We start from the raw sequence: 72,089 nt of genomic DNA, 5'->3' as shown, positions 1-72,089 counted from the left end.
GGGGTGTATTTTCAGTGCTTGTAGCTTTGTTAGCTTCTAAACCAACAGATTGTACTTGTTGCTGATTGTGTTTTCCATCAGTTCAGCACTGTAATAATAGAATTTCTATATTCCAAGGCTTGAATTTGTGATATTTGGCTTAATCTAAGATAATGTAGCCCAAATCTTGGCACCAGCCATGGAGAATTGGTCATACTATCTTGCTTAAGATTAGGACACTAATTTTGGTGAGATTATTTCAGTCTTACTTTGTGACTTCCTCTACAAGCTATAATACATGTATGGATTAATTAATTAATCTATGTAATTTGGGCAAGTATTTTCAAGCAAATATAGTATAGCCATAGGGAATAATTAGGTTATTTGAAGGGTTGCTATGTTCTAAAAAGAATGTGCAAGGCTTGCAAATGTCTTTCAGTTTTCTGCCATTTGACTCTGACAATGTAAATCTTCTGTTGTTGGCAGCAAATTGTGTCTGGAGCTTTCCTCAATGCTCTCCATATTCCTTGAGTTCATAGTAAAAACATACAGTAAAACATCAGTATATTCCTTCTGTGTCTTCTATATGGCAAACCAGTACAAAATCGGAGAATGAAGTCTCATGAATTGATATGATCATTTTGGCTCACTCTATAGTGTTACCTTTTTGTTATTGTTGTAGATTATCAGTGAAGCATCTTGTGATGGGTATGGTATGTTATTACATACTTGGTAAAACACATGATTTTTACTCCTTTCAGTTGCTTTTCTATTGAAAGTGATTCCTCCTTCTGAGATGGCTTTTGCATGGTTTGTGTCACTGTGGGCTGAGCCTTAGTGTGCTATAGCTGAGCTCTGCTCTTTGCTGTGGATGCAGCTGTATCCATTTTGCAGAATGGTCTCAGTAACTATTTTTAAAGGAAAGCAACAACAGTGCCTGGAAGGGTAGAGTGGTGTCTTGCTGTGACTCTGTCTGAGGTAGCACTCAAAGGCTTCTCTTCTTTGTTCTCACAAGGTGAGCCACTTGAATTCTGCAGCAGTTTGCTTCAAAAGCAGTGCTAAGGATAATCTGCCATAGCACTCCCTTGCATGCTTGTCACGGGAAAGACGGGAACCGACACTCCTAAAGATCACTTGAACAAATCTTCTCTTCCTTTCTACCCTCATAAGCAATGAGAAGAATGGGTTTCCACTGCATAATTTAACTTAAAATCAATTTGCATGTATCAAAGTGGAAGACTGACACAGAATTCCATTGAAATAATTCATCATGCTACAAGCAAGTAACAGCTAAGGAAATCATTAATATTTTAATATTTCCATCAGAAACAAGGAAAATAAATTTAAAGTTGATAATAGTTGATATGCTGGAGCTGAGCCTGAGGACAAGAATACTCTTTCTACACACCTGAGCTAATTCTTGTATTTTCAATCTATCCTTTATCTTAAAATACTGATTTTTAGAAATTTCAGTATGAGATAAATGTGATGCACTAATAACTAAGACTGTTACAACTCTCTTTGAAAGAATTTGATACCAGTACTAAAGCTGGTGCTTTTGTGCTGGACACATGCATGGCTTTTTGTGCCTGTGGAGTGCAAAGTGAAGGACTTGGACATGCAAATTTCAGACTCCTTTGAGAACTGCTTGTACAGCTTGCAGCACTGAGGTCAACTCCAGTGTAGAACTAGCCAAGGCAATGATTCTCTGTCTTTTGGGATCTGACCAATATGCATTTAATCATCTGAATGGGAAAATGTCTCAAATAGACAGTAAATGATCTTCAGACTAAAAACTTAAAGCAAAGCTTTATTTATCACACTTGCTATAAAACCATTTCTGCTCCCCCAAACAGCACTTTGTGTGGCTCTGGTCTGTGTCAGTGTCACAGCTGCACTCAGCAGCACTATAAACCATACAGTGTAAATCAAATTACACTTCAAATCTGGAAGTTCAGAAAAGTTCAAATGATTTTTAATGAAGAGATTTGCACCACTGATTTGAGTTCATGAACTTTTGTCTGTTACTTGCTCATTTCTTTTTTTGAAGGAAAATCTGATTAAGAGCAAACTGTAAATGCTTTGCAGCTAAAAGGAAATGTGTGTAATAGCTACAACTGTGTGCCTGATACAGAAAAAAAAGCTGGTTGGTGTGTGTGTGCTAGTAATCCCTCAGTGTGACATTGCTTCATAGAAGCAAAAGAGCATGTTAGACTGATCATTTTTCTTGATACCACTTTGGCTGAATAAATTAAGTTCCTATAGAAGAAACACTTTTACCATGATAGCTGCATCTTCATGTGTGCCTTTGCTGATCATGAAAATCACCTTTCTACAGGACTGTTCCTGTCTCAGTAAGGATAATCAGAATAGAAATATGTATTTGATTTTGCCAAGTATTCCCCCAAGCTAGGATTTCTAATTTGACTTTCCTGCTTTAAAAAAAAAAAAAAGCCTTCCTTTTGTCTTTGTGTGTGTTTGCCCAGTAGGCTGATGTGTGCTTTTATTTGTGTTAAGTACACAAGTAGCGCCTATGTACATGTCATATACATATTTGCTACCTTCCTGTGAAGAGTCACAGCTCTTGATGGCAGGGATGAAGGTCTCTGACTGCAGGTCCCTTCATGTTTTCTATAAGTTCAGAGCATTGCCTCAGTGCTGCTGCTTGCTGAGATTCTGCATCAACCTTACCTGTCTCCCACCCTGACAAAATGAGAAATCCATGGAAATGGAGCTCCCAATTTCAGCACCACTTTGCATCAAGCTAGGAGGTGCCCTGCCCAGGAGAGAAGAAAATACCTACAAAATACTGAAAAGTCTCTGGTTTTTTATCATTCCCCTTTCCAAGTGTTATCTTCTCCCTGCTCCCTTACCCAGTTTTACTGATCCATGCTCCCACACTTTGGGTTTCCATCCAAGCAGAATACTTTTCCCTAGGGTTGTTGGAACAAAATAAAGATTTAGTCGCATCTTAATTTTATTTTATTTCAGATAGGGCTGGTCATAAGGGCAGATTTGATATTCTGCAATTGAAAATTTCTAACTCCTCTGTCATGGTGCTGAAAAACGGAGATGGTTCTTGGCCAACTCCTGCACACACCTGAGTTTTTCAAAATACTTTGATATCCTCCCATGCAAGCTGCTCTGCACCTGTGAGGAAGGGATGGAGCTGGTGTATCTCATAAGCACTGGGGAGCAGCCAGAGCAGGGGTGCACACAGGAGCAGGAAAAGTCATGTGCAGCTTCAAATCAAAAGTCAATCTAGGCCTTTATTCTGTCCACAGCACTGGCTGATGGTCTGAACTTACAGAATAAAATAAGAACAGCCAATGTGTGGAAAATTCTTCTGAACTGAAGCAGTTTTAGGATTTTTTAAACTGATCTCTCTATCTCTATAACCTTACTAAATACCTCTAAACAAATCTGTGCCCATGAATGCATCTGCTATAGGCACTATAGCAGATACATAGGAAAACAACTATAACAAAGTCATGTAATTTTTTTACTTCAATCTATTTCTAAGAATATTGTTGGGGTTGTTTTTTCTTTTTATTTATAATTCCAGCAATCAATATTTAGACCAGACACTTAAAAAAATTACTATATGTTTTATTGTCTTTGTGGACAAATCTAAAAAAAATCCATCAAGACTTTATTTCTTATTTTCACACAATATGGGCATTTTTTGCTGAGCATTTTCACACTGAGAGATGTGTGCCTGGGCTGGAAAGCACCCTGCAGTAATGGTTCTCAAGGTCTGAGATCCCTGCTCAGATCAGTTGTCCTGTACTACATTTGTCCTGTGCATTTTAGAAAGCAAAAGACCATTTCTGCAGTGTGCATATTCAGACTGGGAAGAAAAGCGTGTAGCAGAGGAGGAGAACAGGAGGGATACGAACCACAGCCCACACAGGGTTACTGAGGACATTCAGAGGGACAGAGCTTCAGGACAGCTGTAATGGAAAGCATTCCTGAGTAATTAGAAGCCTCAAATTTGTTTTAAATTATAAAAGGCTTATGTGAAAGTGAGCAGCAAGCAAGAAGCTGCTAGAGGAGTGTCTATCTAAACATCTGTGTTTAAACTTCCATTTCAAATGAGAACAAGAAGCTGTGTCTGTGTTTGTCTGGATCTAAGGCAGTGGTTTTGCTCCCCTGTTGTTTGCAGAAGAGTTACACATCATTGGCTTTAAAGAAGGGACTTTTCATGAAGCCCCATGTTGCTGACCCCAGCACAGACTCCTAACTAGATTGTGTCCAAATGGGCCACCAAATCCCCATCTGAGGCTTCTCCTTTTGCCTTAATTGCTATGGAAGCAGGGGTGTAAAGCTGTGTGAGCAGAGGTGACTCTGACACCACCAGGCAGGTGTGCTCCCACTGGGTGTTGGTGCTCCAGATTAGCCCAGGAAGGGGAGCAGCTTCCATCCCATCTCTTCAGGACGCAACGTGGCTTCCATCTGGTCCTCTCCAATGGACTGTGGCTGGGAAAGCACATAACCCTACCAGGATCTTTCAGGTTTCTTTGACAATAATAATCAGATTTAATACATGTTGTGCTGCTATACTAGACTGAGGGATATTATAGATTAGTTTCCAAAGGGTGCTTCTGGAATTGTGTGGCTTGTGCCTGACATCACCTCTGCAATGTGCAGCACAGATGTGACTGCAGGGTCTGGATGTATCATGGCAGCCTCTTTTAGAGAGACTGTTGGGATGAATTAGCTTGTGGTACTGTTTAACAGTCCTTTAGTATGTATAAACTGTGCTAGGATTAGTTTCTGACATACAAAAATACCCAGTAGTCTGGCCAATCTCACTAAAACTAGACAAAGAGCTCTGCCTAGGAATTTCCCCCAGGAAAGTAGAGTAACCAGCCCGCTCTCCTGCCTCCTCTTGCTTAGAGAACTAAATTTAATTTTTCATAGACTCTAGCCAAGAAAAATACTTCTCAGGGCAGCTTCTCTATACAAGTAAGTGGAGATAGGTGTGCCTCACAAAAACCACGCTCATGTGGGACAGGTTTTTAGCCTAATAACAGTGATTCATGCTCTGATTTCTGCTTCTATTTACAAAGTCCTAAATAAAACTCAGAAGTATCATAATTTTTGTCTTTGCAGCAATTGCTGGCACATGCATTTATATGTACACAGGTATTCATACAGACTTATTAGAAAAGGCCCTTGCATGCTTTCACCAAGTGCTCCAAGACAAGTGCCCAGGTTTTTACAACTCCTTAGCTCACTAGATGCAGAGACCTTTCAAATATTTAGATGAAAATACTTGTATTGATTTGCTGAGAGCTTTGAGCACATGGTTGGAGAGGCCCAGATGTCATCCAAGCTCTCTTCAGTATCATACATACTATGAAATGCCATAGGTGCATCTTTCTGCTATATTGGCCTCACTGAATTAAGGGAGACAGGGTCCTGACTCCTCTTGAGAGCCACTGGCACCTCATGCCTCTTTAGAAAGTTCTGGCAATGCAGGTACATTTTTATCAGCCTCACTGAATTCAAAACAACTACTGTGAATCACCACAGCTCCCTGTTCCTGGGGGTTCATACTGGGATCAGTAAACAGGATAGAGTTTATTAATTGTCCTGGAAAAGCAGCAGGGGAAGAAATCCAGATGGACTAGCCAGCCTTCACTGCATCCAAGTGAGTATAAACAACATTCAGAGATGAGAGAGACAAATGCAATGCTGTTGTTTATGGCCAGATTAAAAGCATGGGATAAATTCCAAGCAGTGCTGAAAACACCCTTTGGCAGGAAGGGTGTTTCACTGCATGGTGAACCAGGGGATGTGCATTTGTGAGAAAGGTATGTGCTTCCCCTTGCCTTGCCCAGGACCTGGGCAGCCTTGGGGTGTTTATAGCAACTACAAGCAAGTATACAGAACTTGTTTCCCCCAAAGTGGCTTGGGATTTAAATGAGTTCTAATATGTCACCAGCTCATATTTTGAAGTATTATTTCAGCAGCTTATATTTTTAAGTATTCTAAGTGTTATTTATCACTAAATTGAAGAGTCAAGTTTTTTTAATCATAATGCAGTCCAGACCTCTCTGTGCTGCCAGGAAACAGGGGTACTTGGTTAGGCTGCAGCACACAGGGAGCAGAGGAAACAAGTGACCCCACCTCTGCTTTCCCCAGGCTCTGGCACGGCCCCAGGGCTCTTCCTCTGGGGAAGGAGATATTGTACCAGGAGAGGGGTGTTTGTCACTCTCTCTGGCAGCACAGGGCTGTGACCTAAGGCAGGTGAGGTGATTTGTGTGAGTGTGACAGGGCAGACACAGGGTGTGACCATCTGCCAGTGATAATGTGCAGCAGCAGGTTGGACACAGAAGCCAAGCACCAGGGAGGTGATGGCCTCCTCCTCACCCCCACAGGGAGGTGAGCTCAAGGTCATCCTTTACATGTGGAATAAAAGCACTGCAAACACAACTTCCTGTCCACAGCACTTGAAGTAAGTGAATAGCACTGCAAGTGACATTCCTTTTCATAAATTTGTCTAAGTATAATTTGTAAAGGAAGAACCAAACAGCTGGTAATTTATTTTTCATTTTCATGATGTACTTATGAGGGTCAGTGGTGTCTGAAACTTGCACAAAGCAGGCAGAAATGTGCACTGTTGGTGACCATCCTCATGATGCTCACTGATTATTTCAGCTCACACGCCAGCAGGGCTGACCATCCCTTTTCTCAGTGTAGTCCAGCACATCTGCTCCTGGTTGTGAGGTATGGTGGTGGCTCTGTGGGCAGTCCTGTCCCACTTACCCTGCCCTGAGCTCCAGCTCAGTGAAGAATTTCCCTGCTAGAGGACACCTTTTGGATGATATGCAGTTGTGGTATTCAGCTCCTTTGCTTCTTCCTCATCCAGGTTTAGCCTGGAGGATTAGACCAGGCTATGCTGCTGTGTGTGGCTTGTTGTGAGCAATTTAATCTGCAGATTTTGTCCCCAGCTGTAATGTATGTTTGGTACTCTGGCCAAATCTCTTCTTTTGACAAGCAGTTTATTAAGGAGCTCAATAATTGCTCAACAAAGCTAAATAGCTTTTATTAGCATCAGAATTTGTATTGGTAACCATGAAGAAGCCTCAGTATGCATTAGAATTTTGTAGCCAGATTTTTTTCTCTGGGCTCAGAGTTTTAGGGACCCATATATGTCTAAACTCTATTTCTAAGAAAATATTTTCATCTCAACTTTCACAGATGAACTTGTTCCTGCATGGAAGGGCCTAGAAACTTCTCCCAAATATGTGGAGACCTAAGTAGTCTTTTGGGCAGTTCCATCCATATAATTAGGCACACTCAAAATTCCTTGGGCTGAAGATTTACCCAGAGCAGCCATTTCATCTGTGCTAACAAAATGTTCTTTTCATTTGGAGGGACCCTAATTCAACATGGCCAAAGTTTCACTGCATAAGCATGGGGAAATTAAGCAGAGACTTTCTGGGAAATTTGGTGACAAAACAAATCAAAGCCTTTTAACAAAATTATAGAATTCTTTAAAAATAAGCTAAAATGTTTATTGAATATATTAATATATTTATTTAATATATTAATATTTTTATATATTTACTAATATATTGATATATTTATTTAATATATTAATAGATTTAATTCCCTGTTCTTTGATAGCTGTGACCTCCACCATCACCACAGAGCGTTCTCTTGGAGCTTTTCATTACATCACCATGCTGGCTTTGAAAAACTGTTTGCCAACTCTCTTCTTGTTTAAAATATGATGAAAACCTTGATCACTTTTTCCTCCCAGGCAGAGGCATGGCTTGGGAAGCAATGTATAAACAGGGGGATTCAATGTCTGCTTCAGCCACGAGGAGTAAACAGGAGCCAGCAAGGCCAAGGGCTCCCAGCACCCAGACTGTCTCTCTGGCAGACCAAACTTCCTCTCAGTCTGCTTTCAGCACAGACCTGAAGAACAATTGTCACTATTGCTCCCCTCCCTCATATTGCTACCCTTTTAAATACTGCATTGCTATTGTGTGATTCTCCAGTTTCCTCCATGCTATTGAATTCTATTTTCTGTTACAAAACAGAGTGTTTATTTTCAGAAATCCAGCCCCAGAGGAAACAATTCTGATTTTCCTCTTTTTGGCCATCTGTCTTGCTGATCATTTGTTGTGCTGCAGACAAAACTTATTTTTAACTAATTCTGAGCTGCAGCATTTGGCTTTGTTGCCCAGCACTGTTTTGCCTGTTTCATGATAATTTACCAAGATGTTTCTGCATACTCAGGTTCCTACAGTAAATATGTCTCTGAAGAAGCTTGTTTCCCATTTCACTTAAGTTACACTTGACAATAAGCAAAAAGTCTCAGATTTCTCATTGAGGGTGGTAATGGCAGTCTTGCTGATGCTGAAAATACAATTATTTATTTTAATGTTTTATGCCAAACATATTTAATCACAGAATAATAGAATTATTTGGGTTTGAAAGGGACATTAACAAATATTTATTTCCAGCCTTCCTGCCATAGGCAGGGGCACCTTCGCTAGATCAGGTTGCTCAAAGCTCCATTCAGCTTGGCCCTGAACTTCCAGAGACTTGGCATCCAAAATTTTGAGCAACCTCTGCCAGTGCCTCACCATCCTCACAGGGAAGAATTTTTTTCCTAGTATCTAATCTAATCTAACCCTACACTCTTTCAGTTTAGAGCCATTACCTCTCATCCCCTATCTGCCCTTGTGAAAAGTCCCTTTCCTGCTTTCTTGTAGGTCCCTCTTCAAGGAGTGGAAAGTGCTGTAAGGTCTCTCTGGAGCCTTCTCCAGGGTGAACAACCCCAATTCTCTCAATCTGTCTTCATTCAAGAGGTGATGAAAATGAAAAGAATGAAGATGAAAACAAAAACCAACCCTGAACCAATAAACACGAGATCCCAAAGCATACAGTCTTCTTATTCTTTTAGAGATATTAGAGTAGAGTATTTCGTTTGGAAGGGACCTACAACTTGAAGGTTTGTTGTGGATGCTGTAGATTTAAGGAAAAGTAAATTAAAAAAAAACCCAAATGCCTCAAAGTGACTCCCAACATCTACAATGATCACTATAGATTTAAGATAAGAGCTCCGACTCACTGAGTTAAGATTCTGAGGCTTCCTGAATGGTCACTACCAAACTGTAGAATGAAACCTCACAGATAGAAAGGGACCAAAATTAAAAGCAAACATCATGTAAGAAGGTGAAAAAAACTCCCTTGCAAACAGCAACCCCCCACCCCCCAAAAAAAACCCCAAAACAAAGCGACCCAAAACAAATGTAAGATTTGTTAACAAACAAAAATCAGACAATGCACTGAATATATTTCTAAAAGAAAATTTAAAAAGTAAGGAAAAATTTTGATCAGAGATATAATGTCCACTAAGGTGCTATTTCTTTTTATGGGAAACACCAGAAAGAGGAAACCTTTTATTTTTATTTCTTGCCCTAGTGAGACAGGATATCACTCATGGAAAAGTGGGAAAGCAGTGTCAAATACTGGCGACAGGAAACATAACATCAGCAAATTTCTTTCAAGGCCCACTGGTCTTGGGGTGGGTTGTTTCAAAAATATGAAGTGACTGAAGGACAATGGGCACCTATTTGTGAGCCAGCAGAAGTTCTCATATCCTTATGCAGACAATTTTCCTCTCATTGCCTTCAGGGATGCAGGTTTCCATACCAAAGGAGGAAAAGTACTAGCAGGATGTGAGAAACAGATTCACTCTTTTAATATGTTGATTCAAAGCTGAGTCACTATTCTGTGAATAGAAACATTGACAGGTATCATGGCAATGCAAAAAAGGAGAATTTTCAAATTCCCCTGGGTTTTGAGCTTGCTAAAGAATGATAACTTGGGAGAATCCTTTTCCTCTCAGTCATGCACTTAGAAATTTTCTGGGTGGTATGTGAAATAAAGGGTCTGACTTGAGCTTCCTATTAGTGGCCCTAATCAAGAAGGACGCTGCTGAAGCAAGCATTGCACTGGGTACAATAATTTGAAATGTGTGTGGAGAAGGTGAGTAAGATTATCTTTTTCAGCAGATATTATCTGCTGAAAATATTCCTCAATTTGCTCCAATCAGTAGGTTATGATGCTGTTTTGAATAATGGAAACCAAATTCTCATGTCCTTCCTTTCAATGATTCTCAGCAAACTACAAAAGAAGCCACTGAAAAAAACTTTTCTGTGTTTCTGAACTGCACAAGAGAGGAAAGCTTCAAGGCTGTGTTATAGACATTTAATAATATTTCAGAGGAATCCTTAAAAGGATTCCAAAGCCAGAGGACACTGTGATTATTTTACTGGATCTTGTATATAAATAGACCACGAATTTCCAAACAGCGCCAAATCTTTTCCGTAAGTGAGTGACATTTGTTGAGCAGGAATAGTTTTTCAAAGCAACACTTTGTTGAAAAATGAATCTAGGAGAGGAAAAGCAGTATATTTTTGTTTCAATATCTATTTCAAGTTTGTGATTCATCTCTACATAACTAACATGACTGTATCCTAGGTGACTTAGGATAAAGCAAGCAGTGATGGGGGTGGCGAGTGCCTTCTGTGAATTCCTCGTGTAGTGGTGAACAGATGGGATATAAATCATGTTTTCATAGCCCATAAAGAAAAAGACTCATCAGTCACTGCAACTGTGATGTGATACAAGGATTAGTTCATGGTAGATAATGTAGCATTCCAGCAGAGTGTTCTAATGCTGTCTCAAGGCTAAAATATTACGTTACACACTATTTGTTACAGATGCAACAGAAGGGAAATACTTTGGTTATGATTATCTCAAGGCTACTGGTCTCTCAAACAAGATAGGAAAAATATCACTTTAGATTGTGCAGTCTTAGATGGTTTTCATTAGGAATAATACTTCAATCTCATGTCTCAGCTTTGCAGCCGTCTAGGGAAACCCATGTACTTTCCAGGGTCAAATTATCTTTGAAGAATGGAAGGCATTTGTGCTGTGTGCAGTAATATAACTTAAAGAAGAGAGGAGAGAAAACAGGTAAGTAAATACCACTACAGAATAAAAATAATTTTTATAAATTGCAATGTGTTGAGGTAATATTGTAGGTCAAGGGAAAAAAGAACATGGATAGCCTTGCATGTGGAAAATTAAGCAATAGAGGCTTAGAGGCTGCTCTTTCTTGGAAGCAGTTAAGGATTTTGCCTCTGATTTCACAGCAAAGAAGAAATATCATTTCTAACTTATATCAGTACCTCATAGCCAAGCTAACTTGTTTCTAAGACTAAGGAACTGGAGATACAGACACTGCAAAGTTTACATGGAATGGATTTTTGCAAATGAAAATCCAGCAATCAGAAGAATTCCTTCGAGTCTCATTAGAACAAGACATTTTTTTACAGTTTCCTTTCAGAAATCTCCTTTAGTTTCTTTAAATTCTACTTTCAGAAACCATGATGCCATCCTCTGACAGCCTGACAGATTGCACTAAGCCAATTAAATTAAACAAAACCTTTGCACAGACACTAAAATCTGCTACTCCAAAAACATATTGTCTTGAATCTTATTATTAGAAAGATTTCCATCCTGAAGAGTTAACATGGTTATAAATTATATAGTTTACTGGAAAAAAACCCATACAGCTGAATAGCCTAACAGTGACAGAAATCAAACCAGTTGTGAAGATGTACTGATTTTTAATGAATTTCAAGTATGAATCTATCAAGAGATAAGACTTAGGCATTGAAGTGGCTTAAAAAGAGTTCCATAATAAAGCTAAGTTTCTGAATTCTGTCATTAGTGTTTCCATCTTAAAAAATCACAATCAACCAACCAAAAAGAACCCCAAAGCTCCAAATTCCCCAAAACTTCAAAACTTAAAACCTTTAAATCTCTCCTGGAAGCTGTCTAACCTGGGAACTCTCCAAGTATCTGTGGGTTTTTAAAGCTTGCCTTGGGATACCACCCAAGAGAAAGTTCTGATGATCCCAAGTGCACAGCTTGAGTTCCATGAAGGACAGATTTCATCTGTGAGATTCAGTGCACCATAGAACTAATTAACTAAGAAAGACTAAGATATTATATTCTTTCTCCTTCTTTCTCCCCCCCCAGCAATGTCCAGCAGTCATTGTCAGGGTGAGCACTTACCTGAGTGTGGAGGAGAGAAAGCTCAGATTCACGTTCTGCACATGGGGAGGCAAACTCGTGTTTCTGAGGCCAAGGCTCACTCACTGAGCTGTAGAATACTGTTTGCCATACTCCCATTTTAATGCTTAGGCCCTAAAGAGAGATTAATTGGAGAAAAGAGCAAATCCAAGTGTTTTAGTGGTTAGGAAACGCAGCTGGGAGTGGACAAGTCAAACTATCTTAAGAAGGGTAAGAGAAAAAGCACAAATATGCAGTTTTGCAGATGGAGTTTATTAATGCAGCCGCTGTGATCATTTCAAATTTCCTAGAAAATGCTGTGCAGATTTCCAGCTGATGAATAGATAACTGAAGTTATTTAAAGGTTTTCATGTCTTCTCCTAGCCAGTTTTTTCCTATAATGGTAAGTGGGATGGATGCTAACTCTCCAGTACCTTCCCTGAGATGAAGTAAAGATTGAAATCAGAAGCAGGCAGGGAAGGTGAGACCTATTTTGCATTAAAAAAACGTATTGCCTTCAAATATCCCCAGCCAAGTGATTACACTTTTCAAGTTGATCAGGAGAGGAGAAATCTCAAAATGACACTGTGGTAACCAGTAAGACCAGCTAAGAACTTTTCAGCTGACTTGGCCTCAAGTTTCAAGAACTGCTTCAGAAATTATTACATTTTTCATTTAACCTGAGCTGTTAACCATATGTGTCCTATCATTAGCTGAATTTATGCTACCAAAAATTTCAGCTGCAAAAACTTCAAGGTGAACAAGTAATAATCAGTCTTTAGGCTGCATTAGTTTTATAGTGGAGACTTGAGATATTAATTCTGGCAGTTCTTCAGTAAAATCTTAACACTGATGTGAGGCAAACACATCAGGATAAATTAACATGGTTGTAGGTATGCTAAATGAAGTGGGAGAAATGTGTGCAATGACATGATCCTTAACTGGTTATGAAAATACAATCTTATTTTACAATCTTTGTTATGAAAAACTTGCAACCTTAAGTGGGATATGCATGAGGAATGGGCAGCGAAGTCCCTTGGAAGGTGAAGTCCATCAATGGTGTCCAGAGGGTAAGTCAAAGTCATGGCCAAGTCGCTCTTGCCATTGAAGCGTCAGTCACAGGATTGCCCCTGGACTTGTCAGAGTTGCCCTTCCAGCAGGCTACAAAAAGTACAGTCAATCCTTCAAGGGGACAGTCAGAATAAAGCCTGCAGGCAAAATTTGCCTTTCTGTGCTCAGAAACTGTCTAGGTTTTTAGTGGTTTTTTTCCTTGTTTGTATTTCTTTTGTTTTGTGTTTTGAGTTGGCTTGCTTGTTTGTTTGTTTTTTCCTTATTAAATCTTGCTATTGTGCTTTTAATTTGTAACTGGGATGTGCATGGAATAGGCAATTGACAGCTGCAATACAGGAAAAAAATCTCCTGATGTTTGGATTTTTAATTTCCAGTTGTGGAATGGCCCTGCATTCTAGTTCTGATTATCTGATGTGATAGCATTTTCCGTGGCTTGTATTATAGCATGGAGGAAATAGTCAAGTGGCTGGAGAGACATTATCCTCATTTCTATGCCAAATTTGCTTTGTTGTTTTTGTTTTGATGGGGATTTTTGGTGCTGCTTTATTTTAACATAAAACATTGTTTCACCACTTGATTTAACAGATATTCTTTTCCCGTGGTCCTTTCCTGTTAAAATGGATGTGCTACAATGGAAGTCTCTTACCATGCAGGTCTGAAGGAGGCACTTCCTATTTCCCTGGAGTGAGTCATGGGGTTTATCTGAGCAGGGAAGATGGGGTAACCTCCAGGCAAGGTCCCAGGTCAGCTGTGTGAGGCTGCCCAGTGTCTGCCCTTGCACAGCCCCAGCTAGGAGCCAGCACAGAGCCCTCACTCCCAGCCCCAGGCTGCACACAAACCCACAGCAGCTCCTCATCAGAGCAGCCCTGCTGGGGTTTTTGTGAGCATCTGTGACAATTTCCTGTGCTGATCAGATAATCAGTCAGTTTAGAAGCAGAACTTTGTAGATCCCTAAGTAATTTGTTCATGGTGCATCAGGTTTCTGAGACAGCTCTTCCCCACTTAGCAAGAATTAAAGCAGAGGAAGTGTAGAAGCTCTGAGGACTGCTGTCAAGCTATAAAGTGTGGATGGTTCTCATCTAACTTAAATCAGCCTCACTGCAGAAAACATACTTAACTGGGCACTTGAACACACATTAAAACACATCCCAGGAGCTGTTTTTATCGCAGAACAGATAATAGATTATAAAAAAATACAGCATAATTTGACACAGTGTGCTGTTCACATACTGATATATGTAAAAATTTGCTTCAGTGGCAAGATTATATTGAAAATTTTAGCATGTGAACATGCTAACTGTATGCAGTTATGATGTCCCATTGTACCGCACTAAAAACGCTCTGATTCTTGTCATATCAGAGGTCTCAACATCTTATAGATAAAATCAAAGCTAAACAAAACTATTCTGAAATAAGACCAACAATTAAGTTTTGTGTTTGTTTATTTTGTTTTTTTCACATTTAGAATGTATTTTTTCACAAAATTGCCTGAAGAACAAGAAGAAATTCTAGATTGTGATTGGAAGATGGAAAAATTAAGGTTTCATCTAGAGTATCCTACAATCAGAAGTGAGGCAAGGGGCACAACAACTTTAAGAATTGAGTCCTACATATCCTTGAACTATAAAAGAAATAGGAAGATAAGGAAAATTCTTACAAGGTCAAAGGTTGAGTTTGATTTTAGGAAAGTCCAGTCAAGATGTACATCAAAAGATAGGAACTACCTGAAACAAAATCAAGTAAATAGTAAGCAGAAATTATTAGGGAAGGTTGCCAAGAGGATAGAAATTGGCTAAAGAAGATAGAGTTTGGCCAAGAGCAGCTGGTGTGGTCACAAAAATTATTTAAAAAACACAGAAGCACGAGACTTTCAAAGGAATGAATGGGTGCTTAGATTTACCGAAAGGTGAAAGAAATAAGTACTTTGTAAGTATTTTGTTTCCATCAGCTGTTATTGCAGAGGACTTGGAGGCATATTTACTCAAAGTCTTTTCAAGTAATAAATATTGATAAAGATCAAAAGAGTTTGAGTATTCACACAAGATAAGAAATTAAAGAGTAGAGAGATAAAAAAAAAATAAAAGCACCAGGTGCTTGGAAGAAGAGCTGAGCTGCTAAGAAAATAGAATTCTATTTAAAATTGTTTGCTGCACTCAAGGCCCTGGGAATCATAAATCACTTTACCTATCCTTTAAGGAGTCACTAGGGAAATTCAGAGAGCAGTAAACCTTTTTTTCTATACCCAACTAACATCTGTAGGCATAAAATCTTTGTAATTCCAAAGAGAAATCACAACAAAGGAGTGTCTTTCTTGCCTCTAATGGGCAAGGATTGTCTGAATATGTAAGGGAAATGCAGGAGTTAGTTGATCTCATAGATTCAGAATCATAAGGTCTGTCTTTACAAAATATAATGCAAATTTTGTGGGTGATTTGCTTAGCTCAGAACAATGCCTTTGCAAGCAACAGCAAAAGGCAAGCTCCTGTTTGAGTCCAATGTTTGTGTTAAGACAGGAGGCAGTGGAATAGATAGCAGGTTGTTTATAGAAGAACTTCACCTATACCCAGGTAAGATGCCTGCTGCAGTTAAAGCCATTTGGTCAGATTTGAATTAATTATTTTTATCCTAAAGAAAACTGTAATGTAGCATTAGACACAGCAAAATATGTCAGCTGAGATGCCACAGTGGACAGGCTCTCTTGGGCTAAAAGAATAATGTTCTTTGTTAGTCTCACTACAGAGCAATTTACATTAGCAGACAGCTTGTTTATATTGATAATGCTGTGCAAAAAACAGTGCTGACAATTTCAATTGGTTTTATCAGTCTGAACACACATAGCTGAATTTTTAAATGACTGTTGAACAGAACATTCTCTTCCCTTTCTAGATTATACTCATTTCTTAATATTTTGCAGAATTCAGAAATGAACAGAAATGTGACTTGCATGATTCCAAAGTTGCAATGGAAAAATGAATTATAATTAGATATTGCTGTAGTGTAGCAATTACACTGCCTTACATTCTGATGGGTAAATTCTGGAATATGTAATGCTGCTAGATTGATAAAGACTGGGGCTGGATAAAACATGCCTTTTTTTTTTTTTAATTGAATTTTTGTCAGACTTGCTATCAGGATTGGTTCATGCATCTTCATGAACTGAATTTGCTACATTCAAAGGTAAATAATTTTTGTTATTTTAAATAGTGCTTAAGAGGTGCCTTAGCATGTCCTTTTGCCATTCTTTCGGCAGATCTAAACTCAACTTGCCTCATTGAATCCCTTTAGGAGAATCATAAGGAAAGGCCCATAATAATCTGTATGCTGCATTGCATTAGCAAAGCTAAATGTTTTACTTTCTTCCTATTGCCACTATCTGCCTTGGTGAGGCTTGCTGGACATCCTGCAGCAAGGTCTGGTGCCCCCTTTAGTTCCCCAGCAGCCTTTGGTGAGGATTTTGGGGCCACAGCCACAAAGGCCCCTGCACAGCTCTGGGGGTCAGGACGGCCAAGCTCAGCCGGGGAGAGAACGGGCAGAGAGCAGCGACACGAGGGCTCTGGGGTAAGGAATTCTGAGCTAATGTTTGAAGAAAACAAGACCTTTTTTGGGCTCCCAGATGTGCTGAGGCACTTCTTGGACTTTGAGAGCCAGTAAATGCATTTCTGTAGAAATAGCCACAGTACTATTCCATGCCACACATTCAATAGAGATCATTTCCCAAGGGTACTGAATCATGCAGATTTGTCAATTGCAAGAAATAACTAGTGTCAGAGTACCACTGGAGGCAATAATTAAATAACTGCAATTCCAGACTTCTAACTACTCTCAAGTGAACTGAGAACAAAATGAAAAATCGCACACCATTATCAATTTGAAGAACTTTATCCAAAACCACAATTTCCATCTGATATTAACAAAACTTGTCATTTTCACCATAGTAAAGGAATGAACCAGTACTAGTACACATATAGTGAAAGCAGTCAATAACTGGAAAAGAACATAACAGGAGCTTAAAAGAATACATTTCTCTTAACTAAACTTGCTAATTACAGTAAACTTGGAGAAAGTAGAGGGCATTTTTAAAGTTGTTTTTGTCTGTACAGATAGAGCTCCACGATCCAAGAACAATGATTACAACAGTAAAGGTTTTTCTAGAAACCAACCCATGTACTACAAAAACAATACAGAGAATCCCTGCAAACCTGATAGTGTACAAAACAGGGTAGCAGAGAGAAAGCACAGGAGAATTAAATTGTTCAGGATTATTAAGAAAAAGTAACAGTGTATACTAAAGGGCTCCTGTAAAGCTTCTTTACATTAACTGAAGAATATAATTTCCATATGACTGTGATTTTGTGTGAAGCACAGATGCTTTCAGAAGTGTCACTATTTAGCTTTTTTTTGGGAGAAAAAAGCCCCAAATAATTAGGCAGTATTTGAGATAACTGAAAAACAAACGTAATAGGCTACCTCACAAAGCTAACTACCAGATTTATTTACATAAGCTTCACATTTCACTGAGACTTTGTACTCCACTCTCAAACTTCAGAACTGGAAGAGGACTTACTTAGAGAAAGAACAGATATTTCTCAGGTCGGGTACTCATAATAGGAAAAAATAGTGCAACTGTTTACTACATTATATACCCTTCCAGCATATCTATCAAAATATTCAGACTTGGTTTTATTACCTTCTCATTTAAAAAATACAGCATTCTGCTTTCTTTCTTGCTTTTGATTAGGAAATTACAGACATATTTAAAATAAAACCCCAGCAACCCACGGCTAGTCCTGCAAACCGATCCAGTGAAGCAGATGTCAGAAGTACAGAAGAAGTGTTATTAATGCAGTTGACTCCAGGTGGAGGCAAAGGTCCCTCTAGATGGAGCAGCGTGCAGGCTCAGGAACTTCAATCATCCTTATGAAGGCAGCAGCTGAGATGGGTTTTAGGCCTAGACTTGAAAGAGTTCAATGTTATTTGTTCATTGGTGGGAGTGAACTCCTCAGGAAATGCGATATCGGTAATGGCTGCAGCTCAGGAAGCTCCCAGAACACCAGGCTGCAGAGCTCCCTCAGTTCTGGCAGAAGAATGTGCTTTCCTTTGGGTACAATGGCATTTCTAAATGCTCAATCTGGCTGTAGCAGCTTGGCTGTGTGTCTGAGAACTGCAGGTGTGATTAGATTTGAAATAGCTTAGCACATTGTGCCTGTTTTTCTTTACTGAATAGGCTGCTCTTTAACGGCCCTGACCCCACACTAAATCACATGGAGCTTTTCTGTTCTCCTTAGGGCCCACTCCCACTGCCCTCCCCTGACCCCAAGAGCATTACCACTGATTCTGATCTGCCAAAAAAACAAAGGATTTTTGGGTTGGGAAAAGCTCAGTAAGTGCTGGCTGCAGAACAGTGCAGTGTATCTATACAGTCTGAATTTTTGAAAGGTAACTTTGCATTGTATGGATACTGACAACACAGTTACCAAGCTTCATGGCCCCCTCTTGCCCTTCTGCTTAGGGCAAACACTTTGTGGTTTGCTAAGGCAGATAATGATTAAGATTTTCTCCCAAGAAGAGGCCTTGTGTCGCTGTTCTTTGCCCTCACTGTGGAATGTCCTTTCTGATCCCTAACTTTACTCTCAGAGGTCAGCCAAGGAGCTGGCTACAAAGGGCTGAAGAGCCCTGCTGGCTTCCAAATGCTCTCATACCAAGGAATGAAAAGAATACAGCAAAGACAAGGGGAGAAATAAAATGAAGGCATAGAGACTATGTGATGGTGACAGTGAGTTTAAAGAGATGGATGTGAGTTCAAGGGTAATATGGGGAGGAATGAGGAATGATAAGGCCTAAAGGATTGGGCAGTGACTTTGGAGAGATTCTGTGATTCTCTTGCTTGTTTCTTTTCTCAGCATCTTTAAAGTCTGGACAATAGTAACATCTCCTTTGAGACCTACTGGCAGAAAACAGAAGATTAAAATGAGACAATGCTGCTGTACAGATGATACTTGACTCATTGATGTTCCATGCTTAAGAAAATAGGGTTGGTTTTGCTTTTGCAGGAGGACTAAGCAGAGCTTTGGGAGGTAAATCCTATATGTATTCTACTAACACAGGAACGTTTTAGAGTATTTTCTACAACTGAAAATAGTAGCCTGGGAAAGACAGAATGTGTGGCACAAGCTCCCAAGAATTCCAGAAGAGGGAGACTATTTGAGCTCACACAAAAGGGCCTTGCTACCAACAGCTCAAGTCTGCCTATGTCACTCAGGAAAAACTGCCTTAGACACATGTCCTTGAGATATTGTGACATGTTTGTCTTATCAGAGTTTTCTTTTCCAGTCCATGGCTGTGTTGGTATAATTTCCAAACCAGCAAAAGTAGTTCTGCACATGTTGTTTCAGTGTAAATGCTCTGGGACAGGTCAGAATGAGATAAAATTGTCATGCATTTTGTTCTGCAAAGGCAAATATTTCCCTGGAACTGCTTATGTAGGTAATTGGACACTTTCTTCTTTATTTGTGCCTGAAGAACCACAAATTAAAATGGGACACGGCTGGTACATAGCTGTTAGGAGTTCCCTACATGTCCAGAGAAGAGCATAGTGGTGACTTAATTTTCCCTGTTTTGTGCTGAAAAGATGAGATAAAAGGCAAAGATGGGTTGTATGAGGAAACACAAAAGGTTAGTGTCAGATAAAGGGCAGTAGGAGATTTTAAGGCTCGGGATGCCTTGATTGCTTTAGGACATTCTCAGACAAGGGGTAAAGGGCTAAATGCATGTTAAACCACCCCTCTTTTGACCTTATGGTGACTGAACCATGTACCAGGAACAATGCAGCTAACAGAATATTGATCTCTGGCTCTTCTGGGACTAGAACAAATGCTTGTTTCCCTGAGGATTAGCAGGCTGTGAGGGGAGGAGGGACGTGCTGTACCTGGAGGTTCAGCTCCCACTCAGCCCTGGCTGTGTGTCCAGGGAGCCAGCAGGGCTCAGAGGGACACAGCAGCAGCTAATGAACCACTCAGCCCTGCCTCAGAACCCTCATGGCTGACATTATCACCAGGGACCTCACTGCCCTTTCCTTCCTGCACATTAATCACATGAAATCCAATTCTCCAGAGCTCTGAATGTTCCAAAGGCACAGATGCATTTTGATCTGGGATTCTGATCTTTAGTACATTTCCATCAAATGGAAATCACACCTAAAAAGAGCAAATTTCCAGATTCTACTCTGTGATTAGCCACAGGAAACTCAGTCAAACTACCTTGGATAAATGGGCAGTGCTACATGAAATTAATAACTCTCAGCAGCCTGCAGAGAAATTTGAAAAGGATATTAACAACTGGAATTACTTGAGTATAGCAAAATGAAAGCTTTTAATAATAGACAAAATACGTAACAACCCAGAGACTAGAGGCTCCTGTTTTCACTCGGTCCCAGACACAAAGGTGAATTTTTTTTTTTAATGTTCAAATGGGTGTACAGGGCAAGACAATAATGGCTGGATGCTTCTATTCACTCTTGATTTGGGGCTGATTATTACAGTCTGCTTAGCAGCTGGGTGGGATGCTGACTGCCCTCAAGTCCTATTGCAAGTGAGGATTTTGGAGCAGGGACCTCTTTACTTCTGAGTTATCTATAACCTCATCTGCCCACTGAAAAGGCTAAATGCCTTTTTTGTAGCAGATGAGTCTCCCTGCTACTACTGTTGCATCCATTTCAAAATCAGTTTTTCAGCTTTGCAAGTGTGCTGACACAGAAATACAGGTTGTTAATGCTGTGGGCAAACACAGACTCCTACTTGCAGATAAAAATATGACAGAAATAGCTCTAGTGGGTTTGCCCACTCAGTTCTCCTTTCTAATGTGCCATTGCACCCACCTGAATAATTGTTCAGCCTTTAGTCTCTTTGCTGTGGTGGCTGCACAGCTGCTGTGTCGAGCAGGTGGCTGCTTTGAGAAAAAAAAACCTTTAGAAGGAGTTTGATTATTTGGTATGTTGCCATAGATCCCTAGAGGCCATGGCCAAAAGGGAATTATCAGGGCACCCCAGTTTGTCTCCCTTGGCTCACTGATAACTTTGCAGGGCAAAGTTGCTTCCTGTGTTTGTATGATGAGGTTGCACAATAGAGCTGGAGGTAAAACACCCCTAGAGATAGAGCACATAGAAAGTGGTTTGCTTCACCTCCCACAGAATGAACTGCAGTCAGGATTTTGTAACTGCTATCTGTGCTAGATATTTTTAATTGAAGCACTGCTCAAGTGGAATCCTTTTCTCAGGTTCATACACAAAGTGCTCAGCAAAGCACAGAATCCTGTTCTTCTAAAGAAAGGCTTCAGAAAACAGCTCTGGGGAATGTGTCTGGGCTTGGCTTCCTCATCACTCCTCAGTGAGTGACATCAATTATCCAGCTGCCTGGCTCCAAGGAACAGAGAAACCACAGTGCTCCAAGTCAAGCTATGTTGAGAGCTCAAGAGGCAACGTATTTCACAGGACCATACCTGTGAAACATCCCCCACTCAGCCACTGCTCCATTCCCCTCTGTAGCTTCTCTGAACTTAATGATGACTTGGTCCCCTTTTTCAATGGTTTAATTTAAACCTCCACTAACCTCCCAGAAGAGAGAAGTGGTTGTAGTGGACGAAGCCAGAACATAACATCCAGAAATGCAGCGTGCATATTGTCACTATCAAAGTAGAGCAGAGCTTGAACCAGCTCTGCAATCTGGGGATCTTCAATACACCTGACAATATTCCACACAGACACTCATGTGCAGTATCCTTGTACCTGCATCCTAGAAGTAACTATTCCTCCCAACAGAGAAGCTATACAGTTAGTGTGCAGTTTAACTATGAGGCAGGAAATGCCTGCTTGCACCCAGCTTGCCATGTCATCCTGTCAAGCCAATTACTTAAATTAAAGTTTTGTCTGGCCCTTCTTGACAACACAGCCTCTAACAGTGAAAATATGTATGATGATGATCTGGATGCAGGAGTGGAACTCATTGTTTTCCAAGGCTCCTGCTATTACTATCAGTTTCACATGAAAGTAGGGCATTTTCTTTGGGAAAAGCAACACAAAAGTGTCACTTGGTTTCAGTAGCAGAACAGTGTTTTTTGGTTTTTTTTTGCTGTTCCCACTCTAATGCTTTTCTTCATGGTTGAAGAGTTTAGTCCAGTGCTCTGAGAGAGAGATGCAAACATTGCTAATTGCACTAAGATTAATATTCTAGGAAATTTAAGCAAAGCACTCCACTGGCAAATTCATTAGGCAGCAGAATAATCCCACTGGGCAAGTACCATCGTGTCAAACTGGTTTTAGTCATGGCGGAAATGTTTTGCTCTTTATGCCAAAATGCTTGCAGGATCTGGCCTAACTAGACAGCCTGCAGGAACAAGGAAGATAAGTCCATGGTAACTGATACAATTACAAAGGCAACAGAATATCAGAAAATGGTTGGGGACAGTACATTACATTAAGCAACATTTTCACAGATCCTACATGTTTACACACCAGACCTTGTCCTGCTCAATTCTTCACTGGAAACTTCTCTGCAGCTTTCCAACAGCTTCCTTTCTGCTCAGCAAGAATAAGAAGGGATGCAAAAACAAACAAGGTAGATCATTTATGCAGTTCCTCTGCTTTTTGTTGTCCTGTGGCTATGAAGGAATTAATAGCTATTTTAAGAAATGAAAATCATAATTTTTCTATCATCCTTAAGACTACAGTTATTTTATTGGACAGAATTTGCTTTCTTTCCCTCTGATCTTCCAGGATTGGACTTCTCAAACTTTTTCCCAGTATAGGTCTTGTCTGTCCTCAACCATCTTCACAAAATCCTACCTCCAAACAGGGAAATAACAACACACACAGAAGTTTATAATTGTTTTTCTCAGCCTCAAAATAACCTAATTTATTTTCTCCCCACTGCTAGCTCTGTTTGCATCTTTCCTAGCTTTAAAGGACAGTTCACAGAGAAGGAAAAAATAGACACAGTGACTGCTGAGTGGTTATAAAGACTGATTTGGGGCATGCTGCTTTGATTCAAGTAACTGTCCACCAGCCCTGCAGGAAAATGGGTTTAAAGAGAAAAGTGGGAAATCCAAACCTCTCTATACATTCAGCAGCTCATAGCCCAGCCTCAAGCTCAGTAGCAGGCAAGTGTCAAAAATAGTCTCTGTTCCTGCAGACAAGGCTTTCTGGAATTAGGGTATTAGGTACATGAGACAGAGAACCTAGAAAGTACATGCAGACACAGAAGAAGAATTTGTCTGCTGCTCTCAAAGTGCATACATGTTATGTATGGTTGCTTAATTTTTATGGGGGTGAAGGAAGATTTCCCACAGTGGTGATTTTTTTTTTCTTCTCTCAAGATTTTACAATTTCTCAAGCAAGGAAAGCTACAGCTTGTCTCGAAAAGATACAGCTCTTGAAAATGAACTGCCCGTGGAAAAAATGCAGTAAAAATGTTGCCTCTCAGTGGAACAAATCCAAAGGATAATCAGAGTCATTACCTAAAGCCAGCTATAAAAAAAAAATCTCTTCCAAGACCCTCACCAGAACCTAGAGATATATTAATACTGAGATACAAGCACTTGCACATCTGACACTTATTACTCTTCTTGTATTGTTTCTACCCCAGGACATACCTGACTCTTGAATTCACCCCTGCATAAGCACAGAAGTGACCAAGCTTTCTTTCAATTTTATCTTTCTCATAGACATATTCACTATTAATTAGGCTTTACAATTTTTCCGTCATTCTTTTGGTACATCAATAACCTTATGAAAGCACACAGCTGCTGTAAGAAATCTGGATTGCAGTCCAGTGAGATGAGAAGTGTGGTTTTAGGCTTTTGTTTCCTGGAAGGAATGCATATATAAACCACTGCAATCCAGTACCTCTAGACAGAAATGGGAACTTGTGCTGCTATTCTGTTTATCATCTTCTCCTCTGAAATTCAGAGGGTCTGCAGAGCAGCAGTAGCTGTGCCTCCTCCTGAACAGCAGGCAGGTTCAGCATAAATGTATTGATTACCAGCTCCAGTTACTGAAACTGGAAGGCAAGTAACAGACAGCCTGCATCTGCCTGTCATGGCTGTGAGACTGATGATTTTGAGTGCAGCCCAGGAGTCTACAGCCATGCTGAAGACCCACACATGATGAACTTTGACTTCATCAGAACCGAGCCAATGCCAACCACTTGGTCCATCAAGGAAATTAAGATGTCCAGAAAACATGACCTGGAACAATTCCATATAACGTTATACCACAGTAAAAAATGGACACACACACAAAAAAAGCTGACAAACTGCAGAAGAGCTGCTAGAAAAATCTACAGTAAAAAATAAGCACTTTCTATATAAATATCTCTCTGTATTTACTATACCCAAGTTGATCTCTCTTTTATTACATTTCTATACAAAACTGGTATTGGCTCTGTTCTCAAATAAAGCTGTCACCTCCACACAATTTGCATCCAAACTTTCTGCCATCAAGACTTAAGATGATTAACTTGCATTTCATTTCCATGACTGTGGCAGCACTTAATCAACAAAGTCTCTAGTTATATGTATTTATAGAGATATACATGTATATATACACACATACATACATACATACATACATACACATGACAAATACTGTTGAAGATTTCCTATCTTCCAGTGTTTGTAGTGACAGTCATCCTAGAAGGTGAAGGCATACACCACTCCCACAACCACAATATTTCCAATTGTTGCTATTATTGCAATCCATAACAATATGGCATCATTTGAAGAACGGGATGTCTCTTCTGGTGGATTCTGCATGGAAGAAGCTGCATGGACGTTGGCTGATGAGTTAAACAGGGAGTACTCTGTACTAAAGTCCTCGTTGGGTGAGTCCATAAAGGCTCCTCCCATAACAGGAAGCTGTGAAGAGAAACATGGCAGAATCAGACTGAAAGCTAATATCTGCTTTTGCATAGTCTCAAAGTCATTATCAAAGACTAAACATTAGCTAACTTGCAAAATTACTGAGATTTCATGTACATGGTGCTAACCTGTCAGGAATATCACAGACTATAATATTTCTCCCATTTCTGTTGGAATCAATATTATTGAAGAAAACCTACATATAATACATGCAATATACAGAAGAGCTAGCATGCAGGCTTCAAGTCAGCCTAAGTAATCATATACATTTAGAAGAGATACCCATATACACAAAGCACTCATATTACCGGAATTTGAGTTGATAGCAACAGGATTGTTTTGTGACTACCAGCAAAGGTATCATGTCACTGCAAGACATTGCACGAGCACAGAGAGGATCTGATGCAGAGAATTTGTCCTCCTCTTATGCATCACTCAGAAGCAAACTCTTGGCTTATGTAGAGATATGTAAAAAGTTCTTACTGTAAAAGAGGTGGGGTGTACTCAGTGCACTAACTTCACTTGCAAAACACAGCACTGCAACAATCCAGGACTTATAAATCGATACAACGGAAAACTTCAAAATGGATTTTGAAAGGCTCTATCACAATGCAGTAAATGGCAGATTTCTAAAAGTTTTTCCACACCAGAAAATGTTCTGGGTAAGGTAACAGTTACTCAATATACTTTGCAAAAGGTAAAGGAAGAAGAAACTGTTTAGCCGTGTCCTTTCACATGTTCCAGTTGTCTTTCCAACTTCATCCTAGATCACAACACATATTCTTCAGGGTTCAAGAACTATTTTACCTCCACATAGCAGTATAAAATGACATCCTTCTGCAAATGAATGGATTCCTTATTCAGGCAAGAGAAGGATACCTACTGCAGTACAAAGACCATTTTCAACTAAAAAAGGTCCACACAAAAGCTTTTTGCTTCCATCTTTGTCCCTTGTATGTTTGGGAATGCAGAGCTGTAAGAATCTCCCCTGACTCACTGAGTGCAGGCTCCAAGTCTCATGTAAGTATAGGACTTTGTTTCAGAAAAAGCTGCACAACATCTATTTCACATATCTATAAATGCTCAGGACACATGTTTCTGAATACCCTGTAAAAAACCATGAGCACTGGGGGGTATGGAAAAGCCCAAGTCTCTGCAGTACTCCCTAACCAAACTCTGTCAGGACTGTAGCACATAGGTAGACAAACCCACATATTTATTGGATAAAAAAAACCCCAGAGTCATATGTCTAAATTTCTCTGCCAAAATTCCATCACAGCATAGATGATTGGTTTGATCTTGAGCAATGAGTAAAACCTAGACATCAGTGCATGCTACCTACATTCCCCTGTGAGTCCAGGGCTTCAGGGAAAGCTGAAAACATCTGTGAATATTGTCCTTAGAAACACCCTCACTGCAACACCAGCCAACCTCTCCTCCCTCAGTGGAGGATTTCCACGCTGCTGCTGTCATCCAAACTTTACACACAATCTCCTGTTTTACACTCTATTAGTAAGTGCCTTTGGGGTTTTGGTATTATTTTTCACTTTTCTCAACAGGGCTGTCTTCTACTCTAACTTCAGCACTACTGCTGAAATCACCACAGCCTATGAATAAGAGAGGAACAAGCCTTGCCTTCATTCAGCCATGTCACAGAACACTGCTACACCTTCAGCCCTAAACTGCCCTGTCAAATACTCACTGGGCTGAAAAATCATCTCTTTTAGCACCCTGTCTTTCATCTCCTGCATCGCATTTTGATTCTCTCAGTAACCTCTCCCTTTGGAACCAAACTACACCCATTCTGGCTGTGTGCAGCTGTGCTGTGGAGGCTGCTGAAATGGACAGCATGTGAGGATAAACCATCTCTCCTCTCTATACTGGCTGAAATCTACAGACAGCACCAAAGACTTTGATAGTCTGAGTATGAAGTAATTTTTTTTGCTTGCCATGCGTAACGTTTTAGAGAGACATAAAAGACAGGCTCTTTTTCAAAGCAGACTGCTGAACAAATTTCATCTGTACTAGAAAATATCATGTCACATTCAAAATTAAACAGAGAATGATGAAAGACCACAGTGGATATGTCATGCTACCTAATCTACATAAAATAAAATTATCTTTGATATCAGATATGATTAGACAAAAGCAGTTTACAAGAAACCAAGCAGGAAATTGCAAAAGCAAAGTCTCATACGTTCTCCCTGCATCAAAGATTTTTGCTGGCAATTTCAACACAGTATGGTTTAAAAGAGAGCAAAAGCTTCCATTTCAAAAGCCCAGCTTATCTCTTGAATCCAATTCCACTGGCCTTTTTTTATGTCTTGGGATTTGATAAGGAAAGCATTTCTCAGTTTTATAAAAATTTCTTTTTATGTAGAGATTGCCATAAAAGGCAGCTCTGACTTCAAACAGAAGTGTATTTATGCAGCAGTGATGCCATGTAACAGCTACAGAGACTCTAATTAAAGATCTCTGCTCCAAATGACACGAATACATTTACCATACTGGCAGCAAAATGCTCAACCAGAGGTGCTTGCCTCCTTAACAAACCACTTTAATGCGAACAGCATTTAGGACAGTCAATTCTGCAAAATCTTTCAACTGGATCATCTCAAGTATAGAGGTACACACACATGTGCATGTACCCAATATGGTGTGAGGTCACAAACACAGTTCTGGTGATTGATACCTGGGTTTTGGGCCACACATTCTGTGCTCTCAAGAAGTTATTTGAAATGACAAGTTTCCACCCTGACAGTTCCCCTGCTGCTGTCACAAAGGCAGGCGCATCCGTGTAGCAGCACAGCTACACAGCATGCTGTAAATTATGTCAAATCTGAATCTCCTTGTACTGTCTAAGGCTCAAACAAGCTGTCTGCACCATCTGAGGGGAGCACATGGTGAAACAGCTCATCTGAATCTCTGAAAGGCTTGAGATGACCTGGTGTAAAGGACTGACATTCAGCACCTGGCACAGGCTCTTTCTGTAAGACTGAATTCCAGTTTTTCTGTTTGTAGGTCAGTAGCACTTCACCACAGATCTGGAAATAAACCTTCCTGCCAATTTCCCATTTGCAAAAATCATCTCTTGCTAAATGCGCATTCTCCCTTCTCACTGCTCCAGCAGCCTCACATAAGAGCAGGAGGAACTGCCATATGGTGTCCGAGAGAAAGTCCATCTCCCTTGGGTGGGGGTGGCTCCAACAGTGGCCATAAATAGATGCTTAGGAGAGTAGCGGCACAACAGGAGAAACATGTCTCATACTACCCCTTCATAACTCACAGCCTCTGACTGTTTTTAGCTTAGGAAGTTCATAAGCCAGACACCATTGCTATGGATTTAATAACTTGCAAAAAAAATAGAATTTTGCTACCATGAACTTGTCCAGACTATATCTGATCTCATCTGAAGCTGAGCATCCTTCTCAATCTGGCCTCTTGGTGCCACTTAACAGTCAGGCTTGCTCAGTGATTAGAGTCATGTAAGTCATCCTTGGGAGATATGCCATCTCTCCACAGGAGAGAGGGATGATTAGTATCAATGGCAATCTATCTTTTTGGTAGATTAAATTCAGTGAAATGAATCTCCTCCTCAGTCTTTATGTCTTCATTCTCCCATAAGGTACAGTATCTTCCCTCTGCAGTCTTATTTGAGACCTCCAGACCTGACACTAATGGGAGTTGTGAAGTGCTTGTGACTAACAGTAGGCTAAGGACAGAAACCTGCAGTGCTCTCTGTGACTGCTCTATTTTTCTGCCTGTGCCTCCGCAAAGTAAATATATGCCAATTTACATCATCCAAAACCTTCACCCATGTCACAGCCATTAGAGTGACCTGCAGTCTGTTTAGCCTCAGAGGGTATTTATTCAGTTCAGGCAAGGCTGCCACAATCCCCAAGAGCACAGGATGAGGAGGCCAGGGCAAAGGGTTAACTGGGAAATGAAACTCCTTTCGTAGAGACTGTGTTGACATTGTTAAGTAGCAGTAATAGTACATTGCTTGCTAAATGGCTTCTGGGACTGGCAAAGAAAGAATTGAAATCATTAAATAGCAACAGGCAGAAAACCAAACAGCAAAATGTCAAGTGGTAATGAGAACACCCACTGTGCCGAATACCTCCCACTGGCATGCTCTGGGGTCACGAGGAGAGCAGCCCTTGAACAGTTCTGTAAGGCACTTCTAGTTAGCAGAAAAATCCTATTTTATAACCAAAGTGATCCACAGGAATGAAAAACAGCATGTCAGGTACCAGTCACTGATGCTGTAAGTATGACAGCATTCTTAAGCAGCTGCATATAGAATCCATCCCTTAGGAATAACATTGCTCCATTTCTTTGAGAATCAGGTGTCTGACATTTTTTCATAGTCAGCTAGAGAATTGTGACACTTGGCTGTTGCTGCCTTGTTGGGAACCCAGATTAGGCATAGATATTTGAAAGCACAGCTGAATCTTCTAGTGAGAAACTAAGAAACCTCAGAAGCAGCTTTAACAGCTCTGCTGTATCTTTGTTCTGGTCTCCCCAAGCATCACTCCAGGAATGGGATGCTAACAGGTGAAATGTCACCACAACTCAGGTGTTGTTTTGTAAAATCCATGTTGCTACTTCAGAATATCTAACTTTCCAGTGTTTCTTTTTTGTTAAATTTGAGATATCATCTTTTTACAAGATGTTATGATTTGAATACATAAAATGAAATTATTATTATTTCCTTCTTCTCTGATAGCATGTGATCACTGCAGTGCATATTTGTGTCTGAAAACATTCCACCTGCAGTCATAAATTAATCTAACACAGTTGCCAAAGGCAGTAGCAATGTATGGGTTCACAAATTCACCATAACAACATCTTAATTCTTAAGCTCTTTTTAAATAATTTTTTTTTACTAAAGAGATATCCCACATGACCAGTATTCTGTCCACAGTAATTCTCTTGTGTCACAGAAAAATGCATATATAGTCTTCTTATCTAAAACACACACTGTAAATGAAGATGTGCTATTGGCTATTACTGATTTACAGGTAATATCTGGAGAACCAAGTTCTTCTGTTCACTGTTTGCCAGAATATCATCCTGCTGTTTAGAATGCAGGTTGTGTGCACTGTGACAATCAGGACTTGTTCATGTTCACTGCAAGTGGATCCTTTTGAACATATTAAACCTACACACAAAATTAGCCACCGCCTAAGGCAATCCTCTTTATTTTAATTAAATATATCTAATTCTGAAAAGGAAGAAAATGTTTTATGCACTTAGCTTCAAATTCTCATTTTAATTGATTCAGATCCCTGCTTCACCCTGAAATCACAGTCTTAGGTTGACAAGCTTAGAAAAAAACAGCTGCTTATTTTCAAAATATAGTTGTCAAAATGTTCCCCCTACCAGTGGCAATGGAAAATTTTCACTATAACATGGAGGCATCAGGATTTCACCTGTTATTTTAATCTTGTTAAAAACTTTCAATTTTATCAATCTCTGCTTTTCTTCCAATCCATTCTATTCCTAGGACCTGTGCATTACTTCCTTCACTGCTTTCCAATCCACACTAGGCTAGATACGATGTCTTTGTCCTTGTAGCTCATAGTACTATTCAAAGTTGTTCCATGCCAGCAGTATCTCAGATGCTGGAGGTCTGAGCCTTGCTGTTGAATCACACATTCTAAGAGTTGCCTTGATCAACAGATGTCTGGATGTTTAGGAAGGAGCAACCCAAGATGTTCCAAGATGCTGCAGCAGACACTTCAACTCTGAGTTTGCTTTTGGCTGTAGAAACTGGTTTCTCTTAACTGAGGTATTCCCACAAGGAAGTGAGCTCAGCTAGATCAGCTGGCCCTAAGCTACTGCTTTTATGAGCACAGGTCCTGTGCAGGCTGCAGCACCTCCCTGTGGAAAGCTCCCCTGCTGAATCAGCTGCAAAAAGGAGTGCAGACAACTGGTGTGAAGATAAGTGAAATTTTCACTCTCATATTTCTGCATAGGTAGCATCCAATATATCCTAACGATAAACATGCTGTGATTCCACTCCTGCAATTTACATCTGCCTAGTGCCTCGTTGAAATGGCTTTTTTTATTTCAAAGAACCCTACTGCTTTTAAATTATTATTCTCGACCAACTGCTGCTGGATTTCATCTTCCAAGTGCATAAGACTGAGAACAAACAAAAGCCTTTTTAATAAAAAAGCTGACAGTAGCTGACAAATCTCAAAAGGATACAGAGAAGTTTCTCATACCACCCCTGGTCCCAAAAGTTTCTCCTCTCTTTCCAGCCAATGCCAGCAATGATGCATCAAGGAAAAGAGCAAGTTTTGTCAGCATTGAAAAAAAATTCAAATAACACATAATTTATATTGTGAATCTGTATACCTTAAATTGGAGGGAATGGTGAATATAATGAAAGACTGCAGGGCAGGCAAGCAGACTGCTTTAAACTATCTGAATGTCTGTGGAACAACTACAAAAAGAGCAGCACTAGCTGACCTATATCTAATCCAACTGATGTCAATGTTCTATTGTGGACACCACAGTGGGGGAGAAGATGTCTGGCCCCCATGTGCAGCTACAACTTTAATGCTTCCTGGGGAACATGAACATAAAAGAAAATATATAAACAGAGGGACCCAGAAAGGCAAGCATTTATGAAAATGGAAAACCTCAGTGGGATGGTATAAAACTGACCATCAGTGTTATCATCAGTAGGAGCTATTAAAATCTGTTTACAATTTCCCAAAATGAAAAAACAGGACACTTCACACCATGTGTAGTCACACTGGGAAACTCAGGGAGAACAGGAATTCCTTTAGAGATAAGAGCAATTTGCAGAGCTGGAACAATTTAACACAAAACATCATTTTGGAAGAGCTTCAAACAACAAGCCTCTGAGTTTAAACTTTACTAACACGTGAAAAGAAAGAGGTACTGATTATCTCACTGCTTCCAAAATGTTTGGCATTGATGACTTCAAAGCTAAACTACAGGGTTTAAGTGGACTTAATTGTCTCCTGTTTTGATCCAGGCTGGCAATTTCTTTCTGGTGTAAAGTTCCTCTATTACAAAAACCACCTTGAATTAAGTAAACAAGCAAGCAATCAACCAACCAAAAAATAATCTTGGGGAGAGAAAAGGAACAGTACCTTTGCACATTGTTTTGATGTCCCAAGGGACAGCTTTTCTTTAAGGACAGAAGGCTGTATCACTGACAGGATAAGGAAGCACATGGCTGCACAGTATCATTGGCAGTTTCAGTTCTTATGCAGAGAGTAAGTAGCATGTGCCAGAGGGTAAAGAGAAAAATAAAGAGTAACACAAGCTGATTGTAATGGCACTTCATATCTGCTGAGAAAACGACATTCCCACCACAAACAGAAAAGCCACATTATGGGGTGTAAATGGAAAGCCAAAGAGCAGAACTCAAGAAAGAAATGTATTGGAAAATAATTGAACAAATCCTAATCCCATTTCTCAAAGTGAAAAAGGGCTGCTTAGATCCTTCCTCCACCGTAATCTTTGCAGCCCTGTTCATCTCTGAGAAAATGGTGATGCCTCATTATCAATTTGTTGATGTGGCCAAGATTCTGGGTAGCAAAGAAGGAGACTGACCTTCATATTATTTCAATTTTCCTTCTGCTCCCTCTCCCTTAGCCTAGCAAGATGCTTAGGCTGTTCTCCAGGGGGGTGGGGGGACGTGTGGAGAGATGGGAATTGGCAGCCATTCTCAACAAGGGAAGCAATGACAGTTTCAAAAGTAGAACTACTTTGAGATGAAAAATTGTTTAAACCATTAGACTTCAGGCATGGGCAAAAGTAACAATTTTGTAAATTGCTGCATCCTTCAGTATTTTGTAATCAGGATGCTTTTCATAAACACTAAAAATAATTTTAAGGGGGAGGTGTTAGAAGCTGGAACTGAGAGAATGCAGCATTTTGGACATCATCTTATTCCTCTAGAGGAAAAAAATAACTGCACAGAAATTCCTCTATGTTGCATATGCTGACCACTTCTCAAACCAAAATCCAGGAGCAATAAAAAAAATCTTGCATGTTCCTCCAATCCCTGCTACACAGCCCATGAAAAATTAATTGGCTGAGATTGAACAAAGCCATACTAACAGGCTTAGCTCTATTTCATCAGAGAAATTACTTAGTATTCCATGTAGACTCAAAAGCTTTCAGACCTTCCAAACTATAAATCTCATGTATCTTGTGTTACAGAGCAACTGGCTGTACTGCAAAGACAAGTTGGGATACATTTATCTATTGAGAGAAGTAATTACTACCACTGCAGCTCAGCTGTACCTAATGATGTAACATAAATGCCTCATTTTCAGCATCTTTGGGATAGCCACCTTGAACCTATCTTCAAATATGATAAGAGTTAGGTCACTGTAATAATGCAAACACACAGGGAGGAATTTTATTCTATGATGACTTCCAGAGATTAATTCTCTCATGGAAAATACTTGCAGGCACCCAATAAAAAGCCTCAGAATGGAAATTAAAACAATTTAAGAGATTCAACTTCTTCCATAAAGACTATTTTCCTTAAGCCTATATATTCTATCAGAGTCTCTGAAAAAACATCAGAGAGAGAAAACTGGTAATGATGTGTGAAATATTATTTTGGCTGTGCAGCATTTTTATCCAACATTTTTTCCTATTTATTTTTTTCTTTCCCTTTCATTCTCATGTTGCATTACATCTTCACAAACAAAAGAGTGGGGAGGCCTGAGGTATGCTGAGAGAATATTTGAGGTATCTCTCATGCCTTATGTAAGGCTATTTTTGTAAACATTTTTGCTTGTGTACTTGGCACCTAGTTCAGGACACACAACAAGACTGAGAGGCAACAAAAACAAGGTATTCCAGTTGAGATGGACAAAAAATGGAGAAAAAAGTGACACAATGCTAGTCCTTTTCATGTCTGGAGATGCTAAGGGTAGCCAGCATAAAGAACAAGCAAAATAGAGAGCTGCTTCCAGGAAGAAAGGAGGACTGCCAAATGCCCCTAGTGCATACACTTCATTTGATGGAATACCAACATGTGTCAGGCTGGCATCCATCGTGATCCCATCAGGCATATTAGCCTCAACATATGGCTTGAACAACCTACAGACTACATATTCCTCTCAACTCATTCTATAAGTAGCAGTTTATAACTAAAGAGGCACAATTTGCTTAAAAATTAATCCCATTGCCTTGCATTTTTTGTCTCATGAGAGAGCCAATCACACATTACACAAGAGAATAAAAATTGGAAGGTGAAATAATGTTGATGGTTTCTAGTATTTGAAGAGTAGCATTCACTGGGCTAAGAAAATTTCCATCCAACATTAACTATTTATTGAATATCATGAAGAAATAAAAGCTCAATCACATGTCAATCTCGAGTGCTTAGGAGCTCAGTGCCACCAAGCAAGTATTTCAATCATCTTCTAGGATTTACTGTTCCCACAGCAGAGCCCAAGGAAGAGAAGCAACATGTATTTCTCTTCCCCTTTGGTGCATGATCAGCAGGCATGACAGGAACAGAACTCACAATGACTTAAAATAAGCTTGGTTTACTTTGCTTTGAAGCAAAAGAGAAGAATCCATACAGGACATTTCACTGTCTCTTTGGGGGGGCAGAAACCTTCATCAAAGTGTGAGAACAGCCAGCATCAGAGCCAAATATTCCATATGTTCTCACAAACCCAGACACTCACAACCCAGGTTTTGCTTGTGTCCTAGGACCATCAAGGGATGATTAAGTGTGGCTGAACTAGACAGCAGCTGATGACAGCTTGATCATGCCAAACAAACACAGAACAGCCAAGCCATCTGTGTTTGTGTGCTTGTGTTTGAGATTGTTCAAACAGTTCAGAGCACATTACAGAAAAACATAATAAATTATGCATTGATTCTCTCTAGATAAGCCTGTCTATATATGTATAGGCAAAATAACACTCCTTAGTGCCTGAGATACTTAGGATGGGTACAAAACAATGTTTAATTTATTATACAACTGTTTGTAATTCAGTACTTGTGCTTGGAACTCTTGAGGCTGCTCAGGATAATTAAAGCCATAGATATGTAACAGTTTTCCTCAGGAAGTAATGTTTTCCTACCCAAAAGTGATTTCTGTAAAAGCTTGTTCAGTTATTCTTGTGTTATGGAAGGCTGAGCAGGGAACAAAGAAAATAAAGTCAAAATGTATTGTATTTGCATTTTCTTCTCATTTCACTCAGTGGAATATGAATTATGGAATCACTGCTGGCCTGGAGAACTGGAACAGTTGAGAGAGAAGTGATTTTGTATTCTCCCATGCCTGATGGAAGATGCAAGTTCATACTCCCCTGGTGTCTTAGGATCTCAGGATGTTTGAAGAAATGTTTTGAAAGTACATAAACAGGAGAGAGATGTTATTGTCCCTGAACTTGACAGCTGTTCCTGAGTATGCTGCAGTTTAGGTACCGAAGAAATCCCCCCACCAGAAGAGTGCACCAGCTGAAAATCTTTTAGGTAAAAGGTTTTGAAAAGTAATCAGGAAATGGGCTGGCTCCAGGGTCCAGTGGGATTCCTCCACAGCCTGAGAGCCAGAGTAAATGCACAGGCTCCTCTGCAAGCTGAAGGTCAGAGCCTCCTGAACCTCATATTGGCAAAGGAGCAACAGCAAAACAGCTACAGGATACCTTTAAGGTGCTTTAAGAGACAGGTTCACACTGAAGCAAGACACATACACCCATGTAATTTCAGACATTTACACATGCAATTTTGTGATGGTATCTTGCACCTACAGATGCAATTTTAAAATAACCCATCTGGCTAAAAGCAGTCTAAGATTGAGAATAATTATCAGCTATGGGAACACAAAAAGTAAGGTGAAGTACCAAGCAAGTGAACTGCACCAAAATCCAAAACTCCTGCTTTTTAAAACCCTTTACTACAAGCCCTACAAAAACAGTTGGGGAAAAAAATAAATAAAGCCTAGCAGAAGCACAACACTCAGCCCCAGGAGATGTGCACACGCATGGCAGTGCAGTTCCCAGCCCTTGGCTGGGTTCTTCAGTCCAATCTTATATATTCGAATAATGAACTCCCTGATCTAGATTATAATACTCTTACCCATGCTGAGGTTTTATTTATGATCCCTCTGAACTCAACTTAATTAAAATATCACCATCTCATTTTATCAAGGCAGCAATGAGTGTGCCATAAAAAGATTAAATGATGGAGGAGACAAACATTGGAGCATCCACATAGACTTTCACCAAGGAGCCACTGGCTCTGAGACAGGTGCAGCTCAATTAACAACAAAGTTTGGTATCCCTGCATCATTCAGTGCAGCCTTAGCACTTAATGCAGCACCTGATAAGGGAGACTTTTTAAAGAAAAGTGACAGGCAAAGGAAATTTCATTGTACATAGCCCTGTAACACTCTGAAGGTTTCTGCTTCCTGGGGAGAGAGAGGGCTCTCCCTCACCCAGTGGCCTGACAGGTTCCCATCTGCCACAGAGGGACCTTCCCCAGCCACAGGAAAGCTGAAATGCAGCTCAAGCCTTTTTCAAGCTGAGCATCACTCATCAAAAATCCAGCGAAGAAATATTAAAAAGCAGCACGGGAGTCGTTCAGTAAAACAGTGCAAATATGTAGTACTTGCAAAAATGCAAGCATTCCTCTCATCTTTAATCATTTCTATTTTGAAATGCTGGATTGAAGATCTTAATTTCAAAAAGATCTCCAAGAGACTTGTGCATCCCACACCACTATTCTATGTCTTGCCTGAATAAATCCAAAACACAATGAGGCACTAAGAGCTCAGAAAGAAAATTCACAAAGAAGAATTACTACAATGGATGCCACCAGAAACAATTAAAGCCATCAGCAAAAAAACCCACAGAGAGGGCTTTATTCCACCTGCTTTGCCCCCTTAGAGATGCCTCTTCAAAAATATTCTCAAAAACACCATCCAGTCAAAAGGAGGTAAATTTAGGGATTTAAATTGGACATGAAGAGATCCCTTGAGAAGACAGCTATTGCTCTCCATTGGCAATATATGGGAAGGTAAGTTCCTAATCCTAATGCAGTGCACACAGTGCTTATTTGAAAATCTGTACAAAACCTCAAAAATGTATCTCATTAGGTGCTGGAATAGGAACTTATTACCTACTCCTATTTAAGGATATTTCCTTACTTATTTCCTACTCATTTAAAGTTTCAGAGTTGCAGAAAAATTGAAACATATATCTAAAATTAACTACACAGACCCATTTTAAATGTAACTAAATCAATAAACTAGTAGTAAAAGGAATAGCAGATAAAAATGAAAGGATTTTTCAAAAGTAACTACAATTTCTCCAAAGCAGTTTTGCATTTTGGAAGTGCCCTGCAAGTCATGAGTGTCATATGAATGACTGTACTTGGAAAGCATAGTCAGAGGGATAAAGACACATTAGGTAACATAGAGGTGACCATAATAAAACGATGACCACCTTCACTCAAGATAAAATGAAATTAGAAAGGTTAAAACATTTGAAAAAACCAAAGTTTTCTACGTATTTGTTGGTAGGGCTGAACTTAAGATTTTACAGAGTTTTTCCAAGGCCTGAGTAAGATCTTTGCAACATGGATGCTGCTTTCAGTGTTTTCCTCCTAGCACAATTCAATACCTGATCAATTGTACCTTGAAAATAAACTGGAAACCATACTGTGAGACATTTCCTGACTAGGAAGGCTACATCATTGATGCCTGCATTACATCCTACCAAGTACCACTTACCAAGTTAAAGACATTGCATATTTATTGTCAAGTATATAGAATTAATTGCAGAATAAAACCACATTTAATCCATCCCGTTGCTCAAAGAGCATAATGGAAATATAACTGATAAAATGCAATAAATCAATGCAAGATGTCCAGATTCAGAACAACCTGAAACCAGAAAGTATTCCCCATGGAAAGAACTTGAACATATTCAAGAAGGTAGAGTTTCATTATCCTGAAGGGAATCTCTGAACAAACTTGTTTGATCCAGCCTGTAATACAAAACACACTTATATGAAACACACATACAATGACAAAATGCAGCAAGTCAAAGCCCTCAGAAGGACCTCAAGAAATGTCCCTGTGATCCCTAAGAAGGACTGGGTCCCAGTAAATAAAAGAGCAAATGCAGCATGGTTAAACTTTAATTATATTTGGCTCCCTCAAAACAGATGCTCCCAGACAGATTTCTGTTTCACCCACTAATGACTGTCATACACAATCATGTCACTTATTTCAGAGGGCTGCAGGGTTTGCACGCTTGCAGGCAAAACCAACAAGACACAGCTAAAGAATATTCACAAAATCCAACACCCTGCTTCATCCATCAAGGATATTCAGCCATTGCAACAGAGGGAAGAGAACCAGACTGTGCCATGCTGTTTCAGGAAGGGGAACAATTGTCAGACTGCTGGTGTCTGTTACAACCTCTGCCTGTAAGAGCAGTGCCCTCCTGACTGTGCTCGGGAGGCAGCAGTGTGCTGCTGCTGCTCACCCTCCAGTCTGGGCTCCTGCATCATCACATGCTGAAAGGATAACACAGGAGTGAGATGAAAAGACAAACATAGGTAGGCAGGGGGTCAGTAGGGAGAGGTGAATCACAAATATGTGCAGGGGAAGGCAAGCTGGTGGGAAGTCATATATGCCTTGGGTATTTCCCATTGTCCCAGAGCAAACCCCCTCCCAAGAAATCTGTTTTTCTGACTACTTGAGATATGACCCCCCATAATGTGATGGGAAATGGAAGCACTCATTCCCAGTTTCAGGCTGTGTCTCAAGCTTGGGTCTTACCAGCTCAGATGAGAACCCATTAAAGTGGAGTTCGAGTGTGGAGCTTGAGTCTGGTGCTATGCAGCACTCCTGTCACGAGCCTCAGTTCATTCATTTTTATTAAAATCAGCTTGTTTTTCTTGCAGCTTAAATAGAGAAGTAAAAGGAAACAGAAACAAACACTTCTGTCCCACTCCTTCGGTTCTGGGGGTGGACAGAGCCCTGGTGTGACTACACACCAATTCCTACATACACATTAGGGACACCACTGAGTTTAAATACGTTCTTCAAATACCAGGTAGAGATCAGATCTCACCTGTGTATCCCAGCTCTGCCCACAGCAGCACTTTTTCCCCCACAAAGCACTAAATTACTCCAGCACTGAGGTGACAAATCCAGTGCCACCATCTCCAAGGTGAAAGCAGAGCCTGGATTTTGCAGAAGAGTAAGATTCCACCTCTCACCTTCCATCATAACCCATTTCCTTCTATAATCCTGTAGTGCAGCCACCATCTGTTTCCCCAAAGGGAAGGTGCTTGCTCTTTGAGGAATGTAGAAAAACTGAAGTTTAAGAACACCACAAGTACCCCTTGTCCATATAGTTGTACTCTCTGTAAATCTCACCAATACCCATCCTTTCTATTTCAAGCTTCTTACAGTTGTACCATAAGAAAAAAAGAACATTAACAATTCATCCAATTCTTGATGATCTGATGGAGAAAAAGAAGAAATAAAATTTCTAGAAAGCATTAGAGTGCACAACTCATTACTGAGGAAATATCACTGGGTCACTCTGGCCTTTAGAATAAACCACTACCTTTCAATGAAAACTATAGTCCATATTGTGTTGAAAAAACCCTTATCTATTACTTGGAACCAAGCCCTGGCTGTCAGTTGATTGTGGCCTGTGAAGGCTCCAAACAAGATGGGCTCTGAGCCAGAATCTGTTCACATGCAGAGAAACATCAGCAAAAACAGCCAGTCAGGATTTGTATCACAACAATATCTGTGTTACAAGTCTGATTATTTACACAGTGAAGGAGGAAGAAAAAGGAAAAGTGGAATTAATTTTCTTTATGGACTTTAATCTTCCCCTTTTATTCATATTTAAACTTCCTTCTTGCCTTATCTTGTCTACTTTGATTGTAAGCTCTTCAGGGCTTTTTGCACATTTTCAGTGTCCACCACAAGATCAGCTAATGAGTCTTTAAAAAATTACTAGGGGTCATCTCACTTCCAATTCCAAAACTACCATAATCCTTAATGGACTAGCGATATTATGATGTTAATTTTTAATCATTCTTATCTATAGCTTGTTTCACTAATCCTAATGAACCAATGGCTTCACAACATTGAACAAACTCAAAATACAGCAAGTTATTCTCCTGCTGGAAGAATAAAAGTAAAGCCAAAGGCTGGTCTTGAACACCTTTCACCAAGAGGCTAAAATACAGGGGCATGCTCCTTCTTCTTTTCAGAAAACACAGTGGCTTTGGTCAAAGGCTGCTTGGCATTCTGGGGCTGAAAAGTGCACAGCTGACCCCTGCTGATCTCTTGTTATGACAGCAGAAAAGCAAAAAAATGCAGCACTGGCATCTGCCAACTGTATTTGGCCATCCACAGACAGAACACAGAACAAGATGAACCAATATGAGTTGACAGCCTTAAAATATTTATCTGATCCATATTATTTTCATCTTGGGCTTTCATTTAAACCTGAAATTTAGATGATGACATGTTTCTTTCCTTTACAGAAATGCAGAGAAGATATTTTGCAAGTGAAAAGTTTGACATTAGCAGAGTGAATTATAGGGATATTGATGTACTCTGATTTCTCAAAAGGTTACTGTGATCTTTTGTTGATTAAGAGTCATGATGTCACTTAGATAAATGCTTCAGCTGCTATTAACAACATCTCCCAGTGACACATCTAACATTTTTACACAAAGTGCTGGATAACATAAGGAAAGGTTACTTCTCATGTCAAAGAACAAAGTCTGTGACCTTAACGATTTTGCTTTGCACTACAGTAGAAATGTAAATGCTTGATTTAAGCAACACTGATGCACTATTCTTCACAGTTCAGAAATCAAGCATTAAAAGACATGTAAGAAAGCTTTTTCCAGGTGATAGCCTTTACATCTGCTGGCCATCTTGTTCTTTCAAGTGAAAAAGATATGAAGGAAAAGAAGCTACCAGGAAGACTAAATCTATTTTTAATCAAAAATGCACTGCTATTTTATATCATGATTTCAGATGATTATATCATGGCACAAAAAAATGATGAATGGTAGATTCATGATGAATCTGCCTTATTTTCCCATAAAGATACTGAAAGTGAAATTATTCTAAACCAGACAACTGCTAACTGGACCCAAACCACTCCAAGCCTATCTGACATAAAATACAGAGGTGCTGACTTCAGTTCAAGGTGATAGCCCCCTCCTTCTAGACATCCTCATTCATACCTCACACACGAGCTTTTTTTACCCTCTCCAAAGACATGGAGTCAGCATAGAATGAAATTCTTGTCTTCAGGACTCATGCATTTTCTGAAAAGATACAAGACAACCTCATCTTTCACACAGCCAACTACAAACTCCTACTGGGTAACCTGCACTTGTTGCTCAAAGGACTTCATTATAAAGATGGAGTGAGAGGGTGCAGAAAAGGTACAACCAATTATCATTTGATCATGGATGCCTGGAAAGGCGAAAATACATGTTTAGTCCACTTTGACATATGCTTATAAAGACATAATTTCACTGACAGGGTGAAAAATCTAACCAGATTAACCTGAAATGGACTATGCAAATGGAGTCCTTGTAATGCAGTGATGCTGAAAACCAGATCTGAACGCGTGCTTTGGAAATCCAGATCTGAAAGCAGATGCACGTGTGATGGCACAAGAATGTTTTTTATCTCAATTACCAAAAATGCTGCACTGAGGGAAGAGGAGGGGCATGCTGGCAGGCAGCTGCAAACAGATGTGAACAAGCTGCCCATCCCCACTCACAGGGCTGGCCTGGGCACTCAGCAGGACTGCCCGACCAGCCAATGAAGAAGCAGGGGAACTCAGACTGCTTCAGTGAAAGGAAATTTGCACAAATAAGGATATCCACAAAGAAATGATTCCTTTCTGCCAGCTTCACTGCATTGTTGCTGAGGTGAGAGCATTAAAACTGAAGGGCTAACAGGATTTATCAGTACTGTAAGCAGCTTTCAGAATTGTTCTCTAGTTATCTCTGTTACTTAAACTAATTAATAAACTAATGACAATCTCTTTATTGATTGTCATTTTAATTGATTGTTCTTTTATTTGTTTGGCTAAGCCCCTGATATGAAAGACAGTGAAGAAGGCTGGCCAAAATGAGATATACACAGGATGCTGTTAGGCTCTTCTGTAACCCAGTTCATTGCTTAGAAGAAAAGGGCACTGCTATCTGGAATACAGCAGCTGGATGATAAACAACCAGTGACTATGGAGCATTTTTGGGAGGATCACTGTCAGGCTGACAGCTTCAGACATACATGGTTTCATGTATGGCAATATAATTATGCTTGTTTTCTTCACAGATGCGGAGAAAAAGACAAAAATCCTTCAAAATGGTGTTCAGTGGGCTGAATATTTAAATACCTGTGATTTGAAATGTCTTAATTTTTTTACTCTATCTAGGTAGTAACAATTCTAGTTAAATATAAGGATCTCTAGGACCTGTGAAAATAAAGAAAAAGGTCTTGATAAAAACCCAAGAATAAAGGAATGGGAACAGGGCGAAGATGGAAATTAAACAGAAGTCCAACTGGAACTGTTGTGACTGCTACACACATCAGCAGTCCAGCCATGGCCCAGTATTTTACCAACTTTAAAAAAGGACAGTTTTCATCAGGTATTGTGGAAAAGACCCCATCAAGCAGCTTTGCTGTTTGTGTGAAACTAAATACAAGGTTGAGGACATACATGGGAAAAGGCAGCTCTGAAATATAAAAAGTGATTAATGGATGAGATTATGGCAGCTGGAATTAGATGAGATTTTGAAGGGAATTACAGAAGAATGGATGAGATGGTTGATACAAGTGTTCATTTATTATATAAATGGTCCTCATCTGAGTCAGATGAAGAAAAGGCCAAACATGACCTAACAAAACAATTGCTTGTTTTTTTGGTTAACAATTTCAAGTTTCCAAATTTTCATAGCACTTCCAGTTTGCTCTGTATTCAGCAAAGTGCAGAGTGCACATCACTCGATTGTTATTTCCTCAGCTTATATTTTTCTCTCCACAGGTCTGTGCAAAGCTAATTTGCCTTTTACTTACGGATTCTGAGCAGTTTGTGGGCACTGCACTCAGGCTGCCTGCTCTGCTGCAGAAGCAGCTATCACCAAAACACCCCTGACACTGCCTGCAGGACATATTAGCGAGCGGATTTACATCTGCTTGTGACTCCTGTGTGGTTTTTCCAGTTCTGCTGTATGTGTCCCACATGTGACAGTTGCAACACCATGTTTTCAGCATTGTTTCCTCTGGATCTTGCCGATATCATGCAGGCAAAGCCTGTGTTTATTCCCACCGATGATTCACGGCTGCTCTCAGCATCGAGCACTCAGTGCACAGAGTCACGGACCTGGCAGCAAATGTGTCACAAACACCCCTTCTCCTGGATTGCCCTTTTGCTCTTCAGTGAAAGGCACTTCTGTTTTGGCAGACAGGGGCATTCATGCTGGTGGGCAGTGGCAGATGGGCAGCAGAAGAGCAGTGCCAGTCCCCCACTGCTGCTTGCCCACGTGCCCCTCGGGACGCAGGGACCACCGCTCTGCCCAAGGCTCACAAACAGGGGCCACCTGCTCCTGCACGCTGGCACCATGGCCAGGGCTCACCCTGTCCTTGTGTGGCAACACAGTCAGGTGGCATCCTGTCGCTGTGGGGCTTTCCTGGGCAGGGAGGAAGGTGAGGGCTGGCTCCCTCTGGTCAGCATCAGGTTTATATGACGTGAATGCACATATGCCCTCACTGCTGCTTTGCTTCCTGCTTTTTAACAGCAATTGTTCCCAACAGCCTTTCTCTTTGAGAATGTATCAGATTTTTCAAAAAATACATGTGGATGCTACCTAGTGGCTTCTGTAAAATAGATTAAAAAGGAAAAAAAATCCAGTTCTGGAGGATTCAGGTTTTTTCTGATGGTTCCCACAACATAAATCCAGTGCATGGTTTGGGCAGCACAGGCCACAGTTAAATTTGACCTGCAAAAATAAATGCAGCCCAGACTGTATATGAAATAAGTGCTCCTATAGCAAAAACAGTTCACATCACATTTGAAAGATTACTCGGAATTGTGCTGCTTTTAGCACTGGTTCCAGTAATTCCAGGGATCACAAAAGCAAGTCTACTTTCTGATGAATTAGAAAAAAATTAAGTGGGGGGGGGAAAGGCCAAATGTGCTGACTGCTGACTGTTGTGCTTTGGAAGTTACAATCAGGTGCCTCCAGGGAAAGGCAGAGCTCTCCTAATGATGAACCAGTGAGATCAACATCACTGACATACACATCCAGGTATGAGATCCTACAGAGAATAAAAGTTACTGAATAAATAAATACATCTTTAATGGTTCTCAGAGATCAGCACCCACATTATTTGATACTAGGCAGAAAAGGAACAGTACCATCACACAGAACCATGGCAAAGGAGGGTCAGGAGGGTCAGCAGAGATACTCAAACTCTGCCATGTGTTGTGCTGTGACTCAGGTGCAAGGCTGCAGTAGCCTGTTAAAGCAGGAGGGCAGCAAGAGAGATGAAAAAAGAACAAAGAAGGGTAAAATGTTTCATCACAGCTCTGAAGTCAGGCCCCTGGAAGCACCATCCATGTTGAGCTTTTAAGCACACACAGCCACACCACACTGTTTCCCACACACTTCAGAAACAGAGGGATAGGTAAGTCCCAGCTAGGAGCACTGACAGCAGGCCAGCCTGATTACCAAGCCCTCTGTAGCTGCCACTGTGCTGGGGTGTCTCTCCAAGAGACAGCTGCTGAGGGGCAATTAGCACTGATCAGACCATGTAGCCAATCTGGTGCATGCAAGGGATGATGGCTCTCAACTCAAGCCAAACATACAGATCCTGCCATGAGATGCTTTTTCTGTGTGGTCCCCTCCACAGCTTTGAGGGGGAGGAAAGCAAAGACAAAAGGAAGACCAGAGCACAACATCCATGTCCCTAAATACTGTGTCTTCATGGGATATTATGGACTCATCCTCCTTTTGTTTATCTGGGATTGTTCCATTTCAGCCCCCAAAACAGATCACAGATTTTAATCCTATCAACTTTCTTGACTTACTGGGTTTTTTAATATATCTATTGTCAGCCACTGTTTGACTTCAATGAAGATTTAGTGACTAAATACAAGAAGTTTCATGCCCACATTTCTGGGGATGCAGTGATGGAAAATATGAACTTCTGCATTTGTTTCTTGGATATCCAAGAGAAAATGTTTATATTTTCAATTTCTTTCCCCCTCCACATTTTCAAACAAAATAGGAAAGCAATCTCTAATTGTTATTTCTTTAAATTTTTGCTCAACTATGAATTTGCTTGGCCTTTCTTACAGTAAATATCACTTGCTTACATGTGAGAATTACTCATCACTACTGAGCAGGTAATAAAATCAGTGAATACAATGGCAACAGCAGACAGGAATCAGCATGTTCCTGCATTTGATGAGCCACATCCCTTCTTGATACAGCTTTACTCAGAAGAGAAATGTGTGCTTTGACCAGGTAAGTATGTGGCCTTGACCTTAGCTCTTCTATTAAGTTAACAGAAACAGAGTGAGATTCTCAGGTCAAGCAGTAGGTTGCAAACCACACAGAAAGTGCTGACAGAGCTATTTTACCTGTGCCTCAAAATTTTTCAAGTGACTGATTTTAAAAATAAATTGCTAACAATGCAACTGCAGGAATATCATGTTTGTTTATTCTCACATCAGTGACTGAGAAACTGTAAATAGGTGTGACAGCTGCTGCATCTCCTCTGTTGTCATCACTCTGCTGCTCCTGTGAGACAGGCAGTGAACAGGATGACTACTAGGACTGACAGGAGCATAGTATGATCCTGAGGCAAAGAGTTGTACATGAGCTCTATTACTCCTAAACTGATGTCAGGGTTTCTGTCAAAATCAGCATGCAGCAAGAAGCTGCTTATTTTTGGGGAAGAGCACACCCTGTTCTGCTTGTTGGCCAAGCTCTATTGCAATGGTCCAGAGTCTGAAAGTCCCAGTTTTCTAAACTTCTGTGAGATCACCTGCCAGATTCATTTTGAAGGAAACGACACCACAGCTTAAAAAAACCAAACAACAAGACAAAACATAAAAATCAGAGCTTGATAGTCATGAATCCAGTACCAAAAGACAGAGCTATAAGCTTCAAGCCATGACTTCATTAACATCTGGAAGAACTCAAGGGATGCTCTGAGCATCCCTGCTGGGCCACCTGACTGCACATGTGGAGTAAGAAGGATTTGCCGCTTTGGCTCTGCAACCAATGGCCAGTTTAAGCTTCCACGCTAAAAAGCACCAAACTAGGAATAAGTACTCACTGAGACCCTTATCTCCTCTGTGGCCTCGTGGGACAGTCCAGCCTTCCTCTCTGTATCCTTTAATTTCAGGCGAAACTTTACACTCTTCATGAAAAGTTTTGATGTTTATGAGCATGTAAATCACATTAGAGGTTGAACTCTGTAAGTTGTAGGTCACTGCTGGATGCAGCAGTTGGACAACAACCCTGAAATACAGTGAGCAACAGACACAGCTCTATTGTCTGTCTCTGGTTGCCACCCTGTGTGTGCTTGCCCATGCTGGCCCAGCCTATGGTCCCTCACCTGTCTGGTCATGCCACATTCCTGTCAGACAGAGCAGAGGCACCACAGATCATCAGAGTGTTGGGATGCAATGTCCCAATCATGTCTCACACAAACTTACACTATATGACTGATGGCTGCTTATATTGTAGTGCCCCTGAGATCCCTAGAGTAAGTATGGAGATGCACCCATACCCTGAATGTTACATATTTCTGTTAAAAAGATATCATGGATGTGGTGGAGTCCAGTTGAATTATCATCATAATCTAGGACAATACAAGGTATTGAATTTTTTAATAATTAAAAAATCTAACACTAAGAAATTATTGAATCTGTTTGCATTAATGAACTTATATCCTTGATTAGGGAAGGCTAGAGTGTAAAACTATGTGATTAGTTTTCTAACAGCAAAGATCAGGTGGCAAAACAAGACCAACTGTCATTACAGAAGAGACTCTCCTATTTATTGTTCTCTAGAACTGAGTTTTAAGATTTTTAGTGACAGTTGACTTTGCCATTTCCAAAGCCAACGGTTACAGAAATAATGAGCTGGCTCCTGGGAGCTGGCCAGCATTCTCTACACCAGTTCAAATCAGACCATGTTGTGTTCTCAAGGAAGACAGTAGAGTTTGGCCAAACCTACCTTTGCTTCCTCTTCCATTTCCCTTCACTTGTCAGCATGACCCATGGCATATGCTGGCACCTGAAGGCTTTAAGGCACAGCAAGGGATAGTTTTCATGGCAGCCCAGATTGCAGTTTACATCAGCACATTGTCCTCTGCCTTCTCCCTGCCCGCCCTTCTCCAGACATGCACCGTGCAGAGCAGAGGTCAGGAGACAAATGTTTTAGAGGCAGCAATGTTTATTTAGTCATCCAAATACCAATCTTTAAAGTGCTGTTAAGGGTATTATGTACACTAAAGTGATAAGCAAGATGTGCACCATGAAAACCACCCATGCTGAAAACTACAGCTGGCTGGGTAAAGAAGGTTACCTGTGAAAGTGTAAAGGACAGTTGTAAGAGAAGTCGGGAGGTGCATGTCTCTTCTCTCACTTGATAAGATTACAGGAGAAATGAGTTGCAAAACTACCTTGGAGAACAAGGGAGAGAGCAAGCACAGCAATTCAATTTCTTCTGCTTCTGTTTCATGTCCTTGAGAAATGCCAGAGAACACACCAGGAGAATAAAACATCTGCCACCCTGACAACAAATTTCACTGCCTTGCTCATCTGCATGGTTTCACCGCATGCTCAGTCAGACTGCTCAGAGACCAACACAGAATGAACCATTCACAGGCTGGATCCTATCACAGAATAACCATTTGGCATGCCTTTATGTTAATAACCACATATTTAATGAAGATGACCCTTAGGTCTGTGAGGGGAAAGGTATCATAGCACAGGCAAAGAGAGAAGAGTGTTTGTGAATGTATTTTCAGTATCTTTCACACAAGTGACTGCTGGGTTCAGCATCTAGAGGAGAATTCAGAACTTTTCAGATTGAGATTGTAAACTACTCTGCTCTAGCTGAAGAACAACCAAAGTATAAAACAGAGCAAAGGAGGTGACATTTCCATTCCTGATATTTAGATTCCATATCAAGTATCATCAATTTTTTACTAACCTGCAGCCCCGTAAAGACATACTAACAGGCTTCTGTCTTTAGAAAGGCAACTGGAAAGTTTCTGCCCTGTTGCTTACAGTTTCAGTGATTGCAGCATTTTCGTTTGCTCCTCTGATGCATTTGGATCTCTTGTCCCTGAGCAGAAGAATTGTTTACTCTTTCGTCCCCATCTTCCAGAACTAAACTCAGATTTCTGTAGCACTTGGACTGGACCTGGTGCAACTATAGCATCTGAAATAATTTACAGAAGGTAAGGATGGAGGATATGAGAGACAAAGAAAGAAGGTACCTAAAGAGAAGAGCATACCTGAGTTGGAAGGAAAAATTCTACACAGGCAAACAAGAGAAAAGTTGTGAGGAAACCCCTGAGAAAGATCCATAAAAACTTATATGGTGCATCAAGGAGGGTAAGGTAGAAAGCCAAAAGGAGAAACCCAACATATTTCAAGTGGAGCTCACTTTTAAAGAAGATCTATTATAACACCTCAAAATGCTTTGGCACTTACTGCAGATTATCAAGACATTTAATTATATACTTCATTTAAGCAGAAGGAAAGTTCAGAGAATTACATACTTCAGGCATACTTAATTAGGGTCTAGATATTTAAAGGAGATCAGCTACTCCACGTCCTTGGGTCCAGCTGACATCTCAGAAATCCTTTAAAACTTTAAATTTCAATATTTTTGTTTCTGCATCAGTCCTGTTGTTACTTTTTCTCTCTGAACATACACCTGAAAACCTCTACACATCATTGAAAGAGACACAGCTGTCTTTTTCCCTTCCATGCAGCAACTCTGGTATTGGTCTCTTTTATCAGTCACAGAAGCCAGCACACCATCCCACATTTTGAAAATTCTCTTCCAGCTGTTTTGGCAGGAAAAAAAAGCCACAGTGGAAGTTGGGTTTTGTTTTAGTTATGCAGGCTCATTCCTAGGATTCCACCTTTTGTAATATTTGAAAGGCTTACAAACAAAATTATAAGAAACAGAACCAGCTGAGGTTAACAGCTTTTAATATTTTTTTAAAATATCTCCACACTAGAGGCAATCACTCTGTAAAACAAAATGAAATGGCCCTGCATCCAGCAGCCTGCTTCATAGAGGTGCTGTGCTTTTCTGAAGTGACTGTAACAGTAATGATTTCTAATTAGCTGCTGCTTGGCAGGTTTGGGCTCTGGCAGCTACCAGGAGTGTGAAATTCAGCTAAGACTAAAGATTCAGTGTCAGAGTAGGTGTCATTTCAAAAGGCTGGTGCTGTGAGACAGACTGAGAGCACTGTGTGGGTGTGTGAGCCAGCAGGGAACGGGCGGGCAGCGAGCACCGCTCACAGCTCCAGTTCTGGCTGCTGTGTGCCCATGGTTGTACTCACAGGGAGAGACTTCCACCCTGTACTGCTCCCTGTAATCCTGCCAGCACTGCAAAGAACACAGTCAGTAGGTGCTCAGTGCTCCTGTCTCTGTGTCACAGCTGGCCATGTCTTCTGTGCCTATTCAGTGCCCAGTGTAAGGACAGACCTTCCTCACTGCAGCACCAGAGCCGACAGGACTGCACACCCTGAACACACAGCACCTTCAGAAAAGATGTCAAGGAGTTCACACACTTCATTCTGACCCTTCTTTGTTCCACAGTGCTCATAACTTGCCTATGAAATGTCAGAATCTTGGTTGCCAAAGGCTTCCACCCCATGGAAATGGAACAATCCTGACATGTTAACCACCACAAGAGGTAGATCAAGCCACTGATCAAGCCACACAATTATCATCAGTTTACAACCAATTTTCAAGGATCTTCCTTTCATACTTCAGCATGTATCTGCTGGAAAGAAAATTGTTTATAATAATCAAAGAGAGCCATCAGTTTTTCAAAAGATACCTTTAAAAATCATCATCCCCGTGAGAAGAGGATGGATAATAGTGATTCTGTATGGGATACTATACTTATCAAACCAAGATGTCTGCTGAAACAACAGACAGAGGACTACAACAGACCTCACTAGCTCAGGCAGAAAATGCAATTCATGACCAAAAACACTTCCAAAGAAACTAAAGTCCAGCAGAGAGACATAGCTGGTCACTGTGGAATTTACTTGGGTTGCTGCTGTAATTTTCAGCTTTCCACATCACTGCACTCCATTTGCATGGTCTAATCTTTTATCAATGATTTAATTTGATGGTGTATGGTCACCAAAGGATCACACTGCTTTACTGAATCCTATATAACCTTTTGAATCATTTGGAGATTTTTGCTTTTGTCGGTTATGGAAATGAAGTTAGGAAGATGGGGAAACTAGCTTCCTAATGGCCAGCATCCATTCTATTTTCAACAAAACTTAAACCAGGACCTCCACCCTTGTGTTTGCAGCTCATCAATGAACTGGAAAATTAATCCAAAATTAGCCCAAACCAAGATAACACCACCACCACCACCCCACTCTATAACCAGTTAAGATTTTCCAGCCTATGGATTCTGAGGACCCCACTGGGCTATTCAGCTGCTACCCAGAAACTCCATTCTCGTCGTGTCTCCCAAGAGAATCATTCATTGCTCAGTCTAGGACAAGGCTGGGCTCCTACTGTTCAAGAAAATAGAGACACCTCAATAAGCAATTGGCATGAATGTAGTGCTGCTTCAGTCTTCATTCCTCTTACCTCTAGCTATTCTTTGTGTACAACAGGACCCCAGCTACTGCTGCAATAAAGTGTTGTGAAATGCTTTATGTCTGTAAAACATGTGAATGTCTATTTGCTATTATATTACAACCCTCCTTTCCACACTCAGCAAAGATGGAAATATGTGACATCTGCTCTGTTTGTGAAGTTTTTAGCATGTAATTGCTGAAAACCATGTAAATTATTTCAGAAAATATTAAATGTGTCACAGAATTAGTCTCACAGTTAATGGGCACACAAAACACAAATAAATTATTTCCAGTTTCTTCTAACCCTTGTTGTGCAAAGGTGCACAAACACGTGTGCCACATGAGCCACATCCTCCTTTCCCTTCCCACCACGCACCTCCTACCACATCCTCCTCTTCCAACATGTAAGAACTCCTATGAGAAATTAATCATGCTATTAATTGATGAAAGCACAGTCACTCCCAAAACACTTAGTCTCAGGCTTCCCTGAATTAATAACACGACCAACAGTAGGTTTCCTCTTGCTCTCCTAGAATATTTTTCTATGAATAAGCATTCTCTCTCCATTGGTGCCAGGATTTAAGATACCTCATTTTAAGCAAGTGGACAGTCCTGCTGATGTTACTGGAACAATATACACGTGTTCCAAGTGCAGTAAATGTTTAAGTGTTTTGCTGGATTGGAATCACTGCTTTTAACATCTTTTGACAGCAATTACAAGCACAATCCTGGAACAACAGCCTCCTCCAAGGTGCAGTATCAACACTGTATAAAAACAGTACGCCCAAATCTCCAGTGAATTTTCAAAAGCTTTGCTGGAACAGAAATTTCTACTATACAAGACTTGGAAATGTAGTCTGCAGTGTTACTGCAGTGATAAGGAAAGTGAAGGGATTCCTCTTGTTCCCCACACTAATAAAAATCTAATGCAATTGTGCCAAGCAGTCAGCAGAAAGAAAATGATTCTCACCTCAACTGTTGGCAACATCCTGGACGAGGGCACTGATTTCTGCACACAAATCAGGATTTTGACAACATCTGGATTATACAGCTGGTCACTCTGGCTGTGCTATACCACAGCAAGACATCAGGACTTAAGATTGAACCAAAGCATCCAGGAACTCCTAACGTTAAACTCACATATGCTGATTTGATTCTATTTATTGTAAGTCAAGACATTCTGGAAGAATCAAAGAATGCCAGAGAAAATGACTTTAACCTTTGGAAGAAAGTGGAGCTGGTAGAGTAATGGTCAGTGCCCTATTATGCAGATAAGTGAGCACTGAACTGGTTACATAAAAGAATGACTACAAGCTGCTAGCTAACATTATTAATGTTTAATGATATAGATCAAAGAGGTTTTGTCTTAGGTCTTAGACTATAATCAAGGCAACTTTTGACAAGTTGTTCATGCATCTTTTAATCCCAACTCTCCATTGCTTTGGCAAAGAGCTTGCTTTTTGGTGATCCCACTTTTTACAGAAAAAGACCAGTCCTAAGCATACATCAGTAATGTCAAAGCTTCCAAATGGCCACCATTTAGCACTGTCAAAGACAGACTCCCCAAGTGCAAGCATGGCTGAAAGGTCTGTCTGTCTTTCTCTGGAGCTTTCTTGTCAGCAGAGAATGAACACACAGACACATGCAGCTCACGTTGAGCAAGCAGCCTGGGTTCTGTTTTGAGCTGGTGGGAATAACCTACCCAAACCACAAATCTAAACTCTCTCTTTTTTAATACCTTCAGATTACCTTGCTGTAAGAAAGAACACACAGCTAATAAAGGCTTTGAATCCCTCTCGACCCCTGAGAGGGAGAATAGATAAATAAATAGTGGGAAAACAAATGCAGCTATTATCCTGCACTCTGTTTCCTCTGTGCTGATACAGCAGAGTACAGCAGATCCTAATTGTGCATCCTCTAACATCCAGAAATCTCATTAGAAAGGAATTAAAGGATACTAGACCTATGTCTGGGATTTCTGGAAATGCAGCAGCTCTGTTCAGGCGGCTGGGTGTCCAAGAATGCCAAGCACACCCTCTGTGCACACACCAGCCTTGCAGCACGCACATGGGCTGTCCATGCAAGCTCGAAAATATGAGTATAAAGCTGGTGAAGGGTCTGGAGCACAAGTCTGATAAGCAGTGGCTGCGGGAGCTGGGGATGTGGAGCCTGAAGAAAAATGAGGCTTGAGGGAACCTCATTGCTTTCCACATCCACTTGGAAGAAGATTGTAGCCAGGTGGAGGTTGGTCTCTTCCTCCAAGCAACAAGTGACAGGGCAAATTTGAAACAGCCTCAGGTTGGGCCAGGGGAGGTTTAGATTGGATATTAGGAAACATTTCTTCATGCATAGTGTTGCTACGTGTTGGAACAGGCTACCCAGGGAAGTGGTTGAGTCACCGCCCCTGGAGGTAGTTAATCAATGTGCAGATGTGGCAGTTAAGGACATGGTTTAGTGGTGGACTTGGCAGTGCTACATTAATGGCTGAAACAGATCTTAAAAGTGTTTTCCAATCTTTAAGTGACATAATGACAATTATGTTATGATTCCATAAGTCAAAATGAAAGGATATTTTAAATCAAAGTTTGCAGAATCTGCTATATATACATATATATATCTGCTATCTGCTATAGTATTTTCTTATAAATAATTTGCATGATATTATTGACCCTACATGAACTCAGTTCATCTTGTATATTCCAGGGCTTTTCAGAAGTTATATAGCTCTTAATAATGTATGTTTCATGTGGAAGCAGGGATTATTATTCTCTCAATAGGGAACTATATGGTTTCTTCAAGATGCAGCAATGACCACCTCCCTATTGTGGGGAAGGTGACCTAGATCTCTGTCAATGCAATGAAAGGCTTCAAGTGACTTGAATGATCACTGACCAGACCCGAAATCCTAGAAGAGTAATAGAGAACACAAAAGCAATGAAATTATCTTTATTTTATAATGGTTTTGCTTTCTGCACCAAACTTGCTCATTTGTTTCTCTAGCTCCTGAAGCATGGTATCACTTTACATGTTTAAAACAAACCCTTATTACTCCAATTGAAATGAAAGATTATAAAAATACAACTTTTAATTATTGAACTATACACAAAGCATTCAACTTCTTGTATTTCAAATTCTCAGAACCTGTTTACAAAGAGGTTTGGAACATGGGGGATCATCAACTATATATGATTTACTAAAAAAAAAAATCCACAAAAATAGCCATACTCCCAAGGCTCTTGCTACCTTTTCCCTGTTCTAAACATAAAAGAAGAAAAGACCATTTATCTGACAATTAAAATTTTATTTTTACTGTAGGGAGACATACCCAGCCACAAAAACACTGCAAATTAAGGAAATCCAGTCTTCATTTTCAATATGAAACAGAAAATACAGGAAACACTTCAGGAAAATTAAATTGTAAACATAAATCTTGAAAAACGTATCAGTAACATAATGACTGCAGGTGCTGCCCAGCTCATATCAATTTGGATCATACTGAAGACCATGACATCATTTTTTATTTCTCTGTCTTCCCATTTTTTTCCCCACTAAAAGCTTTTTTTTTTTTTTCAGGTTGAAGACATTTCAACCCTGCTCCCATTAACATTTTTTTCCTCAGCTGGCTGTTAAATCAATATTAATTGTAGTCTGTCAGAAGCAGGGAGGGAGGCAGCTCACCCCTGGGCATCTAGCAGCAACCCCCTAACCTCTGACAAAAGCAGAGAGTGCTCTTAGCCTGGATGGAGCACTCAGTACCTCCCAAAACCAGGCTTTTATGCTGCAAGCAAAAGTCTCTACCTATGAGAAGTGGCTGTTTCTGAGGTTACCTAGACTACAAGAGCGCTCTCAAATCACTGAACAACACAGAAATGAGGCTGTCATACAGCTTAGCAGTGGCTGAACATCTCTGGCACAGCATCTTGAGATGTACAGCATTACTTTAACTAAAACATGGATTTAAAATGGAAACCCAGTGCTAATAGGCTTTGACTAGGTGAGAGTCCTGCTCATTAGCACAAGGGACCTTAAACCAAAGCCAATTAGAGCACCAGCAGAACAGAGGACACCCAAGCCTGCTCAATCAGCTGCTGATTGGAGATGAACACAATGATGCAAAAGGGCTCATTTTAACAACAGATTTAATAGTTACAGTCAAAAGCTGTTCTTCGTGGCACAGCTAATAAATACAAGACAGCTGAGGTGCTCAGGTGGTTGCTCGAGCTGCCCTAAGGAGGAGGTCAGATTTTAACTGTTCATAACACACTGCAGAATCACTGAGGCTGCAAGGGGTGACCATTTACACACACTCTGCTTCTGTGTTTACATCAGAGGGGCTCTAACATACAGGTCATTTATGCTGTCTCACAAGACATCTAGCAAAGCCAACTTGGGTCCTCAGTGAGCAGTGCAAAGGTGTGAAAACATGAAAGCAATTTATAGGAACATAAATAGTCTTCAGTATCCTGTAAAAATAAACTAACTTGAGGGGTAACCATTGCTTGTATGCCTTTAAGCATCTCAGTTTAGGTATTACCTACTTTTCTACAAAATATTAATGTGTCTGGTATTCATCAGGTAAAATGTAATACCTGCTGCAGGTGGATGACAATGAGAGTGATAGCAGATTAAAAGTGATTATGAGCAGGAAGCACAAGCCAATAATTCTCTCGTATTCTCACTCATTTGTTATTGAAGATATCTCACTGGACCACACCACCAGAGACCTGAGCTACAGAAATGATTCAAACAAAAAACCCAAAAAGATATAGCAGTGAAAAGAAAGTTGAAGAAAAGCAGTACCTAAATTAAAGGAGTGTCACACTATGGTGTGTGTCACTATGGTGACAGGAATGGAAGGGCTGGCAGTTCAGAAAGGTACAGGAGGCCTGTGATGGGGAGGAACAGGGGTAACTGCAGCCTCTGCTGTACACAGTGACCTAAGAACTGGATTCATTTCCTTCAGTAGAAAAGGAGCCCAGGAAATCCTCTCCTACAGCTCATCAAAGGTTAATAATTACACAAATTTCCCCTGGAGGAATTCCCCACGTGCCCTGTGCTGTGCAGACCCAATGAGCCCTGTGGCCCCACTGGGAGAGATCTGACAGCCTTGACTGCTTCCCACCAGCCTCATCACTCAAAGGGCTTTGAGCTCCAAGGTATTCCAGCCTTTCTTCCTGAGGTGTATTGCCTTGCCTTCACCTCACACTGAAACAAAAACTATCAATTCACACTTGTGACAAAGGAAAACAACAAATTAACCCCAAAGGATCAGGGAGAAAAGCACATTGCATTAATAACCTTAAGAAGTGTAAGACACATCTGCACTGGGAACTGTTGAGAGAAGCAAAGCAACAGTGCTTTGTGACTCTTCCAACACACAGAATTAGCACAGAAGTTATGTAGAATATGGGACAACATGAATAAGGGAGAGTACAAAAAAGAGAATGGGCAGCTCTAGTCCCAGCTTTGGCACCCTCCACTCTGATTATGGCTAAAACCTGCTGCTGTGCTGCACTCTGCTTCTGTGCTGTGGGGGCATTCCCCTTCAGCTCAGTGCTTAGGGAACAAAAGATGGACACAGGGAGCTCACTGACTGTGCTGAGATGGACCATAGGAAAATGATCTGACACCTGCAAAAGTTCTTTTGAATACTCCAGTTATCAGGAAGATCTCATATCAATAGAAATTATGCTTTCCTCCCCACTGTGGTTTTTCCTTAAAAAAATTCTTAGAAATACATCCAAAGGGAAGAGATGCTTGGACAGCTAACTGCTACCTTCAGAAAGGCAGAGCCTGACACCCCCTCAGAAGTGGACTTTAGGAAGAGAACAAGACAAAACAGCCACTGCATTAATGAAACAGAACAACAGCTCAGGGATTAGATTTGGCTTCCAACAAACAGCTCCAGCTGAAGTCAGCACTCAGGCAGCAACAGTGCAGAAAGGCTTTCCTGGCCCCTATTCCCCCTCTAAATGGTGGGTGATGTTTTTTGGCAAAATCACAAATTACTGGATCCAAATTATTCTTGAAAAAGGCCAATTACGCTTAGGTACCCGCATGAATAGAAGAATATGTCCTGGAAAAGGTAATGGATGGTCAGTGAGTGTGGCTTTGTCTCAAGCACAGCACCTTCTGTTAAAAACCCAATTCACCTGGATTCACCATGATGATTTGTTTGGCTTTGGGTGGCTTATAGCCAGTATATACTTCTCAGTATATTAAGGATGAGTACACTGAACACCAACACCCACAATCATGCCTCGAGCTGGAATCAGAACTAAGCTGCAATTTAAAAAATTTGTTCATGCGAACAGAGGAGTATTTCTATACACGCCAAGCTGGATTCTGTGTGCGTAGATAACAACTTAAAAAAACCCAACAACCACAGCTGCACATACAGTCGCAGTACGGAATGGGGAAAAAGAACCGAAAAATCGCATCTCCGATTTCCATTTACAGCCGGTCTCGGAGGATGGAGAGATGATTCCTCGCCTCGCCCAGCCCGGAGGCGGGCGGGGAGCGGCAGCCGGGCTGGGCCCGCCGCCGGCCGCTAACAGGTGCTGCGCCCCGAGCAGCGCCGCCAACTTTTCCTCAGCAGCGCTAAGCCGCCTCATTTTCTCCCTTTTTTCCCTCCTCCTCGCCCCTTCCCCACGGCGCGGGGCCGCTCAGGTTCACACCCGCACCGACGCAACTTTGGAGGAGAGGGGACCGGAGCGGGAAGCAGAGGAGGGGATGCGCGCCCGCCGCTCCCGCCCGGGCTCCCGTCCCGTCCCGCCCCGCCCCGTGCCACCGTCGCGCACCACCTGCGCGGCCATGAAGGAGAGGTCCATGGTGCTGCCGCTGGAACTGCTGGCGGAGCTGGCGGAGGTGCTGAGGCTGCCGCTGCCGCTGCTGCTGCTGCCGGGGGCGGGCGGGGCGCGGGGGCGCGGCGCGGGCACCGCCTCCCCAGCAGCGGCGGGCGCGGCCGCGGCAGCGGAGCCGACACCGGTACCAGTTCCAGCTCCGGCGGCTCCCGGCACGGCCCGGCCCGGCCCGGCGCGGCTGGCGGGCGGCTCGGCAGGGGGCGGGGGGCGGCGGCGACCCAGCCCCCGCGCTGGGCTGCGCTCGGCCCGCCCCCGCGGCGGGGCTCGGCCGGGGCGGCTCCGCCCGCCCGCCCGGCGGCACCTGTGGGGCGGCCTCGCTTCCCCTCACGGCCGGCGGCGGCCGCGGCGGCCCGGGAACCCCACGGCGGGGCCAGCCCCGGCCGGCAGGAGCCCCTCGGCCCCCGGGGCTGTTTGCCTACGCGGAACGGCTCCGCAGCCCGAGCCTGGGTGCGCGGGCACGGCCGCGGGGCCCCGGGCTGGGTCCCGCCGCTCGGAGCCGATGGCGGGCCAGGGCTGGGGAGCGAAGCGAGGGGCGAGTAAAGCAGCGACGGCAGATGCGGCTCGGCTCGGCTCGGCTCTGGCGGCGTGTGCCGCTCCTCTGCATCACTCGCGCCTCTGGGGATGCACACCTGGCGGCCACACTGCCAATCCATCCCGCTAATCCTGCCCAGCTTGCCGATCCATCAACCTGGTTTTAAAATATTCGGTTCCCTCTCACGACTGAAAAGAGCTCCCGACGGCTGAATCTTACGCCTTTTCCTGGCTGAGCTGTTGGAACTTTATTTTCAGCTTCTCTCCTCCTTGTTCCCAGAACTTACTGTTCAACAATACACAATGAACACATTTTGTCCCTTTTCTTATGCTTTTCTCTGTTCCTCGCAGACACTGTTATCACTTTAAGCATGAAAAATTCAGTGTATTCCTTCACTGGTTGTTTCTGAAAAACCTTTGACACCTACACAAAAAGCAGGATAATAAAAATGTGCATCCTAATGCATGAAAAGCTTTTTTGTGTGTGTGTGTTTTTTAACCTTTTGACATGTACATGTAAGTTTCATCCCCTAGGCTGAAATCTTTGACCGTGTTTTTACGACTTCAGCCTGTTGCCAGGGTCTGAACCAGGGCTGATGAGAATACAAGTGTATGCCACCATCAGAAGTACATGGAAAATCAGCTTTGCAGTGGGATTTTAAAGTCTGGAGGAAAAAATAAACTGTGCTTCACCATGTGTGCTGGGAGCTCCATGCTATTTTGCCTACTGTTGCACTGCTGCAGCAGGAGGTGATGGAAAGAAAATAAGTTGTTTTAAATCAGTCCTTTACTTCAGCGACTATTAATGTCTGCCAAAAATGCTTTTATGTCAAGAGGCCCATTAAGTAAACAAGTAAAATCCCAAAGAGGCAATGTAATTTTAAGATTTTTTAATTCAGTTATGTAAATAATGGAATTGTCTCTTTGTAGAGTCTCTCCAAAGTTTTGAAAGGATATTGATGTGTGTGTCAGAAGCCATAAATTAACTTCAAAACAGTGTTAATCTTTAATCATCCAGATAAATTTTAAATGTGCTTGGTAAACGTCTCCTCATAGCAAACATGGCCTGGTCAGTCACAGCATCTGCAGCAACAGAGAATAATAAAATAGTTTTTTCATGAGAATAAAAACATAGTTGAATTTTCAAAATCAGTGATTTCTGCACTCATTTAATTCTATAGGGGATGAGAATTGTAGAACAGAGCTGGAAAGAACCTCAGGAAATAATCTAGTCCATGCATCTGCTTAAAATGCAACCAGTGACCCTCCAAACATGGTGTTTCTCTTTACCCAATCTCTTCTTTAAAGTGTCTAAGAGAAACGTTCTATTCCCTACCAGGCAGTGCACAGATTTATTCCACTGACTATTCTCTAAGGTTGTGTCAAACAGGGACAGGAAGAAGAAATTATTTTGTTTGGAACAAAAACTTGCCTTCTGAGAACTGCTCTTTGTCTTTTTCTTTTACCCATCTTCTGCTATTTTGACCTTTCCCTGAAAGTGCTCAAGGAGGATTTCTAATGGTACCAAGATTTACCAGTCAGGTTTCCAAATATTTTATTGTGATATTCAACAAGTTTAAGAAATTCTAATTAAGAAACACTTACTCATATTTCTTAAGCCTGACAAAGGAAAAAATAAATCACTGTTCAATTTTCACTTTTGATTTTCCTCTGGTTTACTGCAGTGTTTGTGAAACAGCATGGTTTGTACTGTTTAAGATACAAATAATTTCTGAGGAACACCAAATTATCGGTGTTTGTAGAATCATAAACCATTAAGATTCAAAAGACCTCTAAGATCATCGAGTCCAATTGTTAACCTGACATTGCCCTGTTCACCACTAAATCATGTCTCCAGGTGCCACATCCAGATTCCTTTTGAACAATTCCAGGGATGGTAATTTCACCAATTCCCTGGGCAGATTGTTCCACTGCCTGACCACCCTTTCAGTGAAAAAAATTTTCCTAATATGCAATCAAAACCTCCTGTATTACAGCTTGAGGGCATTTCCTCTTGTCCTGTTACTTGCTGCTTGGGAGAAGAGACTGACCCCCAGTCCATTAAAACCTCCTTTCAGGCAGTTGTAGAGTACAATAAGGTCCTCCCTGAGCCTCCTTTTCTCCAGGACAAACAGACCCAGCTCTTTCAGCTGCTCCTCGTTAGGAGCTCCAGACCCTTCTCCAGCTCTGTTGCCCTTCTCCAGACTCACTCCACTGAACAGGACTCGAGGTGTGGCCTCACCAGTGCTGACAATCATGGGGACAACCCCTGCCCTGGTTCTGCTGGCCACACCATTGCTGACACAGGCCAGGATGCTGTTGGCCTTCTTGGCCACTTGGATACACTGGCTTGTGTTCAGCTGCTATTGACCAGCACCCCCAGGTCCTTTTCCACTGTGCAGCTTCCCAGACATTGCCCTCCAGCCTGCCCAGACCCATCTGAAGAATTTTCCCACCCTCTGGTAGATCCCACCCAGCTTGGTGTCATCTGCAAACTGCCTGAGGTGCCATCAATCCCCTCATCAGATCATTGATAAAGATGGTTAACAGAACTGGCCCCAGCACTGAACCCTGGGGAACACCACTGGTGACCAGCCACCAGCTGGATGTGACTCCATTTGCCACCACTCTTCAAGCTTTTAACTATGATACTGCAAAATACAAAGCTTTGCTTCTTCATCTTCCTCCAAAATACAATTTTTTGGGATATAAATTTGTGTGGATATATATATTTTTTAATATAAATTTTGGATATAAATTGCTTCATCATAGCTCTGTAAGTTCTTCTGTAAAACAAATATTTTGGATGTGCTTCTGTCTTTCAGTAATGATAATGCAGCTTGAATGAGATCTGCCAGCTGTCCTGTCCACCTTGTATCCAGTTTTATCATCAAAATATCTAGACCACTTAAAAAGATTATGTCACAATTTCCTATTTCTGTGGACAAACATTGTAGCACCCAGCTAAAAATGCAGACATGATTGTATAACATGATTCTTAAAAAACAAGCAAAGATGCTCTTTAATTAGCTTTAAAGCTGTTTGCTAAAAAGACCACATTTTTCAGTACAGTGGAACACAACTCAATTAGAGAATAGTTTGGTTTGTCAGTTTTCCTGGGGCATAGTAGGAAATCCTTTCTTGCACTGCATGTGCACATAAGCTCTGCCTTTGCTTCACAAAACAGACCTAACAAAAGATGACAATTGAGTCTTGCTGCCAAAAAGGATTTTAAATGGGTTTGTATCTGTACAGCCCCACTTACCATATGCTGTATTTAGATACCCTAGGCAATGCAGTACCAATTTTTAGCTTTGCATCCTGATATCACATTTAAATCTTTCATCTATGCAAAGGGAGACTAAATTTCCATTTTAAGGAGAGAAGGTAATAGTGGTTTCTTGCTGCATTTTAATATAGTTTTATGCTATTTCCTCTGAGTCCCATTTGAAACCTACTGTTGCCTCATTGCAGCAGGTTGCAATCACACAAGGCAATTAATTCCCTTAATGAAGAATCAGCCACAGTGACATGTTGTTATCCATTCTTAGGACAGAGTTCATTCTCTCTGATGGACTCTTGCTGCTCAGCACGTCACCAAGGAGGCAAAGGATGCTGAGTTTTGCACGTGAAGTCTGGCTGGACTGAATCACCAAAAGGGAATTCACTCAGTCTTCCTTCCTTCCTTCCTTCCTTCCTTCCTTCCTTCCTTCCTTCCTTCCTTCCTTCCTTCCTTCCTTCCTTCCTTCCTTCCTTCCTTCCTTCCTTCCTTCCTTCCTTCCTTCCTTCCTTTTCATTCAGGAGCTGAATGTTGGTCTTTCAACAGAAAACCTTGACACCAGGAAATTAACAGGGTACAGCCCTTAAATTTCAAGCAGCCAATTTCACTTCATGGAATGCAAATGGCCCATTTTGCTTCCTGGGTCCCCTGGGCAGCACTGGGACAGTTACTCAGGGAGTCACTGTCAAATGGGAATGGAGGTGGTTTGAACTGGTCATTAATAACAAGTAAAATCAGATGTGTGCTTAAATACTCCTTTACAAAGCACAAGTGCTTGAGTCCATGTTGCAAACTGATGCCTCTTCCTGCTCCGAGTCCAGCATCCCCTCCTGAGTGAGCAGAGCCACAGCTTTTCTGTCACAAAAGTGGGCAAGTACAATTACTCTTTAGAATATATCAGAAGGGGCTCACTGTTTAAAGGGATCAACCCAGAAGAGGGAAACTTTTGTTCTGTGACCTGCCAAGCCCAAGATGAACCAACCAGGTCCTGGTTCCCTGGGTGCATATCTTCTACACAAGTCTGGCACTGGGAAGCAGATCTGCTCCTCAAACCACATTGGAGGCAGATGTCTCTGTAGAAGGACATGTAAGTCACTGCAGAAGAGAGACAGAGCTTGGAGGACTCTGCCTGTACCCTGCGTTCCAGGCACCCCTGTGCAAGCAAAGCAGTCTGATAAAGAAGTGGCAGGACAGTTGGCTTTTATGTTAGGTAGTGCTGGGCAAAGAAATACAGAAATGACTGCAGGAGAAGACAGGCACTGCAATACTATCTGTCCAGCCAGATATCCACACCTAGTGAAATGTAGCATGTGAGCTCATACTTTCTCCTCCTTTACAGTGCTAAATGAGATTACAATAACAAAGTTTCATTTTTTACACTGTAATCTTTGTTAACTTCTATGTCAACATATTTATGTTATAAAATGGCCAGGATGAGGCTGGGATTTTTCCTTTTATTTTTCTTCCTCCATAGTTGGAAATGGGTCTGGCTGTATCAGCATTGGGAGCCTGGAGGTCAGATCTATACCTACCAATTTCTATGGCTTGACAAACAAAAATATCTTTGTAAGTCAAGGTTGCATCATCCCTGCTGACCTTCTGATATATCACAGTAATCACAAGAGGGAGCAACACTGCCTGAAAATTTGGTGTGGATTACATCCCTTTTGATTGCTATAAAATTCCACTATCAGCAGCTGTTATGTACTGAAGGACTCACTCACACATAACATAATGAAACTGGTTAGTGCCAAGTAATTCAGGGACAAATTAAATTTGTAACTTTCTGTGTGACTCCTTAATCCCCACAGCTGCTCACATAAGAATAGTAATAGTCAGATATTACTCTCAAAAGACTCGTGGGCAAAATATTCCTCACAAAAGAGATTTAGACTTAAAACTCTTCTAAAAGCAGTATCATTAGCACATAGAGAAGCCATAATAGTGCTCAAATTCCTAAAACCTCATGTCTTTAACTTCAGGTAGGATTTAATTCTAACAGGCAAGAAGGCTTCTGAAGTTCAAGGAGCTTCTCCTTGTACTGCTGGCACTGCAGCTTTAACAGCAGACAATCCAAATTCTTGTGATAGAGGGGACAAACAGAGAAGTACTTGAGCATAGATAGAAGGAACAACATTGCCTTCCACTTCACTCCCAGTCTCCACCAAGGGCAGGATGGGCACTCCTCCCTGTTAGGGATCAGCACTATCCAGCTCCTTGGCTGCTCCAATTCTTGAAAAAATTGTCATTGCTTTTTCTCATTTAAGAGAGCTGAAAATGCAACAGAAGGGGCAGCGAAAGCAAAATCTGGCTCCTCAAACTAGGTCAGTCTGCCTGGCCCACCGCTGAGCCCGCCCATAGGATGGGTCTTCCTGTGGGAAGGCCGGGGCTGCTGTCTGTGTTTGCAGCCTGGCCCGCACCAGGCACTCCCAGCTAGAAACAAGTTGGGAGAAAAAAGGTGCCAGAGAGGTGGGGAAGTAACCAGCAGGGAGTTACCTCCCCTCAGTGGAGACACACATTTATTACAGACAGATATCAAAGTATCTCTTGCAGCCCTGGGGCTGACCCCTCATGGCAGTAGTGGTCGATAAGAGTAAGAGATGTATTTTACAGCCTTCCTTCTCAATTACAATCTTCTAGGTATTTTGCTACAGAACCATTTGTCTTAGAGATTGCATGTTCAGGTAATGGCTTCAAATCAGTTTATTTCATGTTACATGACAGAAAGATTCATAATGGATCTGGAAATTGGCACTAATTTAAGAGGCACTATTTTGAGATGAAGGCAAAACAGGAAATGCTTCATACTTATACATTATTAAAACTTGAGAAATGTCTTGGCTTTTGAAAACATTCATTCCCACCCCAAATCTACATTAGCCAGTACAAAGGAATGAATAAAAGATTGCTGCCAGCAAGGCTAGAATTCCCAGTCCAGGGCACATTTTCCCTGCAGTAGCCTCCTCTAACCCTGAAGGAAAATCTGTCTCTACCAGTTCTGTTTGTCATTGAGTTAAATGTCTATAAAAAGCGTTTAACAGTGTAAAACATTCCTAGTGGAAATAAACACTACTTTTTTACTCCATTGAAACAGGATTTTCACCTGTCCTTAGATCATCCAATCTGTTCAAGGAGAGCAATGAGCTCTGCAGTGTGTTTCCTGTCACAACACATTTCATTTCTTGACATTGACACACTCTGGACTCATTGAAACAATATATTCATCAACCATAATGTGAATTCAGTTCTGAGTAAGAAATGTCAACATACATTTAAGAACCATATTCCATGACATAATTACCAAGATGCTAATTAAAAATATTGGAAAGAGGACATATGGCCTTTAGAAGGAGAATTTTATGGTCCCCATTGGAGGTCTCAAGAGAATTGGTTTGCAAAAAGGATGCCCCTGTAAAACTGTAAGCATGTGTAGACTTTTCTAGGATAATCAAATATCCAGGAGAAGACAGCACTGCACAGAACTTTAAGAAATTATCTACATCAGTCCTCTGCCTTGAATGGGGATGAATTATTATTCACCAGCCCTGGCCAGTTCTTTCTCCTTGCTAAAGAGGCCTTCGTCTTCAAGGATATCTCCTGGAACAGCTGGGCTGACATTCAGATCCCTGGTACCCCACCTCCCCTCCAAAACAAAAAACACAGACAGGCACTTTCAATCATAGATGGTAGAAGGTAGAGTACAGAGTTGTAATTGCAACAGGAAGTGAAATTTTAAAAATTACCAAATTATGTGTGATTGCCTTCTGACAGTTTGGTTGGGTTTTTTTAATAAGACTTGAGGTGAGAGGATAGGGAAAAGCTCTGTGTTCATTGCATAAAGATTTATATCTCCCCCCTCTTTTCCTGGAACACTATGCTCATGAAACACTCAAATGGAATTTCAATGTTTCTGTCACCTGGCAGTTTTCTGATACAATGTGGCTTTTTCCATGGTATTCAAACTGAGCTGAATTTGGGTCATCATCAGCCATTTCATTTTGCTTAGCAGTGAGGCAAAGCTAATGAAGACATCTTTCAGAGCAATGTAATATGTGTTTAATGTGTCAGCACTTGTGAAATTGAGTTCATTTCTTTAAAAGATACAAGGAGCTTTTAAATGCAAGGAGGTAACATAATGAATGAAATGTGAACATTGTGACATTGAACTTTGTTTGGAGCCATTGAAACATTTATATAACATTTCAAACATTCCAGCATGTTGCCTACAGTCATAGGGTATCACAAGAAGATACATCTTGCCTCTCATCTCTGTTTGAATATTGCTGAACTGAAACTGATAAAGAAACTTCAAAAGGAGTGTAAATTATTTACAGGTTCTGGGACTTCCACATTAGAAAATACAATTGGGGAAAAAAAAAATGAGATTTCAGCTTTCCAAACACTGAAAGACAAAAATGCTACATCAAAGATTCAGCTTCTTTTAGCTTTAGATGGCATAATACAAACAAGAATTAAAAATATGGTGAGAAGAAGACACCTAGGGAGCCAAATTAATTCCTGATGTCTTTCATGAAGTGTCTTAAAATAATTTTTCTTTTAAATATTGTGAAGCATTATTTTCACTTCTAGGGCATCTACATAGTTTTTTTCTTCTACATATCTTGAAATATTTCACAAAGACAGTGACACTGAAAGCTGGAAGACAGGATCATCTCACTAATCACTCTATAGGACAATGTCCAGCATCCCATTATGTATATCACACATATATTTTGAGACAATATTCCATAAGCTCATAGTTTTCAAGAAGCTCTTCTTGAATTTGAGCCTGTGAAAATACATAAGAATGTTTTTTCCCTGCACATTATCTACCTTTTCCCCACAATGTCCAATAGTTTTTCCCCTTCCAAAATGTAAGGCAGCCCCATATGCCCTTGATGAAGCAGAAGACTTCAGAGCTTTATGAGAAAAGTGCAGGGACCCCAGCCCAGTCCTCATCAGGGACTTTCCCACATCTCAGAGAATATCAGTGCATCTGGTACTGAGTGGCAAATGAAGTAGAAAGATCCAGCTCTGATTAACATCTGCAGACAGAGACAGGTCAGTATGTTCTTCCCATCTGAAGGCAAAATCTGTCTGATTTAGGAGCAATAATTGTTCTGGGTTGGATGGCAGAAAATTTCAGATGCTGATCCTCTTCTGATTTGTCTTGGCTAAGGCATTGTTCAGCCTGCCTTCCTCAGACATTCCACACAAAGGAAAATAACAACCAGGCACCCCTGTGCAAAGGCTTCCATTGGCAGACAGAAGGTGCTTGGCACCAGTGAGAGGCAGGAAGAGAAATATTCTCTGTCACTGCTGGTGCTCCATCTGTGGACAGAGTCCATTACAATGCCATTGTCTGTGCATTGTAATGATTTTAGACACAACCACAAACTTTTTCTTTCTTTGTTTAAAATGAAATTATATAAACAGAAGAAATGAGGCAATCTCATATGTAAATATCACAGTGACAAATGCCTCAGTTTATTGGAGAACCAGTTGCTGCTCCTGGCACATCAATGCCTCCCACTGCATTTTACAAGTGAGACACTTCAGTGGTGCTGTATGTAAATAATACAAAATAACTTGCTTACAAGAGAAGACATCCGTTTTTTTCCTTCCTCCCACTTGCCAATGCTTGTCATGCCCAGCTTCATTCACTTTAATTAAAAGACCATGAAGTCATTAAAGGGAGATGATAGAGAAATGCAGGACTCCATGATGGAATTCACAATGATGTAAGCAAAGCTAATTGTCTTTTCCTTGTTGAAAAAGAAAGCTACTAATATGATCAGCAAGGGTTACACTTTGTTTGCTGTCCCCAGTATTTTAGGTCACAAAGCATATTGCTCCCTGAATTCCAAAGCTGACCCTAGGGCTAAAATCAGTGGAAAATGAATGGAAGAAATTGGTTTGTTGTTTCTTCCCTTCTCTTGGAAGTAAAGTAACGAATGCTGAACAGACAGCAAAACAAATAATACTTTCCTGGAGTGGAGCAACAAGAATCCTCCTTAAAATAGACAGGGATGAGTCTGGAAAGGCCAAATTTTTCTAAAGGCACTGACCAAAGAGAACTGACCAAGTTCACACTTTTCTGGTTGCTGCTAGCTGCAGAATCCATGTGAATGTCTCACGTCCCTTCTCTCTCTTGTACAGAGACACTGCTGATCACCCTCCCTGGTTTGCACCTTCTTCAGAAGCTGACATTGCAAGATTGGTAGAAAAGGGTCTGTCTTCTTTCAGATAGATTGTGAGGTAATGTTTTTGTCTTCCCAAGAAGAATTCAATGCAACTGTATTAACGTCAGATGAAGAAAGGCAAAAAACACTATCAGAGGAAATATAGATATTGAGATTAAATATTGATCTATCATTTTGGGAACACTAAAGCAAAGGTCCTGAAATAGGGAAAATTGTTCCTTTTTCCTTCTTCCACTTGCCAGAGCTATGCCACTCTTGCACCTTTGAATTCTCTGTGAGCTACTGCTCAGTCATTATTAGATCTTGTGAGATGGAAATTCTTCACTAATAAGCTGGTGAGGCACTGGAACAGGTTTCCATAGAAGTTTAAGATGTCCCATTACCAGAAAATGTTCAAGGCCAGGTTGGATGGGGCACTAAGCAACCTGGTCTAGTGGAAGGTGTCCCTGCTGGCAGGGGAGTTGGAAGTAGATGATCTTCAAGGTCTCTTCCAACCCAACCCAAACTGCTATATTATCCTATGGAGAGCAACGTCTTCAAAAGATGCAAACTCCTTTTCTGGCTTTTTAAACAATATTAACTTATTTTATTCTCTTTATTTGGTTGTCATTGTGTTTTACTTTAATAATAAACTGAATTTGCCATAAACAATTAGACTTGGACTGGTTTTGGCAGAAGTCCCGATTGACTTTTGATTGGTTTTGGCAGAAGGGTCCCAGTGGATTCATTGCAAATATTTTGTTGAGGTGGTTAAGCCCCAGGCAGCTGCTTGCTCACTTCCTGACCAGCAGGACCAGGAAGAGAATCAGAAGGGCAAAAGCTGGAAATCCTGTGGGCTGAGATAAAGACAGTTTAATAGGGAAAGCAAAAGCCTCACACACAAGGAAAAGCAAAGCAGGTAATTATTTCCCTGCTTCCCACAGGCAGGCAGATGTTCAGCCATCTCCAGGAGAGCAGAGCCTCATCTCAGGTAATGCTTACTTGGGAACATGAAATCCATCACCCTAAATGTCTTCCCCTTTCTCCTTCCTCCCCCCTCCTTTATATTCTGTGCATGAATGCCTTATGGTCTGCAGCATCCCTTTGGTCAGTTTGGGTCACTCACCCCAGCTATGTCTCCCCCCAGCTTCACATGCCACCCCAATTTCCTTGCCAGTGTGGTGCAGAAAGCAGAAAAGGCCTTGGCTCTTCCTAGTTCACATGCTGCTGTAGCTGAGAAGTCCAGTGATAAACCCAGTCTAGATAAATATCTACAAACAATGCCGTCTGTCTGGTTGCAGCAGGAATAACACAGAACTGCCACCAAGATTAATGTCAATCATTGTTACAGCAGGTAACATTTGAGGTATACAAAGTGAGTTTACTGAGCAAGGAGTCAGCTCCAGAGAATGTGATCCAATGTCATCTCACATGCTCACATCTCAGAGCTCTTGTATTCAGAAGGGAGCTGCTCTCTGATGGTCCTAAGGTGCCCCAGGTTCTTCTGCTTTCTGGGAGAAGGAGAGGCTCTATCTTAGAATTACACAGCTTGGACCCGAACTGAAGCATATAATGAAGAAAAAACAAAACACAACAGACCTAACAGGTAGAGGGCTGGCCTGCAGGATGCAGTCCTTCCTCAGGCTTTTGTCTGATTTCCCATCGTATTTTTGACAACCTACATTCAGCTTTGTCTGTCTCTTGGTCTATTAATAGTTATACAATTTAAACAGAGTACTCAAAAAGACTGTCCTTAAAATCCTCTCTTTGTCTGAGATGCAAAACATTCACAGATATCACTTCACAAGGAAAGCAGCTATGGCTGCAAGCATTTGAGCCTGCTCCATCTGTGGTGGCTGCAAAAACTGCAGTGCACAAATTGTCCCAGAAACATATTTTGTGGGGAACAAAAGGTGTACCTGTAGCTGTACTGATGGAGCTATTAGAGACACAGAAGACTAAATAGGACCTGAAGAGACCATTCTGTTAATTTTCCCACACTGGGACAGAATTCAGTGTTCTCCTGAGATGGATTTTAAAAACATCCAGTGATGAAGACATGGTGGAGATCTGCAAACTCCCCAGGGAGGTATTTCAATGTTAACTACATTAATTGCTAGAAAGCCTTTCCTAATACCTAAATTTAGATTTTTCTTTTTCCTCTTTGCAGTAATTGCTTTGCTCTCATCCTCAGTTGAAATGAAGCATAATTTTTTGCCTTCGTTTTCATAGCAAACATTCAGAGATATAAAGACTGCTCTCATTTTTCCTTTATTTTTTCTCTTTCCTGTAGCTCAACAACAAATGTTTCAGCATCTCTACTCAGTTTACACCCTCTAGACCTCACAGGCTTTTTTTGACTTCTTTTCATTTTCTTGCACTCTTGAAAACAAAGTCTAGAAGGGCATATTATGCATCAAGGATGGACTTACAAGTGACACCCTAAAACTTTTTTGGTTTAGCTTTATAAATAATGAAAAAAAACCTTATATTGGAAAAGAGAGCAGATTATCTGAGCCTATACAGCATCAAGACAGTGAAAGCTTCTCCTAAAGAACTCACAAACAAACATGGCACAGTGACATAGGCAAGAAACAGTACTGAAAAAAAATTAATAAACAAAAAGAGAAACACAGTACTATAATTGATAATAGATGCTGCATACTCTACTTGTCAGTAAACCTAGACCAAAGATAATGAGGAAAACACTTTGATTCTTCAGAATTTGAGAAAAAGCATGTTTGGTTAGATACTGACAATACACCTGTATTTGTTAATGCATGCAGCCCCTTGGTAAGGGAATGGCCCATCCCTATCCAAAGTGAGCATCTCACAGAGCAGCTCACAGGAGTATCAATGGCTTGGCTGACCTCCAAGCCATGTCACCTGTCCAAACTGATCCATCTTTTGTAGACCCATACGTAATACCCGTCAAGTCAAATAAACTATGATTTAATCAAACCAGATACAATGACTATACAATGAAAGAAATCACCTATGAAGGAAGTCAGATTCTGAATGAGCCTAAAGATACATTCAAGAGGGACAGAAATTATTTTGCTGTGGCAAGTGTCCTACTCCAAGGTTTAATATTTGGTTTTAATCTTGAGGAAAGCTTCCCTTGCTTTAATGAAATTTTACCAAGGTTAGGCTCTTATCTCTTGTGCAATGAAAAATGCTTTTCATGCCTTTTGAAAATGTCTTCCATAAGGCAAGATGGTGTGTGGTTTATAATAGAAAAAAAATGTTTTTCCATGAGGATTTGTAGACAGCAGTAAGATCCCTTCATCTTCTCCAAGCTGAGCAATTCCAGGCCTCACAGTCTATTTTCATATATCTTGTGCTCCATTCCCTCAATTATCCTACAAACCCTCTGCTGATCTTGCTCTGTTCCACTGTGTTCACATCTGTCTTGCACTGGGGAGCCCCAATCGGGGTGCAGTACTCCACTACAATAAACCCCACATGTGCATATTTACAAACTTGGGTCATTGAGTGTTATTTCACTCGAATCCACCCCCATGGATCTATTAAAAACCTGAATTACCCTCTTCTAGGCTGGGTTGTAACTGTGAGCCTGACCTATTTTCACAAACCATTTTGCAACAATTGTTTAGATCTCACATATGTAGTCATGTTCATTTATATCCAAGGGTTTGACCCTCAGCCTGTTCATTCATATTACCCATTAAATTTGCTTTAAACATGGGAAACATTTTTTCAGAGTCAAAGTGTGTTTGCAGATTATTTCTGAAAAAGAAAACATAGATCAATTCTTCTACTTGCTGTAACTTTGGACACCTTTCCCAGAGTCTGGCAGGTATTTACTGTGACATTTTTGGGGCTGTGATGCTGAATGGTCAAGTACCTAAATTAACAATTTACTGATGTAGAAACTAGGGAATATATCTCTGCCCCGCTTAGTTGGTGCTGCAGCTACTAAATACTGAATGTACTCTTCATCACTTGGTCTCTAAAGGGCAGTGCTGGGACTCCATGGGAACCAGAAGGAACAGTCAGGTCCCCAGTAAACCAGTCATGACGATCAGGAAACTCTCCAAGGAGAGGCATTATATGTGCTTACTGGCACAGCAGAGGAAGGATGAGTATTTTAGGCGGCTTTCAGGGGAGAGAAGGCTTACTGCTGTTTCATACAGTGTTTTATCTGGTAGCATGGGCTGAGACAACTATGAGTTCAAGCTGTGTCACTGAAAGAGATGGCCACAGAAATGTCTGTGAGCCTCTACAGCACCTGGGCAGATTTG

The 72,089-nt window shown here is 41.0% G+C and overlaps 1 protein-coding gene across 2 annotated transcripts; it reads right to left on the bottom strand.

The window, feature by feature from the left end:
• Window positions 1-17,024: 17,024 nt before the first annotated feature.
• On the bottom strand, window positions 17,025-57,877 carry C5H14orf132 (chromosome 5 C14orf132 homolog). Of its 2 annotated transcripts, none has more exons than XM_030949665.1 (2): window positions 57,772-57,877; window positions 17,025-25,065 (listed from the first exon to the last, which is right to left on the bottom strand). In XM_030949665.1, the coding sequence occupies exons 1-2, from the start codon at window positions 57,796-57,798 to the stop codon at window positions 24,841-24,843; spliced, it is 252 nt and encodes an 83-aa protein (XP_030805525.1). In that variant the 5' UTR covers window positions 57,799-57,877; the 3' UTR covers window positions 17,025-24,840. The 2 variants fall into 2 exon arrangements, with proteins under 2 accessions (XP_030805525.1, XP_030805524.1); XM_030949664.1 differs by having other exon boundaries at window positions 57,769-57,854.
• Window positions 57,878-72,089: the final 14,212 nt, after the last annotated feature.

Source organism: Camarhynchus parvulus, chromosome 5, assembly GCF_901933205.1.
Source record: "Camarhynchus parvulus chromosome 5, STF_HiC, whole genome shotgun sequence".
NCBI lineage: Eukaryota > Metazoa > Chordata > Aves > Passeriformes > Thraupidae > Camarhynchus > Camarhynchus parvulus.
Note: the sequence above shows the minus strand (reverse complement) of the source record. Positions and strands in the feature narration are given on the sequence as shown.

What these genes read in the sequence shown, in the direction of transcription:
- C5H14orf132 (XM_030949664.1), bottom strand. Translation starts at nt 57,798, where the DNA reads ATGGACCTCTCCTTCATGGCCGCGCAGGTG. An exon ending in CCTTCATGGCCGCGCAGGTG is followed by an intron (nt 25,066 to 57,768) that starts GTGCGCGACGGT and finishes TTCTCTTCACAG; the next exon opens with CTTCCTGTTATGGGAGGAGC.